The 72,089-nt window shown below is 40.2% G+C and overlaps 1 long non-coding RNA gene and 1 pseudogene across 4 annotated transcripts; both read right to left on the bottom strand.

The window, feature by feature from the left end:
- Positions 1-1,271: 1,271 nt before the first annotated feature.
- On the bottom strand, positions 1,272-7,785 carry LOC306641372 (forkhead box protein I3-like; annotated as a pseudogene). Its single transcript has 2 exons — positions 7,780-7,785; positions 1,272-2,860 (listed from the first exon to the last, which is right to left on the bottom strand). The product of its transcript is annotated as a forkhead box protein I3-like (transcript).
- A 1,721-nt stretch (positions 7,786-9,506) lies between these two features.
- On the bottom strand, positions 9,507-29,924 carry LOC306642446. Of its 3 annotated transcripts, XR_013758524.1 has the most exons (5): positions 29,311-29,924; positions 22,124-22,201; positions 17,414-17,496; positions 13,048-13,268; positions 9,507-9,672 (listed from the first exon to the last, which is right to left on the bottom strand). It is a non-coding gene; the product is annotated as an uncharacterized lncRNA (long non-coding RNA). The 3 variants fall into 3 exon arrangements; XR_013758525.1 differs by lacking the exon at positions 9,507-9,672 and having other exon boundaries at positions 12,090-13,268; XR_013758526.1 differs by lacking the exons at positions 9,507-9,672; positions 22,124-22,201 and having other exon boundaries at positions 12,091-13,268.
- Positions 29,925-72,089: the final 42,165 nt, after the last annotated feature.

The raw sequence follows: 72,089 nt of genomic DNA on the forward strand, positions 1-72,089 counted from the left end.
AAAATAACAGAATATATTGAATATTTTGATTAAACATACTCAAAAGGAAACAGTACACATATCAAGATTTGTGCACAGGTGAAAAATTACAGAAATTCAAAGAATCATGCACCCAATTTCAGAAGATTTCTGGAGGCACGAGAATAAAAACATGGGGGAAGGACCTATATGTATTTCAAAGGCATTGGTAATATTCTAGTTCTTCAGTTGAATGGAGGCTATTTGGTCATCTATTTTTAATCTTTGCCTTGGAGAAATTCACTAAAGTCCATGCCAGTATAGCTCAGATTAAAGCTGTTTAACCTTTTGTCACAATAAAATGATCAGGTTAACAATGAAATATTAAATCCTATCAAGCAGTTTACCTTGACTGTTTGTTTCACACTGGCATTAAGCTTCTCCAGTCTTGAACTACCACAAGATACCGCTGATAAGTGAAAGGGGGTGCTACAATAAATAAAATTATTTATTTATTTAATTATTATTATTTTTTTAAATTTTGATCACAAATGTTCTATCATATTAAAAACTATGAAGTTCCACTTTAAAACTATTCTTAATAAAATTCTAACAATACTTTGTTAGGAAATGAAACACCCAGGGTAGGTAGAGCCAGGCTGGAATCATGAACTGGTTCAGCAGTCACCTCAGACCCTGGACATGGGCAGTGGATGTGAGGAAGAGCTGGGGGTTGTCCCCAGAACACCACCAGGGACTGCTGTGTCAACCAGAATCTTTGGTCAAATGAGGTCCAGTTCCACTGCTATGCCTACTGACTGACTGCCCATGGTGCAGTTTGTTTTACAAGCTAGGATACAGGTTACCAGCACCAGTTCTGGAGCCAGGCCCAGAGCCACCATTTCCTTTCTGGGACCTTGGGAAAGTCATCTCTCATCTTCATCTCAGAATTCCATATCCCTTGCATGGAAAGCAAATGTGGGCACAGGGCTCTCTCATCACTCCTGCAAGGTGAGGATTCCATGGGCTAATGCCTGTCAAGTCTAGAACAATGCTTGGTACCTAGGGCTGCCTGCAATTTTATTGGGATTAGTACCTCATGGGTACCAATCAGAGGTGACCTGCGAGCTGGGTCAAGGATTTGTAATGCTTCCCGGTACACTGATACAAATTTGAACTGGAGGCCAAGGACACAGAGTTGAAGGTTTCCTATAAAGACCCAAATCACCTGGCTTTTCTAGAAAAATCAGCTGCAGGACAGGAGATAGCCAGGTGCTTTGTGAGCCCTTGGCTTATGGGTCTAATGACCCTTTCCAGGTGACAGATGCTGTCGTCGCCTACCTAGCGACTTTGGGGGCTTGCTCCAGCTGCCTGAGCACCGTTGAGCCCACCACCTGACATATGGCGACAAGCCCAACAGGCCCAGTTCCTGCCCTCACAGGGCTCACAGGCTACCTACCTTGGATTGTACGTGGACTTCTCTCTCCCCAGAGGCCCATCTCCAGGAGACCTGTAAAAGCTTGCTGGGGTTTAGGAGTTCCCGGTGCCACCTGGTTCCTCCAGGGTAGTAACAGGATCACCAGGGAGCTTGAAGAAATGCAGACCTCAGCCCTACCCCAGACCCTGGACTGGGAATCAACACAGCACCGCCCTCAGGTGTGCTGTGAAAGTCTGAGAATCAGGGCCCTACACTTCGGAGCCCACCACCTGGGAGCCCTTCCCCAGGTAGATGGGGCTGTTGACCATGCTGAAGTTATAGAAAGGGCTACCGAAGTGGCTGCCCTGGCACCCGCCTGTGCTGGCAGGGAAGGGGCAGTAATAGGAAGATCGCTGGCTGCTGCTGCTGCTGGTGTTCAACAAGGTGTCTGCAGAGGCCTCAGAAGTGGAGACAGCAGAGAAGGGTTGCTGGAGGGCAGTTAAGTGCCCTGGATTCCCAGGTGATGGCTGCTAGGGCCCGCGCACTGGGTGCTCCTGTTGCTGCCGGCGCTGAGGATGCTGAAGAAGGATCTGAGGCAGGGTGCGGAGGCCAGCACCCCGCCACCCGCAGGGGTTCTGGGGCTCTTGGTGCCCTCGGGCTCCGGCGACTGCGCTGGCCGCAGCACCTATAAGGTGCTGTCTCCCTCCAGTGAGCCACCCACTCCGGTCCCAAGGACAGCTCTTTTTCTGACTTGGAAGTCCCTGCAGCCACCACAGAGCTGCGCTGGCCTCGGAGCGCTGCTTTCGCTTTCCACGGAAGTTTCGGTTGTCAAACCTCTCGAAGTTTGGGTCCAGAGTTCGTAATTACTTTTCTTGGGTCGTCCTCGACGCGGGGCGCCTTCTTGAAGCAGTCGTTGAGCGACAGGTTGCGGCGAACTGAGTTCTGCCAGCCGGCCTCACTGCGCTGATAGAAGGTGAAGCTGTTAGCCACGAACTGGTAGATGTGGCCGAGCGTGAACTTGCGCTTGAGCGCGCTATGGATGGCCATGGCGGCGAGCGCCCAGTACCAGGAGGCCGGCAGCACCACCTTCATCAGGTCCTGGCGGCTGGCCACGGACAGCAGACCAGTTTTCCGGGCGCCGCGGAGCCCCGCGGGCTCGGCGGGCGCGGCGGCGCGGGCTGTGTGAAGGGCCGCTGCGCGCACGCGAACGAGCCGGCGGAGGTGGCGGCTGCAGGAAAGGCCAGGCGGTGGCGGCAGAAGGGCACCAGGTAGACTGCGGCCGCGGCTGCAGCGGAGGGCGGGCCGCTCACGCCGGGAGCGTGGAGCCACAGGCAGGGGTTGGCGGCCGGCGGCGCGGCTTAGAGGGCCAGCGCTTAGGGCCCTGGAGACTGAGGGCGCGTCCTGGGCGGCGGTGGCGGAGGGGGGCAGGCTGGGCTGCGAGTACACGCTGAAGTTGTTGCGCCCGCAGAGGGCCCTGTCGGCAGCCTGGGAGCCAGGAGCCCCGCTTGTCTCCCTTTCAGGGAGGGTGTCCCTAGGCTGGCCACTCTGCGGCCCTTCTCGGCCCGCGCTCGGCGGGCGCCTGCTCTCCGGCAGGGTCGGGCAGGTCAGGATTTTTTAATATTGGCGGATTATAGTAAAAACTGAGGAGCAGTAGAGTTTCCTAACTCTTTGGTCACTCTGCTGGTGAGAAAAAAGCTGTTTAGCCCCTCAGCCAAGTCACAGGACCCAGGAGAGGCCCTCGCTACTACTTCCAAGCACTCCAAGGAGGGAGTCCTTTCAGACTGAACGTGGAACATGAATTCATATCGTTTCTGATTATGTTGATGCATAATACATTAAATATTTAATTTAAGGATTAAAAGTTCCTCTACTTATCCTCATCATCACAGATGAAAAAAACTCTGAAATTGATCTTGGAAAATATTTTAACTGAGTAAATAATGTAGTCAGTATGGCACTGACTGAAGGTATAATTTTGAATCAGTAAAGAAGAAAGTGCGGTTCAAATTATCAAATTCTATTAATCCGTTATATATGAAGTCATATTATTATAATCAGTCTACAACTAAATATACAACCCTGTCAACTCTACCTTCAGAGGCTCAGTAAAACTTTTCAGGATGTGTACCTAAGAGTTTGAAATATAAGTATACTTTTCTCTTAAAAAATCTATAAAAATGTGTAGAGGGCTGGGGATATAGCTCAGTTGGTAGAGTGCTCGCCTCACAAGCACAAGGCCCTGGGTTCAACCCCCAGCACCACGAGGAAAAAAAAAAAAAAAAGAAAAAAGAAAAGTAGTAGAGAGAATTAGTAGTAGCAGCACTAGTATTAGCAGTAGAATTCATATTAAACCTCCACTGAGGGCTTCCTGTGGGAAGAGCTTTTGAAAACACTCCCTGTATTGCCTCCTTTAATGGTCAGCAACAATCCTGGGAAGTGTGTCCTGTAGGTATCACCATTCCATTGAGACACAAAATACTAAGTAACTTACAAAAGATCACATGTTAGCAGGTAGCAGAGAATAATGCTGTCTCTCACCATTATCAATCTGTGATACTAAGTTTGTCTGTAGGGTTGTGAAGTTTTCTTAAAATATTTTATTCATTACTAATTCTACTCGACTTATCATTAATTACAGCATTCTTCATCTCTTCTGTACTTATTGAATTACTATAGTCTATTTTCTGTGATGCATGTAAATAATTTCTGGTGTGCAAATTTTTTTAAAACATTTTTTAGTTGTCAATGATCTTTTTATTTTATTTATATGTGGTGCCGAATATTGAATCCAAGGCCTCACACATATCAGGCAAGTGCTCTATCACTGAGCTACAATTCTAGCCCCTCAAATTTCTTGAAATGACCCATTCTATACTTTTCTGCTGAATATTTAGTCTTGTTGTATCTATCAGCAAAAGTAACCAAATTATGAACATGTTGGACTTAAAAAACTATGAGCTATAAATATGCTGTCTATTTTTTTCAGTTTTAAGTGGATAATGAGGTATTGTAATTGCAATGAATAAAAGCCTCAGTTGTAGAATGTAGTTGTTTTCATGTCTTTTGATACCGTAAGGACCCTACAGACCCCTCTTTCAGCACATAAAGTTCTTATGATTCCAGATAGAAATATAAAAAGCTTCATTCCTCAGCATTATGTGTTCAGAGTCTAAAGATTAAGCTCATTCAATAGCTCTGTATCTGCTGACCTCCTACAATAATAATATAGAGATCCAGTGGCAAATTTTAGAATTGAGCCTTTTCACCAGAAACTGCTTGGCATTCAGACACTTGAATTTTATTTCCCTATCTATCTTTAAATATCAAAATTCATTTAAATGACATCAAGTGGGAAACAAGAAATGGTCCCTAGAGGTGATTCCTTTTTTCTAGACTAAGGACAGTGGTATTATGGGTGATTCTTATTTCTCAAATGTACTACACAGCATTGCAGGATTTCCAGTGTAATGAATAAATTATGCTAATTTATATGCCATTAATGATAGGGACAAAGGTTTTTATTTATTTTTTCAAAGAACCAACTCTTTATTTTGTTAATTTTTTCGATTGTTTCTTTTGTTTCAATTTCATTGATTTCAACTCTGAGTTTAACTATTTTCTGTCTTCTAATACTTTTGGTGTTTCTCTGTTCTTCTTTTTCTAGGGCTTTGAGCGTACTGTTAGGTCATTTATTTGTTATTTTCTTCTTTTGTTGAATGCACTCCATGAAATAAATCTTCCTCTAAGTACTGCTTTCATGGTGTCCCAGAGAATTTGATATGATGCATCTTTGTTCTCATTTACTTCTAAGAAATTTTTTATTTCCCTCCTGATGTATTCTGTTATCCATTCATGATACAATAACATATTATTTACTCCCTAGGTGTTGGAGAATTTTCTGTTTTTTACTCTGTCATTTATTTCTAATTTCAATCCATTATGATCTGATAGAATACAAGGTACTATCTGTATCTTCTTGTATTTGCTAACAGTAGCTTTGTGGCATAATATATGATCTATTTTAGAGAAGGATCCATGTGCTGCTGAGAAGAAAGTGTATTTGTTCTTTGTTGGATGGTATATTCTATAAATGTCCATTAAGTCTAAATTATTGATTGTGTTTTTGAGATCTATGGTTTCTTTGTTCAATTTTTGTTTAGAGGATCTGTCCAGTGGTGAGAGAGGTGTGTTAAAATCACCTAGTATTATTGGGTTGTGATCTATTTGCTTTCTGGCATTGAGAAGTATTTGTTTGATGTATATCGATGAGCCACTGTTTGGGGCACAGATATTTATGATTGTTATGTCTTGCGAATTTATGTTTCCCTTAAGCAGTATGAAATGTCCTTCTTTATCCCTTCTAACTTAGGTTTGAAGTCCACATTATCTGATATGAGGATGGATACTCCAGCTTTTTTGCTGTGTCCATGTGCATGGTATGTTTTCTCCATCCTTTCACCTTTAGTATGTGGGTATCTCTTTCTATGAGATGAGTCTCTTGCAGGCAGCAAATTCTTGGATCTTTCTTTTTAATCCAATCTGCCAGTCTATGTCTTTTGATTGATGAGTTCAGGCCATTAACATTCAGGGTTATTATTGAGATATGATTTGTATTCCAGGTCATTTGGCTCATTTTTTTTTTTTTGACACGACTTGTTTTCTTCTTTATTTGGTTGTTCCTTTAGGGTAGTTCCTCCTTTTGCTGATTTACGTCATTGTTTTTCATCTCTTCCTCATGGAATATTTTGCTGAGAATGTTCTGTAATGCTGGCTTTCTTTTTGTAAGTTCTTTTAGCTTTTGTTTATCATGGAAGGATTTTATTTCATCATCAACTCTGAAGGTAAGTTTTGCTGGGTATAAGATTCTTGGTTGGCATCTGTTTTCTTTTAGAGTTTGAAAAATGTTGTTCCAGGCCTTTCTAGCTTTTAGGGTCTGGATTGAAAAATCTGCTGATATCTGTATTGGTTTCCCCCTTAATGTAGTTTGATTCTTTTCTCTCGCAGCCTTTAAAATTCTGTCTTTATTTTGTGTGTTAGGTATTTTCATTACAATGTGCCTTGGTGTGGGTCTATTTTAATTTTGTGTATTTGGAGTCCTATTAGCCTCTTGTACTTGATTTTCCATATCATTTTTCAGATTTGGGAAATTTTCTGATGTTATTTCATTGAATAGATTGTTCATTCCTTTGGTTTGTTTCTCTAATCCTTCCTCAATCCCAATGATTCTTAAATTTGGCCTTTTCATGATATTCCAAGTTCTTGTATATTCTGTTCATGATTTCTTACCATCTTCTCTGTTTGGTCAACTTTGTTTGCAAGAGTAAATATTTTGTCTTCCATATCTGAGGTTCTGTCTTCCAGGTGTTCTATCCTATTGGTTATGCTTTCTATGGAGTTTTTAATTTGGTTTATGGTTTCCTTCATTTCAAGGATTTCTGTTTGTTTTTTTTCAATATCTCTCTTTATTGAAATGATATTTTGCTTCTTGTATTTGCTCTTTTAACTGTTGATTGGTGCGATCATTCAATGCCTGCATTTGCCCTTTCATCTCATCCTTCAATGCCTGCATTTGCTCTTTCATCTTCTTGTTTGCTTCCCTGATCGTTTTGATTATGTACATCCTGAACTCCCTTTCTGACATTTCTTCTGCTGTGCTTTCATTGTGTTTTATTGATATAGTATCTAGGTTTGTTTGGGACATTTTCTTCCCTTGTTTTCTCATATTGGTATCTACCCTTCTAATAGTGAAACTCTGGAATATTGCAGATTTCCTCTGGTGACTAATATTGTCTCTGTAGATTTCTAATAACTCACCTCTTAACCTTCTGTAGTCTGAAATCTTGGAGGAACTTGATAATGTGGTGCTCCACTAGGACGCTGGCCTTCTAGGGGTGGTGGCCTTCAGGTGGGGTACATTTCCTGCGTGGCTCTGAGTTGGTCCCGAGTCTCTCAATACCTCCTCTTCTTGGCTCCTGGGTCTTGTCAAAGGACCTCTAGCCTCCTGTAGGTGTCTCAGGAAGGGAGTTTCCCTTCCAATGATGATGGCCATGCCCTCAGGAGTAATTCAAAATGCCTGCACCAGCCTATAAAGAAGCCTCTGGCTAACTCTGATGATGACAAAACTCAGCATGGTGGTCAGGCAGGGTTGTCCAGTGATGGCCTCTGTCTTTGTCCTGGTGGTTGGGTGGGTTGGCTACCTGCTGCCCAGCTCCACAAGGCAGGTGGGTTGGATGCCTGCCTGCTACCTCTGTGATGCAAGCGGCCTGACTCACCCGCCAGCTTGCTCCACGACTGCGACCAACCAGTGATGGCACCAACCTAGGTGCAGGGGTCAGGTGGGGTTGCTCAGTTATGACGTCTGTCCTTGGCCTGCTGGCTGGGTGGGTTAGCTGTCCACCACCTACCTCCATGATGTAGGCGGACTGACTCACCCGCCAGCTTGCTCAGTGACTCTGAATTCTTATTAATATCCATACTAATTGGAGTGCAATGAAATCTTAGGGTAGTTTGGATTTGCATTTCTTTAATCAGTAGAAATGTTGAACACTTTTAATATATTTGTTGATTGATTCTATATCTTCTTCTGTAAAGTACCTGTTCAGTTCCTTAGCCCATTTATTGATTGGGTTATTTGTGTTTTTGGTGTTAAGGTTTTTTAGTTCTTTATAAATTCTGGCGATTATTGCTCTAACTGAAGTGCATGGTGTAAGAATTTTCTCCCACTCTGTAGGCTCTCTCTTCACATTATTGATAGTTTCCTGGGAAAACCTCTTCAGTTTAATCCATCCAATTTATTGATTCTTGCTTTTATTTCTTGTGCTTTGGGAGTCTTGTTAAGGAACTTTGGTTCTAAGCCAACATGATGAAATTGGGCCTACTTTTTCTTCTATTTGGTGCAGGATCTCTAGTCTAATTCCTACATCCTGGTCCATTTTGGGTTGAGTTTTGTGCAAGGTGAGAGGTAGGGGTTTAATTTCATTTTGCTGTGTATGGATTTCCAGTTTTCTGTTGTCTCATTTATAGAATTAAAGTATCTCTGATGTGTTTCCCAGCTACATGGATCAAAGTTAATACATTTAAGCACAAAAGTATACATTCATATACTTTAGCTCAGAGAACATATCCCATGTACCATAATTAATCATTATTAAGCCAGCCATTGGCTTGTGTTAAAAGATGTTCTCACAACACAGGTCTGTATCTCCACTCCCAGACATAGTTATGCAGGCAAGTGAGACTCATCTGGATATCTCTGGATATCAGAAGTTTCCTGGGGAAGAACTAATAGGTATTTTCAGAGAAGCAGGGATGTATAGATTCCCTCATTTATGAGTATCTTCTGGAATTCAAATGACATTTCCCTAATAGTAAAGTGAGTTTGTCATTTAGTGCCTCCAGGAACACTCTGTAAGTTCCCAGAAACATTTGTCTCCTTCTCCACTATCCTGTGACATTTGAAAGATTACCCAAGACTAGTAGAGCCCCTGCACCCAGCATATAGAACTCATTTTTTAAATTATTGTTGAATGAAATGAAATTTTATTATATTCCAAATAACTGAAAGATGGTCATGGTTGTTTATCTTTTAATAATCTTTAGTTGTACCTTTGGGAAACAACTGTGCAGGTTAAACAAGATACATCTGGAGACATTTATACTCTCCTTTCTCACAGAGTAGTGGCAGTTTCTCCCACATCCTGATGATGTCACTGACTGTTGAGTTGTGATGAGAATAAGCTGCTTGAGTGATGGACAATGTTAGAGCCTCAGCACAAATTTGAATCTTACGTAAAGAATATTCAAATGGGGTTCAGTATTTCATACCTCTGGTTGCAGCTGCTCAGGAGGCTGAGGCAGGGGGTTCATTTCAGATAAGGAATTCAAGACTCATCCCTGAAATATAGTGAGGGTCCATCTCTAAAAGAAAAGAAAAGAAAAAAGAAAAACAATATTGGAGTATTTTCTCATGCATAGTCTGGTTTAGAGTTTATAATCAGGGAGGGGGGAACAGCAAACATTTACCATTCTTTTTGGTTGGAGAACAGGAGTCTCGAGAGGCAGCTCTCTCATGGGTCTTTAAGACTAGTGCCCTTGAAAGTCCCCCAAAGTACCTCCAGAAGTGCACCTGGAACCTCCAATGATACCCCAGGAGGAAACAGACTGACGGGAAGGTCCTTCATAATGTTGACCAAGTCTGCCGCTGAATGCCTTTCTCATTGATCTAGTCTCTTCTCTTCACATATGCTTTCATTCACACATTCCTTAATTCTTCTTACTTGCTTCCTCTGAATCAAGCCCTATAGTAGAAGCACGGAGATTACTGGTGAGTAGGACACAGTCATTGTTCTTGCAAACCCAACAATCTAGTGGTAGAGACGAACATCTAAGAGTCAACTATGAAGCTACCTGGTGGAGGGCTCTACAGTACAGATCTGTACCAAGAGCCAGAAATGTGAGGAACAAAGTTGAAATTGCTCACACTGCTTGAGAGAAGTGGAGAAACAACAAAGAAGATGGTCATTTCAAAAGATTGTGTTTGCCAGCAAAGAATGGATGGGAGTTGGGAAAAGTGGGCATGAGTAACACTGCTGCATCTATTTTCTGCCACTCCGACACTTGACACGGTCTGTTGGAGTAGAGGACTCAACACTTGACACAGTTCTGTTGATCGTCCTCCCTCTTGGGGGCCGTAGGTGTGGGATGTCTCCATGTGTAGTTGCTTTTTAGTATTAATAATCAATATATCATTTAGAAACTTATTGGAAAAACATTGGGAAGGTTTTACTGTATTGGGACACAAAATAGTGCACAATAAAAATGTGGCAGTAGTACATAGATAAAATGTATGAAAATAAACAATTGTAGCTGTGTTCAAGTTAAAAGGAGCCTGTGATTACTTTAGTATAATAATAGATGGATAAAGAGGCATTCCTCTGAGCTTGGATGCAGTGTTTGGCCCTTGTTGCTTACTTAGTTTCAATAGTTGATTCTAGAGATACTTTATATAATAAAAACATTTAGGTTAGTCATAAATATAATTTGTGCTTTTCCTATGTTTAGTCTAATTCTTTAAGAATCAGAACAAGGGTTTGGGGAGATAGCTCAGTTGGTAGAGTGCCTGCCTTGCAAGCCCAAGGCCCTGGGTTCGATCCCCAGCACCGCAAAAAAAAAAAAAAAAAAAAAAAAAAAAAAAAGAATCAGAATAAGATTGTAGTCTGCCATTATATGAAATTAGAATAAATATTAATTATAAGTTGATTTCTTTGCCCTTTAATAATAGTAAAAACTTTTCACTGTTAAACACAAGCTCGTGGTGGGGGTGGTTTCTTAGAAAATCTATTAACGTGTTTGTTCTGAAGGTTAAAGGCTGGCAGATCATGGTGCCCTCAGTTTATCTGGGAGACAAGGTTGTTTTAATCTAACTGGGAAATAAGTTTGTTTTGGTCTGGGCTGTCATACAGAGAGAATGTGTACTTTGAGAAGAAGCATAGATTGTACTTTTGAAGGTTTTTCTTGTTTTAAACTAAACCAAAAATGATATAATCATTACTAAAGAAAAATATCTATAAAAAGACTGGCAGAAAAAATAAAGACAGATTCAACTTCAGAACACTTGGTGTCTCCGTGTGCTGTTTCTCCACCGTTCTGATGCCTCCCATCCACTCAGACCCTCGACCCCTGCTAGGGCTGGACCCCAGCAGAACACAAAAAGAAAAGTCATGCAAATAAATGTTTTATACTTGGATGTTTGAGTACCTGACACACAATGTGATGGACATACGAGTCTCATAAAATCATTATACTTTCCAACACTTCTCTTTTGCCAGGTTGAAAATTCTGTTTCAACCATTAATATTTGCCATGTTTTATAAATTTTTCATCATCTTGGTCACCTTCATTTGTGTGCTCTGACGTGTCCTACTCAATATAAGGTCTAGAACCGAAGACATTCTTGCAGGTGGGTTCTCACTAGGATGGACCACAGAATACCCAAATTTCCTAATTCTGAATACCATAATTTTACGAATGCAACCAGAGTTTCCACTCTTTTAATATCTTGACGATTTAGTCCATTATATGTCCTGAAAACCTCGGCTTTTCATTATCAGTGGATTTCCTAAAGAAACCCATACCATCATCATCAAAAATGCATAAGTGACATTTGTCAAAAATAATCTCCCCTTTTACTATGAATCCAGCAACATTTTTAAGGCCACTTTTCCAAAGGTAAGGAAAAAAAAGAAAAAAACATCTAGCCATCTGTCATCCAGCTGCATTTCTGCATCTGTTTAAGATATTTTCTTTCCACTAATCCGTGTCAATATTCTGTTCCTTTGACCAAGAGGATGGAGAAGACTAATAAGTGGTTGGTTTTACCTGCACCATTTCTCCCATATGTTAAACTATACTATTTACCAGTCCACTGGAAGACTGTGATGGAAGGGTGCCGAAATGGGGTTGACATTTTACACCCAGGTGGTCTGCAGCATTCTCTGTGACTTCCGTGTATTTCTTTTAAAATGAAGGTCTGTTATAGCAGCAATAACGATCACATGCTAAGTGCTGCAAACACAGGACATAAATCTCGACTGTCAAGTTCAATTCTGGCATTTCCCACATATTTCTTATGAAATTGACTTACCTAATATATTTGGACCTTAGTTTCCTCCACTTTAGAGTAGTATAAAATTACTATCTCTACAGTATACTATGGTAAATATGAGTATATTATGTGCTTGCACACAGATGTCAGCTGTTACAATTATTCTTTTCAATGTGGGTTGCTTCATAAATTTGCATGTCATCATTGCACAATGTCTATGCTAATCCTCTGTATCTTCCCAGTGTTAGGATACATGCTGCCATGGTGAACACTTTTATTGGTTCTATTTGCATAACCTCAAAATAGATGCTGTCTCTGTTTTACAACTGAGGAACTAAGGCTCTAAGAATAGAGCCTTTAGCTCAAGGCCACAAGGCCAGTAGGAGAGCTGGGTTATGAACTACGTATGCTTCCAAGGAATCTGAGATCTCTCCTATACTCCACATTGCCCCTGTTTGCTACTCCTGCCTTCCACACCCACACTATGGGTTTATAATACAGATGAATATGAAATATTCTTGTGAGAATTTAATTATGAAATTACAAAGGTAAAGACTGTTAAAAATGTGTGGATAATAACAGGTGCAATCATTATGATTAGAAAATTACTAGATATAAGATTAAGAGAATTTTGTTATCCTTACTAATGTTTGCTGTTCTAACAGAAGAACACTATATCAGGCATATTAAGAGAGTTAACTGTACTTATGCAAAGTTTTCTCTTCCTATTATTAAATTAATTCTTTCAAAATGAATTTCATTACATGCCATTTTTCCAGTCAAGAGTAAATGCACTTTATATACTTATGGACATTGAAAAAATATCTCCTTTAGACATACACTGTATCAAAACACTCAATGTGTTATTTATTATCTTCACAAAGAACAAATGCAGAATCAGAAATAAAAAGTATGGGATGATGAAACAAAACATTATCCATCACCACATAAACATTTCTTCTCATTCCCCAAAGTAGATTGTGAAAATTTGATGATTCATTTTTCAGAACTTATTAGCATCAAAGGACTGAGATTGGCATACCCATTGCCCACCAGCATCGGGACTCACAGATAAGTTGGATCATCATTCTACATCATTCTAGAGAAGGAGAAATAATGCAGTCCAAAAGTACATGGCCATAAAGAAATTCATGAGCAGCAGAATGGTCTGGCTGGTACTTTCTTCTGGGGATCCTCTTGGAGAAAAACTGGTGCTGTGAATATGTTGGAAATGTCTTTTATGCCTGCCAAAAGGAGTCACCATATATCCACTTGAGAGGTCCATGAACCCTATAAAAAAGACCACACAAAATATTCCAACTATGGAGAACAAGTTCCTTAAGGAGGGGAATAGTACAGAATTCAGAGAAAAACTGAAAAACTGAGGCAATCAAGGGACACTAAAACATGAACATTAAAGGATATGTTGAGAAACTTTCAATGAAAGACTGTCAACAGAACATCCACGTATAGTTCTGTACTTCCAGTGTTCTGTGTTTTGACTTGCTTATCACTGGACTACAGACAAAAGATCAGTAAGTGTGGACTCTGAATTCAGACTGCATGAATTTAAATCCATGATCTGCCCTTTACTGTAAGTAAGACTGTCAGAAATCACATTTGTTTTGTCTCTATTTCTCTGCTGTAAATATAGTCATATTTCCTATTTCCTAAAGATATGAGTACAAAATGATTAAATAAGTATGATAGAAGCATTTCTGGCACACAATGATCTCCTTAGAAATGTTAGCTATTATCGGCAAGGAGATGGCTAAAAAGGTACACTCATACATTGCTCCTGAGACTTCAAATTGGTACCACCACTATGGAAAGCAGTATGTTGACTCCTCAAAATCTAGGAATGGAACCACCATATGGTCCTTGGTATTTATCCAAAAGTACTAAATTCAGCATTCTATAGTGATACGGCCACATCAATGTTTCTAGCCACATAATTAACAATAGCCAAATTATGAAATCAACCCAGATTATCATAAATAGATGAATGGATCAAGAAAATATGATATATGTACACATTGGGGTTCAACTCAGCTATAAAGAATAAAATTATGAATTTTTGTTAAATGAAAAGGAGAAAATCATGCTAAGTGAAATAATCTAGACTCAGAAAATCAAGACTCAAATGTTCCTCTCATATGTGGAAACTGGGACAAAATAAAGGAAAGAAGGAGGCCAGGGAGGAGATTGGATGTCATAAAGATATAAGGCGGATCAGTAGAGTAGAAGGAGAATGAGAGAGAGAGAGGAAAGAAGTGGTAGAAATATGGAGTGAATTTAACAATAGAATGTTATATACATATATAAGTGTACCAGAAAGAAGTTCACTGTATACATACGTAGAAAATTCCAATCAAACATAAATAAATAAATGAGTGAAAGGAAAATCAGTACAGGAAAGGATAGAAAACAGTGGGAGGGAGTATGGCTAAGAAAATGGAGGAGGGTGTGGGATTGAAAGCAAATTTCTTGCATGTCTTATTTTGTCCAAATGAACCCAAATTCTATGTATAATTGTAATGCTCTAATATGAAAAGGAATGTGAGTTATTATATTTAGTATGTGATTCCTTATAGACATGGCTCAGCCATTCTTGTGTAAGTGAGAGAGGTGAAATGATTACCAAAGTAGCAGACTTCCAACACCTGTCTTCAGAGAAATCTTCACTGTCTGCCTTCCAGTTCCTACTCTACACATGTTCACCAGGCCAGCTCCGACTCAGCTTTCAACCCTTGAACTCATGTTTGCCCCCTCCAGTCTGATTCCCCAGGCTGAACAGTTGACCATCCCACAGCAGGTGCACTGCCTACCCTGGGGCCATATCACAGTGCTGTGCATCCCTCACATTGACCATTTATCATAGTTCCTGGCAGATGGTGAGCATTCAAGAAATACCTGCTGAATGAATGTTTGATTTAATTGATGTTTTATAGTCCATAAACTGCATGTGTTGCCACACTTCAAGACTATGAAGTAGAAAAGTTGTCATTTCCCTTAGATTCCTGATATCTCCACTGTCTACTGCTCCAGAGCCAAATTCTTCCCCAGGGACCTTCTTCAAGATAATTGATAGAGTCTTGGAAATGCAGCCCTTTTCCTGGAGGTAAATCCAAAAGGTCCTGGAAATTTCCATTCATCTCCAGGAAAGCCATCTCCTGACTGGTGTGAAACAGGAACGCTCATCTCCGTTGTCTCCAAGTGGATGCAGCCTGGCTCACTGAAGAACTGCCTCCAGAGTCAAGGCAACAGCTGGGAATGGATCTGAGGAAACTCCCTTTTCTGCTTTTGCTCCTTTTCTGTCCTTCTTACTCTATTCCCCCAGAAGTTTTTCCTGGGAGAACAGAATTCCTGGGTCCAGGTCTGCTTCAGAAATATCCAGTCAAAGAAGAACAGGTCAGTGAAAGTTATGGATGGAGCCAGAGCATCAGGTGGCACTGCCTGGAAGGCTGGCTTGCCCTTCATTCTTCTGTCCCACTGTGAGGGACAGGACAGTTGTAAAAGTATTGAGCCTTCCACGATGCTGCTTGAGATAGCACTTACTTATTTTCACATTCTTAGAATAAAACTTCACCACAGGTGAGTCTTCTGGGGTATGGGGGAAGAGTTTATAGCAAAGCAGTGCTTTCTCCCTGAAGTCCCATAGAAGGTGACAGCTCTGGGTTTGGGGAATTTTTGTGAGTCGTAATTACATGGTTTTCCAAAGTTCCACATGTAGAGCAATTATTTTGAAAAATCAGTAATGCAGTCTTGATGCTGGGATGCTTACATGAGGAAATCATTGATCTCCCCCATTAATATTTCAACCTGTTTGAAAGATAATAAATAAAGGCTAATTTTGTTTTAAAATACTCTTCTGGGCTAGGGTTGTGACTCAGTGGTAGAGTGCTTGCCTAGCACATGTGAGACACTGGGTTTGATCTCAGCACCACATAAAAAATAAATAAACATACCATGTCCATCTACAACTAATTTTTTTAAAAATATAGTCTTCTAAAAACCATCTGTTTTGCATCTACACACTTGATTCATAAAGGCTTCTGATAAAAATACATGGTGTTCCTCAACCCTGGCATTTTGAGCCTGGTACTTTATTGTAAGGGACTGTCCTATGTGTTGTGGGATGCTTTGTGACATCTCTGGCCTCCATCCACTAAATATCAGTAGAATGCCCCTCATCTGGTCAGTGTGACAACCAAAATGTTCTCCAGGCTGGGACTGCTGGGGATAAAACTGCTCCTGGGTGAGAGCAGTTTTACTGATGACAAATGCATCATCCTGGGGTTGTTACAGCCAAAGTTCTGGCACAGAGTATGGGTGTAAAATGACAATACTTATTTTCATTTCTTTAAGTGTAATTGTAAAGGATAAAAAATAACCATCAGAGATCATAAAAAGAGTCCTTCAGAAATAAGCCCCAAAGTGAATAGTTGAAGTCACCTTCAAGAGCAGTCCTGTGTGGTTTCGCAGTGTCTTCTTTCCTGAAAGGGGTCCACTAAGTAAAGAAGATTCTTCAGAAAAAATCTGTGTCATGCACTTCACAGAAGAAGATATTCAGGTGATCAACAAATATATGAGAAAGTGCTCATCATCTCTAGTAATTAGAGAAATTCAAACCAAAATCACACTAAGATTTCATCTTAGGAAAGCAGTATGGAGATTCCTCAGAAAACTTGGAATGATCCACAATTTGAGTCAGCTATTCTGTTCCTTGGTTTATATCTAAGGGACTTAAAATCAGCATACCATAGTGATGCAATGTTCATAGTTGCTCAATTCACAATAGCTACATTGTGAAAGCAACCTATATGCCCTTCAGTTGATGAATGGACAAAGAAACTGTGGTATATATACACAATGGAATATTACTCAGTCATAAATAAGAATAAAATTATGACATTTGCTGGTAAATGGATGGAATTGGAGAATATCTATGCTAAATGAAATAAGCCAATCCCAAAAATCAAAGGCTGAATGTTTTTTCTGATAAGTGGATGATGATACATAATGGGACGGGTGTGGTGGTGGGGGGTAAGAGAAGAATGGAGGAACTTTGGATTGTGTACAGGGAAATGAGACAGGAGGGTTGAGAGAAGGAAAGGTAGTGCACTGAGACACCCTATTACACTATGTCCATGCATGATTACATGAATGGTGTGAATCTACAGTCTGTACAATCACAGAAATGAAAAGTTGTAATTCATTTGTGTACAATGAACCAAAATGCAGTCTGCAAAAATAAAAATTAAAAAAAGATAATGAATGACCTTTCCTTGTATTTAATTTGGGAACTACTCAGCAGAAAATACCCAGATTTTGTATTCTTAAAGAATTTTACATGCTTTTTTTAACATTAAAAGAGTATTTTATATTACAAAAAAATCTTTGTCATGATACACCTTGAATGACTAAAAACTTACCTGGGGACTTTGTAGATCAATCTCACTGCTGAATAAATGAATGTTTCCCTAACACATGCAGCAGAGGTCTGCTCCTCACTTGACTGGAAAAAAAAAAAAAAAAACACAGGTCACAAACATGTTTTCAGTCCTTGGACACTTGAAAACATTAAAATCAAAACTAAGAAGAAAATAAAAGTTTCTGTAGCATCTGTTTTCAAATAGTCTCTCAAATTTAATTTCCTACATTTGTGGATAAGGACAGAAATTTAAAAACTTTTGAAATTCTTTTTTTTTTAAAGGAAGTCAATAATGGTAGATGCCTTTGTGAATAATTTTAAAGAGAGCTATAATTAAACTCAATCTCTTTATACCAATTCAAGAATGCATTACAATCTTATGGTGATATGTATGTTTAAGATATACATTGGTTCAAAAATTAGCAGTGCTATGTGGGATCCCAGCACCTTACATAAAATCTCTTAGTTAAAATAATGGAATCCAAAATTTAATCCGTAAATAGCTTGGGTTCTTATTAAAATTTTCTTAAAATAATCTGAAGGGCACCAAATCTTTCCTTAGTCTATTTTGATCCATTTGGCATAACAGACAAAGTCATTCTTTTTACACTCATGGAAAATTGTACAGGAGGACTGCACATGTTGCCTCCAGCTCGTCCTTTGCCAAAGATCACTCTGTGTTCTAGGCCCTGCATCTTGTGTGGCAGCAAACCAGTGGCTTTTGGGTGCACTGGCAGGATGGCTCCCACAAGCTGGTGTTCATCTCCACAATGCAAATCTCAGTGGACAGACTGCAGAGCATCTACCCATGCGTGGGCATGGCACACTCAAAAGAGTTGTGGTTTAAGCCTTCGCCCAGGCTTGGGGGCCTCCGACGATGACTTTGGGTCTGCCTGCGCCTCCAGCTGGTGGGACATGGGCGAGGATTGGGTCCATGTGCTGAACCAGAAAGGTGTGGCAGGCGCTGCTGGGCTAGCTGCACCCTGAAGCTTCGCTGCATTCGCCACTGGGAGGCTACAACTCAGATTACTCAGGTCTGAGTTATTTGGCCTTTAGCAGGGATGCCTCCTCCCACCAGCTCAGCCCCGCGCGGGACAGCACCTCAAGGACACCTTCAAGCCAGTGCCACCAGGCTTCTACTAGGACTTGGCCCTATTGCCGCTGGAGGACTCAGGGAACTCTCTGCTGAGCTCTGGGTCTTCTGCGCCTCTGGGGACTCGCTGAGTTCCTCAGCCCTCCACTACTCTGGCTGTGCCACTTACTACAGTCCCACAGCCAAGGAGGCAGAGTGGCTGGGGCCACTTGGAGCGAGTCTGCTTTGCAAGGGCCTGTTTCACAAGGGCCTGCACAGCGGCCACATCCCAGGCTGCGGGAAGGTGAAGACGACCCATAAGAGCGAGAAGTGCTTCGCTTCCCTGGTCTGCAGCAAGCGCTTCAGGTGCAGAGACCATCTTGGCAAGTAGTGAAGAAGTGCAGCAGCAGTGGCGGTGGGGAAGCCGGCTCCAGCTGTAGCAGCAAGAAGGGAAGCAACACTGACATTAGCTCAGCGCTGTGGGCTGCTGCCAGCCCTGCTACTCACCAGAGCTGCTGCAGCTCCCTTAGCCAGGGACCCCTCCCAGTCCCCCAAGGCCTAAAGTGACACACAGCACGCCCTGCCCCTCACCTCTATCTCCTCCCACTTGGGACCCCCCACCCCTTGGTCCTTTTCTGTCCTGGCCTGGACTCAAGCCCCTCTCCACTGCACCCTGTAGTGTTCTCTCTCTCTCTCTCTCTCTCTCTCTCTCTCTCTCTCTAGCTCGAACCACTGCAAGCTTCCCTCCTGCACCTCAGGTTCTGGTTGCCATAACTTTTAGAGGACAGTGTACTCTTAAGTTAGATCTGGAGGCATCTAGTGCTTGGAACTCCGCCAGTGTCCGCGCAGGGGGTAAGTACTGGGCTGAGCAAGCTTGAGCCAGAGGGTTGGAGCGGGCGAGGCAGGAGGCCAGGCAGAGCATCTCAGCCACTGCAGCAAGACGGTTCCAGAACCGCAGTCCTGGGCGTCTCCACTAAGGAGGGCCGGGCTGGACTGCTGCGCCCCCTGACTCGCCCTGCGCAGGTGGTCCAAGCTCTGAGGGGTGCGGATCTGGCAGCACCTAGACCCAAGAGTTTGCAGAGATTAGCACTTCCAGAGACAGCCATGCCTCTTTGGTCCCTAAGGTGGAACCAATGTGCAAGATTCAGGAAGGGGCAGTCTTGGCGAATCTCTGCAACAACCTTCTTTAATCTTTCTGTCATTTTTTTTTTTTTTTAATACCATAAAACTAAGGGGGAAAAAACACACTTTAACACTTTGTTTCCCTTCTAGTTTTTCCTCTTCCAGTGAGAGCATCTGTCTGTCTCTGGAAACTGTGCTAATTACTGATCCCAAAGTTATTTGATCATATTAACATAACTTATAGGGTAGGGGCCGGTGAGGGTAGGTGTCTTTTTTATGCAAAAATCCCCCTTTCTGGTGAGTTCAGATTAACTATCATCATGTTTGTACTTTTCTACCTTGTTTTCACCACTCCTGAGCATAATGTCCACCTTTTCTTTTTTTTTTTGTTACTCCAGTGGTAAATTTGTATAGCACCCTTTCCTGTAAATTCTTGGAATTCACTGAAGATTTTAGGGCTAAACTTTTGTGTGCATATATGTGTGTGTTAGTGTGCACATGTGCAATTTAAACTTATAAGCAAGTGAAGAAGGTATCTTATCATTTATTTCAGGTGAGGCTATAGTTAAAAGGCCAAAACAAGGAAAAAGGAAAAAAAAAACTTTGTGAAATATATCTGAATCTAATGGTTTGTACTATTAGTTACCAATTAAATATAACCCCACCATTGTACAAGTGTGAGGTGTAATTGTACAAGAGACAGTTTTGTATAGTATTTTTCTTATACATACTTTCAGTAATATTTGAAAATATATTGAAGTAAATTTAATTTTTTTTTAGAAGAAAACAATTGATGCAGTTGATGAGCTACAGGATTTTTGAACTCACTACTGGAGGTGCAGAGCCCAGGTGTACTTTCAGGACCTAGTTTTGCTTGAATATGAATTTCAAACTGTAGGTATCAAACTGTAACTAAGACAATTTTGATAAATGTTGGGTGACATTTAATGAAGCATATACTTATTTGCATTTGCTGGCAGTTTAGGCATAAAGTGAGAGTTCTCCTATAGTTCATAATAACTGGGTCTACCAAAACCTGCAACCTATGTATTAAATAAATTGTCCAAGCGATACTTGACTAATCCTGTCCCTTGAGTATTTCCTGAAGGTAATATTGTTAACTGTTAATAAACACTCCTGCCACTACGTTTCAATGTTGACCAATTCTGCAAAGTAATTGCTCATCGTAATATTGAAATAATTTGGATATTTCATATTGAAATGCAAAGCCTGTCTCTGGGACATTTTAGACTTGCATTTTAAATGCATGAAATGTAATTGACTTATGGTATCATTCCATTCATATTATTATGGTATTAATAAACTCATAAAAGACAGAATAATTATACAGGAGGAAGTGTTCCCCCTCATTATAAATATTAAAGAGCTACTGTTATCTGGGCATGGTGGCACATGCCTGTAATTGTAGCTAATTATGAAGCTGAGGCAGGAAGGTCCTGTGTTCTAGGCCAGCCTGGGCATCATAGCGAGACCCTTTCTCAAAATAAAAATTTGAAATGATGAGGGAGTGTAGCTCAGTGGAACAGTGCTTACTTAGTACACTTGGGACCTGGGGTTCAATCCCCATTAGTGAACAAAAAGTTACTACTTTCTAACAAGAATCTTTATTTAACTATTATATAGCCAACTATTCTCTCTACATTTTCTTCTTCCTTGGTGTATATAAACACCTATTCTTCCTTGTGGAACTCTATTCTTCACCCAAATGGACAGAATGTCTAGTTGCTATCATGGAATCAATTTGCTTTTCTCCTCACTGACACGAAAAGCTGTAGCTGTAACACAACTTACTTATAATAAGGCCAGCCTGAATTTTTTGTGTGTGTTCCTGTGACTAACAATTCTATATATTAATACTTAAATACTCTAGTGCTTGACTCTTTGAACTTTGTTAGATTTGGTCATTCAGGGTTAAATGGTTAAATATTAATTCTTCTTTGTTCTTATGAAATAGGGCTAATGTTTGCCCCATTTCTAATGTAATTCATTAACTACTGCACCTAGAACTGGCAAGATCAATAGCTAAGTGAGTAGTCATGTGGTCCTAATTATTGAGTGACTGGATTAGGTTTCATTGACTATAAATCTCATATTCCAGTCTATAAGCTAGTAATTGATTTATATTCCATTTTCATTATTTTGATATTTATAAAGTGCAAATTTGACAAAGGGTAGCCATATTCTTTCTATGTACAATGCCAAATATAATTATGCAATCAATAAAACTGTTACATCAAAATCCCAGTGTTTAGTTCTCCAACCTTATTCAGTAGATTGAATAAGGATTAAAGAATTTAAAAGTAAAAAACCTACTGCCCCATTCCACATAAAGGAAGGCAACAAATTCATTAAAATTAATCTAAAAAATTTTGAAAAGGCATAATATCATTTTGTTGCTGTTTAGTATTATTTTGGGCCTTTTGGCTAAGATCAAGTATATTTTTTTAGTGAAAAATTAGGGAATATTTGGTAATGTTGGCTGGTGCTTCAATTTACCTCTGGCAAGCTCATCAAGATGTTACAGTATTACTGGTGTTTCAAGGGAGTCCAGTTGGGGTCCAAGTTCTTGCCATCCTGAACAAAGAATTGAGAGACACACACAGAATTAATAGTTACAGTACAGACTAACTGATAGCGAAAATAATTCTGAAGCAAAGTGGATTGAGCAGAAGAAAGTAACTAAAGGCCTTTTTCTTTTATTAGGCAATGCTAGTCACCCCCTTTTTCCCTGGGTGGATCTGGTGTTGATTGACACTTTGATTGACAGTCAAATGTGACATAATTTCTTTTCTACTTTATATGTGTAAGTTTTGTTCCCCACCCCAGAGAATGCATGGAGAGAAACAAGTTATAATGTTAATTATTCGCTCAGTAGCAACAAGTTAAGTAGAGGTCAGTCTCTAGGGCTATTGTGTTTGCCCAAGATTGGGACTTTCCCTTTAAGGTCTTGAATTTCCCTTGTGATGGTGTCTTGTCCTACATTTAACTGCAGGATAGCTAATATTGTACACACAGAAGGAGTTTCAGAATGAGTATTAATGTGGCTGAGAAGCTCTAGGGATAACCTCAGTTCCACCTTTTCAATCCTTTCCCCAGGTCCTGTCTCTGATCTAATAGCCCTAATTGGCCCATATAAAGAATGAAAACTTGGCACTCTACCATGGGGCAATTCCCAATGCCCATTCTGTGAATTAAGTTTGAACCTGGATTTGGAAACTCTTTCATGACCCTGACACTGTTAAATATATAAAATGTTTCAAACCACAAATATCCATTCATAATGAGCACTGACTGTAATTTGCCAAATAGAAGAATATAAACTTGATCCTGTACTGGCAGACGATTCTCTAAGCCCTACTTGTGACACCAGTTTGAAATATTCTCTGGAACTTCCTGCCACTATTGTTTCAGTGCTACTCTTATAAGCTGCTTTCAAATTGCCCACATTCTGTCAAAATAAGTACTGGTCCTAAACTGCTGAAATAAAGGCTGTGAGTCTGCTACTGCAACAAGGAAGAACTTCTAATGTTCTCTTGGAGAATTCTTAGAACCTGGCTTAACCTCCCTGTCATTATTGTTTCCTTGCTACTCCTCCAAGCTATTGTAAAACAACACATTTTCAGCCATAATGAACATTGACCCTAAGTTGCTCATATGAAGAATTTGAGCCTAGATCTATGTGTGGGATAATTCCAAATGTCATCCCTGTGATATAAATTTGAACCTACCTGGAACCTCTCTGTCACTACCATTTCAATGCTACTCTTACAAGCTGTTTTCAAACTGCCCATATTTGGCCATAAATAGCATTGGCCCTAAGCTGGGCTAAATGAATAATTCAGACTTGGTACTGTATGGAAACAATTCCCAATGCAGTTGTCCGGAACCTTGCCACTACTACTTCTTTGATGTTCCTCCAACCAGTCTTCAAATTGCACATATTTGGCCGAAATGAGCACTGACCCTACTGAAGACTGTGAAACTGTTCATACAACAAGGAATGATTCTCGAAGCCCTCATGAGAATTGAGTTTTATTCATTCTCTGGAAGCTTTTTGTCATGGCCACTACACCACTTTTCCTACAAGATATTTCAAACTTCATATATTTGGCCATAATGATCACTTGCACTATGTGGCCCTTATGAAAAATAGGATCCTGGCACTACAAGAAGGAATGATTTATAATACCCTCTTGGAGTAAGAAGAATTTGCCTCTCAACCTCCCTGACATTTTGATTTCACTATTTCTAATCAAGCCCTTTTCAAATTGCACATATATGCCCATAGTGAGTAGTGACCCTAGAAAGCCAAAATGAAGACTGCAAATCTGGGGCTGCCAAGGATCATGAGCTCCAAAATTCCCTTGGAGAATTAAGTTTATTACTTCCCCTGGGTCCTCCCTGCCACAAGGATTTTACTCTTGCCACTAAAGTCTTTTAAAATTGCACAAACTTTACCAAAAGAGCATTGGTCAAAATTGTCAAAGTGAAAAAATAAGAAACTGGTACTGCAGCAAGGGACAATTCTCCAAGCCCTGTTTGAGAATTCAGTTTAAACCTGACCCTGGACATCACTGCCACTACAATTTCTCTGGTGCTGCTTCACTCTCTTTTCAAATTGCACCTCATTTGAAAAATAAGCATGGGATACCATGGGATAAAATGAAATATGCAAACCTGGCACAGGAACAAGGGACAATTCCCAGTGTTCAAGATTTAAATTGTAACTTGCTTTGGGAACTTGCCCAGCATTAATATTTTGTTGATAGATACTCTTACAAGATCTTTTCAAATTTCACATATTAAGCCAAAATGTGAACTGAACCTAAGGGGCCCATGTGAGGAATGCAAACATTGTGCCATTGCTGGGGACAATTCCAAAAGCCCTTTCTATGAATTAGAAAGAACCTGCCTCTAAAACTTACCCATCACTACTAATAATTACTTCTTATGCACACAGTTTAAAAATTGCACACATGGGGCAATAGAAACACTGCCCCTGTTTTAGTTAGTTTTTTTAATCACTGTGTGCAAAAGACCGCAGAAGAATAAGATAGAGAAGGGGAAGTTTATTTGGAACTCAAGGTTTCAAAGGGCTCAGTCAATAGAGGACTGACTCCACTTTTCTGGATCCAAGGTGAGGCAGAATATCATGGCATAAAAATGTAGAGGAGAAACTCAGTTCATGATATGGCAATCAAGAAGAAAAGAGAGTTCTGCTCACCAGGAAAAAATATATACCCTGGAGGCTCATCCCCAGTGACCTACCTCCTCCACCTACAGCTTATCTGCCTACAATTATGCCCAATTAACCATATCAGAGAATTAAGAAAACAATTAGTTTAAGGCTCTCATAAGTCACTCATTTCACCTCAGAAAGTTCTTGCACTGTCTCACACATGAGCTTTTGGGGGACTTCATATCCAAACCATAACAGCCCCCAATAGGCCAATACGAAGATGTGAACTGGGTTCTGTAACAGCAGACAATTCTTTAAACACCTTTTGTTAATTGTTTGAATCATTCTCTGGAACCTCCCTAACACACTTGTTTCTCTGATGCTCCTACAAGCTCTTTTCAAATGGCACATATTCCACCAGAATAAGCCCTGGTGTCAACCGTCTGAAATGAATAATATGAATGTGTTACTGTAAATAGCAACTATTCCAAATAAGATACTTGAGTATTCTGTTTGAACTTGCCTGTAGAACCTCCCTGCTACTACCATTTCCTTGCTACTCTTTCAAGTTGTCCCCAAATTGCACATTATGTTCAAAGTGAACACTTATCCTAATGTGCCATAATGAACTATATGAACTCACTACTGCAACAAAGGACAATTCCAGATTTTCTCTTGAAGAATTAAATGATAACCTACCTCTGGAATATCCCTGCCATGGTGGTTTTATTGCTATTTCTACAAGTTCTTTTAAAATTGCACATACTCAGTCATAATGTGTGCCAACCCTAATGTGCCTATATGAAAAACATGATCATAGTGAAATTCCAGAGTACAATTTCCAAGACCTTTTCTGTGAATTAAATTTGAACCTGCCTCTGGAACTTCCCTGCCAGTATTGCTTCATTTCTTCTACATTCTATTCAAAGAGCATGTATTCAGCCATAATAAACATCGGCCCTGTGGAACAAAACAAAGAATGTGCTGTTGCTGCAATGAGGAACAATTCCCAGGCCCTATCTTGGAATTAAATGAGAACCTGCTTCTCTATCTTACCTCCTGTTTGCAATTCACTACTGCTCCTATCACCCTATAAGTCATTTTGAAATTGCACATGATTGGCAATAATTAGCCCTTGTTCTATTTGGCCAATATGAACAATGTGAACCTGTTGCTGCAATGACAGACAATGTCCTAATCTTCTTTTGTGAATTAATTTTGAAACTTTTTCTGGAAATTCCCATTCAAAATATCATTTCACTGCTGTTTCAAAGACTGTTTTCTTTTTTTCTTTTTTTGCTGTACTGGGGATTGAACCCAGGGCCTCGTGCTTGCGAGCAAAGACTGTTTTCAAATGCCACATATTTGTCCATTGGGAGCACTAGCCTTATACAGCTGAAATGAAGAATTCAAATCTGGTACTGCAACAATGGGCAATTCCTCGTGTCTTCTTGGAGAATTAAAGTTTGAACCTGCCTTTGGAATCTTTGTCACTACTGCTTCACTACTACCTCTAAAAAGTGTTTTCAACCCACACATATTCAGCCACAATGAGCACCAGTACTAATGGGCCAAAATGAAGATGTGAACGTGGTATGACCACAAGGGAAAATTCCCAAAGCTTTCCTGAGAATTTAGTTTGATTCTGCCTCTTTAACATCCTGGCCAGTAAGTTTTCCCTGGTGCTTCATCAAACTCTTCAAATGGCTCATTACTGAGCAAATGAAGCAACATCCCTAATGGGCCAAACTGAAGAGTATAACCTGGTTCTACAAAAGGGTACAATTCCCAAAGTCTTTGAAACTGTTTAAACCTGTGTGAACTGTCCTTTTCACTGCATTTTCCTGCTGCTCTTCCACACTGGCCCTACTGGGACAAAATGAAGAATGTGATTATGTTCCTACAATGGGGTTAATTACAAGACTTATCATTAAATTGATTGAGAATATGACTCTGGAAACTACCTGACACTTATATTTTACTACTGCTTCTGTAAATAATTGTCTTTTTTTTCTTTGAATTCACAGTTTATTTTAAAAGTTCTGGGCAGGAGACCTGACTTCATATGTTAGTTCTGCCACTAACTATCTGGGTGACCTGGGGCAAGTCACTCAAACTCTCTGTCACTGCTTCATCTGAGTTTGGGTGGTATACACTCCAGCATCCTGCCTAGCCCAGGACTACGTGGGTAAGAGGGAAGCTGCCACTTTTCTTGTGATCCAACCACTGCAGACAGAGATAGATGACACCTTATGTTCCCCAACCCCACCAATAAGAAATGTGTTTCCCAGACAGCAAATGGCATGCACCCAGAGAGCATCAAGTCCCTTTCCACCTGCACAGGTGCTATGGTAAAAAAAAAAAAAAAAAAAAAAAAAGGCTGTTCCTTTAGCCATGAATATACAGATGGGGCCTTCTGTTCAACCCAAATCCAACATGATGAAGGTCCAGAGCACTTGCAGGTGTCCCTCCCTGAGCACCAACAGACATGCAAAGACCAGTGTGACCATCCCATCCTCCCAGAGAAGACAAGCAGTAGAGGACAAGGAGGACAGCCTGGGTCACAAAGGTCAGTGCTGTGTCCAGTGCCCCTAACATTGATGACATTTATTGAACAAGTGTTAAGGACATTCTGTGCCTTTCCCCAGAAAATTCTCACTCCATGGCTAGGAGGTGACTACTCTATCTTCATTAGGGAAACTGAGGTCCTGAAGGTGGTCACCTACCTGGGAGGTGACAGTGCATGATTCAGTCAGAGCACATGGCTACATGGATACACACTCACCTGATTCACTGACCACCCAGCACCCCCTCTTAACACCACTCTACCAGGGTGAGCATGCCCAGCTGATGACTCCTGGTACCCAGGATAGTCTGACTCAAATTTTCAGCACAAGGCCTGAGTCTGGGGCCTACCATACCACTGTCCCCTCCTCTTCCAACCCTGCCCAGATCACAGCTGAGAGAGGCAGATAGTACTCCTAGGCCAGGCTGAGCTCTGCTGGCCTCCACTGTGTGGAGCCAAGCACTGATTCTCCCCAGCCTCAGCCTCTCTGCCAGTCAGCACAAACACACCCAGAGCAGCCAACACTGGCAGTCTGGCAACTCAGTCAAAGGTAGGCACTGGGTGGAGGCCTAGCTGTTTGGTGGCAGCAATCCTTCCTCAGTTTCTCCAGTCATAAAATGGGTTAGGTATTCCCCAGCCCCCAGGGGGGTAAAGGCAAAATAGAGGACAGAACTTGTGAAAGTACTCTGAGTGCCACTTGGGGCCCCCAACTGGGGCACATGGTCACTGAGAGGATGCAGTGCCTGGTGTTGGCTGCTGGGGAGGTTCCCTCTGTGAGCTGTCTGCCCCAGTCTCCTAGGATATCATCACTGAGTGGTAGGGTGGACACCGCCAAGCCTGCCCCTTTCTTTGTCATTCATCATGGGAAGGGTCCCCATCTCCTCAGGAAGGCAGTCACCCCCAAAGTACAGAGACCACAGCCTGCTGAAATGTTAGGACTGATGACTCACTCCACCCCTCCCTCCCAATCACTGCATATGCCCAAGTGCCCTGGTGAATGGCCACTGTCCACTCGGAGTTGCCCAGCCCTCTGAACAGGGGTGGCTGGGCTGACCCGCAGGTCGTGCCTGGGCAGTCCTGGTTGGACCCTGGCCAGACGCATGGTCCATTTTGCCTCCCGGATCCCTTCAAAGCACACTAGTGTGGAGGCTCTGCGACACCCAAGAAGGGGGCACCTAGCCTAGATTCTGGTAGTCAAGTTCCCTATAAAGGGCCAAGAAAAGCTTCTTGAGTCATAGAAACAGACATTTTCCTGCCCAGCTGTGCAGCCACATGGGTGCCTTCACCGCGAAAAAGGCTACACTTGATGGCTCCACGGGAGGTAGAGAGGGAGTGATGTGGACTTGGTGGAGGAGGCCTCCTCTAGGTTCCCAGACTTGCACAGGTCCTGGAAGAGGCGGAGGCTGGTGAGGGGGCAGCGTCCAGCCCGCCAGCTCATTCCAGCCCAATGGCGCCCCACCCTCGCTGCGCCCAGGGCAGGCGCTTCAGGCGCTCCTACTCACCCTTCACAGGCTCCAGCTCCAAGCAAAGCCCAAACCTCAACCCTGGCACAACCACTCGGTGCGGCAGGGACACTCTCAGGATCCGGATGCCCAGGCCCTGGAGGGGGCGACAGGACTGGGCGCCCCGCAGGACTAAAGTCTCCCTCAGCCCAGGAGGTGGAGAGGAGGGAACCGGCTCCGTGGGGGAACAGTAACCGCTGAGATGCGCCTCAGGCTTGAGGGACTTTGCCAACTTCGGGCCTCCAGGGGTCGCCACTGGGACCCGGCTTAAACACCTGGGACACGCCCCCTCTTTAAAAGCATTCCCGCCGCACTCCAATGCCCCCCAGCCCAGCGCCCAAGCCAATATGCTCAGCTTCCCATAGCGGCTAACTCTGCGTTACAGAGTGCCGGTCACTTGGGCTCAAGGGTCCATCCTGCCCTGTCCAGACCTCACCTGGAACTTCTGTTGCTAGAAGTTGATGTCCTTGAAGTCGATGGAGCCAGGGGAGAGGTTGTGCAGCAGCTGGCACAAGAGGACGCCATAGCGCAGTGTCTACACCAGGTCTAATTCCGGAAGAAAGAGTCACACCACTTGTGGTTAGGCTACAGGTTCTTGCAGACAATTAGCCAGCCCCCGGCACTGCCGCCAGGGCTTCGGGGCTCATGGAGTCCTGGCTCATGGCGGCCGCTGGGCCGGCTCGCTTAGGGCAGTGCTCCAGGCAAAGTTCAGGCCACAGGGCATCCGTCCCTTGCAGGTCTCAGTAGCCAGGGCGGGGCTGTGTGCAGGCGGCCCAGGGTCCCAGCAGCGCGGCCGCGCCTCCCTCCCCTTTCTTCTCCTCCTTCTCCTCTGGCTCCTAGCGTGCCCCACCCCCGCCCGTTCTACCCGTGTGGGGCCCCTAGGCGGGAGCCAGACAGCGTGCAGGATCCCCGCTTCACACACACAAGTCTGCTCTAGTCCCAGGCGTGCTCAGTGCTGCCCGCCGCCGCAGCCCTCTGCGATCTGCCCCACCAGGAGCTGCATTCTGCTCTCCAGACGCTCTGCAGCGGCCGCCCCTCCAGCCTGCCCAAGACAAAATGCCCGGGGTCTCTAGTTCAGCATTTCAGGTGCTTGGACTGCCTGCCGCGCCCTAGCTTTCTTCGCCTGGCCCGCGGGCTCCTCGCTCAGCATCAGGCGCTCCCTGTAAATCATTTTCAAATCACACGTACTTGAAAAATGAGCCCAGCCATATTGGACCAATATGGAAAATGAGAACCTGTCGCAATGGTGGCTTCCTTTGCGAATTAATTCTGAAACTTTCTCTGTCCCCCCCCCACCCCCCGCCCCCTGCACTATGGTTTCAGTGATATTTCAATCTAAAAGTTATTTTAAAGCAGCACGTATTCAGGCAATCTGGCAGTGGTCTTTTCCTCCAGTTTGCCACTTCCGCCACCTCAGCTTCTCTTCTATGCCGAAGAGTCCCAGGTTGCTTTGCTGTGCAGGTGTTGAAGATCCCTAGGGAGCAGACCCTGCTCTCAAGATTCAAAAAATGAGGCATTGCTCTCAAGATTCGGAAAATGAGGCATATATTCAAGACGAAGACAATCACTTCTGAGAAAGAAGGCTAGAAAAGGAGAAGGAAGATGCTGTAACACATTTTCAAGTTGACATTCAGGGATGTGGACATCGATTTCTCTGAAGAGGAGTGGGAATACCTGGAGCCTGCTCAGAAGAACTTATATAGAGATATGGTATTAGAGAACTAAGAAAACCTGGTTTTCCTGGACATGAGTTCTCATCATACTCAAAATTATTCACCAGAGCAGTGCACAAAATAGTTACTTCAAAAAGTTACACAGAGAAGCCATAGAAATTGTGACTTTGAGTTTTCGCAACTAAGAACAATATGGAAAACTAAAAATCATACTGGAGACAAGTCCTACAAATGTGAACAATGTGGCAAGGCTTTTAATCAAAAAATACACCTTACTCAACACCAGAACATTCAGCTGGAGAGAATGTTTACAAAATGTAAAGCATGTGGTAAAGCTCTTACTAGAAAAATCAAACCTTATTTGCACATAGAGTTCATACTGTCAAGTAGTCCTTACAAATGTGAAGACTGTGACACAGATTTTAATCAAAGATCACACTTTATTCACCTCCACCAAATTCATACTGGAGAGAAGACCTACAAATGTGAAGAATGTGGAAAAGGTTTTAATCAAAGATAATCTCTTACTAAACATAGAATTCATACTGGAAAGAAACCCTACATCTGTGAAGAATGTGGCAAAACTTTTTATAACAGATCATCTCTTACTCAACACTATAAAATTCATACTGGTGAGAAGTCCTATAAGTGTAAAAAATGTGTTGAAGATTTTCATCAAAAAAACCAACTAGTTTGCCACCAGAGAATTCACACTGGAGAGAATCCCTACATCCTGGCTCTTGGCATGTTTGGTAGAGGAAAAAGACCGAAGAAGCCTACCAGTGCCTAAGATTATCCCTGATGAGACTTAACTGACCTCCAAAAATTTGGAAAACCAGCACACTATAGGACCACCTCTTTAGTCTTGGACATTCTGTAGGGAAGTATAACCAGTTTAAGTATAAATGATGGGTGACATACTCATGGAGCATTTAAACCTCCCACATAATTTATTTTATTAGATATCTTTTGACTGTTGATACATCTTTTATTCTACTTCATAATTTCTAAGGGTTATTATACATTTTGGATTATTTGATAAATAATGTATGGCATGATCTCCCAAAACCTCCCTACAACTCAGTCTTTATAAGACATTGTAAACTGTAACTGTCCCTTTTCAGGTCTTACAAGTATGTGATACCACAGACCAAAAAAAAAATTATTCAAATTATTTGCTAGATTATCTATATAGTCTGTTCAAAGAATAAAAAAGAATTAAAATTAAATTAAATTAAAAGAAAAATTATTGTATTTGTTTCATGCATTTGCCCTTTGGGGTCAACAAAACACTCACCAATAATTTTATTTAAATTAATTTGAATGTGTAACTATTTCAATCTAATGATAAATTTTAGGGATAAGAGAACTGTAGATGTATTAATAATATGTGAATGTGACCCTTGAATTTCATTTTCATTACGTAGTCATTGCAGCCATTCTCCATTGTTCCAAGCAGTTTGGCTCCAGCTTTCATGCTTATATTCTCACCATGTCATCTCACATAGGGAATTTTTTCAATTTACATGTAAGAATTTTAACTATTAATGAGGTTCAGAGGTATTTTCAATACAAAAAGGACTAAGAAAAATATTAAAAATCTTCCCTGTGCATGTGCCTGCATGAACTTTCCAAATTATTGATGGAACATCTAAAGAATGCTGACTTCTCGGTAGATTTGGCTCACTAGCTCACTCACTCAGAGTCATTCAGTTATCACAAGTCTATCGCTTCTTTCACCCTGGCTGGTCCTAGGGGTGAATGAAATATATTGAGGGAATCGCTAGTCATGTAGGTTGTTAGAACAGAGTTCTCTTTGTTCTAACTTGTATTTAAAGAGTCCTGTGGAAATAAGACTAAGGAATCTCACCTGCAGAGAGAACTCTCTGCCTGGGATTTCCCATTCAGGACCCTGAAAATCTGCCCCAGGATGCCCCAGCTACATGCCCCACCTGTTGGTATTTCCCCAATCTAGTGATGTGTTTTCTTCTCCTTCTCTCTTGACTATCATTTTTACTTTTTCTCTTGTTTCCATGTCATCACTACAAGAAACACTATCTTGGTGTAAATACAGTACTTTCATTGGACCTGATCTGCTGAATTCAGCCCCTTCACACATGTCTAGCACTTTACCATCACAAATACACATACATTATGTAAACTAACTGGTAATTAGCACATCTTTCACTTCAAATAATTTTCATTGCTTTGTAGAAAATTGAGAATATTTTATCTTTGAATACATAGTGCATTATTAATAGCTATAGTCACCCTGCTATGTAATTATCCTTTTCTGTTCTCTGCCTTTGTGATTGTCCACGTGAATTTTCCTCTTCATGGCCCCAACATGACATCACACACCATGCAGTCATATAGCAAAATGTGTACACACCAGAGGCCAAACTGGTATAACCCCTTGATCCTGCATATTTAGCCTTTAAATTTTGGAGTAAAGGACTTTTTAACTAAACAGTTTTGGGAATTTTCTTATAATAAAAGAAAAGGGAGTCTCACAGTGTGATTCATCATGAATTTTTAAAAATTTTACTTATTTTTCTTTTTACAGACTGCATTTTGATTCATTGTATACAAATGAGGCATAAATTTTCATTTCTATGGTTGTACACAGTGTAGATTCACACCATTCATGTAATCATGCACGTACATAGGGTAACAATGTCTGTTTGGTTCCACTATCTTTCCTACCCCCTCATTTCCCTCTACACAATCTAAAGTTCCTCTATTCTTCTCTTACCACCCCATTATGTATTATCATTTACTTATCAGAAAAAACATCTGGCCTTTTGTTTCTTGGGATTTACTTAATTCATTTAGCATGATATTCTCCAACTCCATCCATTTACCTGCAAATACAATAATTTTATTCTTCTTTATGGATGATTAATATTGCATTGTGTATATATACCACATTTTCTTTATCCATTGTTCTATTAAAGGGCATCTAGGGTGGTTTCACCATCTAGCTATTGTGAATTGAGCCACTATAAACAATGCAGCTGTGTTACTGTACTATGTTGATTTTAAGTGCTTTGGATATAAACCAAGGAGTGTGATAACTGGGTCAGATGGTTGAACAATTTCAAGTATTCTGAGGAATCTCCATTCTGCTTTCCAGAGTGGCTGCACCAATTTTCAACTCCACCAGCAATGTATGAGAGTGCCTTTTCCCCAAATCCATGCCAACAACTGTGATTGTATATATGCTTCATAATAGCCATTCTAATTGGAGTGAGATGAAAACTTAGGGTGGTTTTAGTTTATATTTATTACTAGCAATGTTGAACACTTTTTCATATATTTTTTAAAGTCATTTTTTAAATTTATTTTAATTAAAAATCATAAATTTACATAGGGAAATGTTGTTTGATTCATTCTGTTATTTTTTTCCCTTCCCCCCACCCCTCCCACCCCTCTTTTCCCTCTATACAGTCCTTCCTTTCTACATTCTTACCAGCCTCCTTATCCCTAACCCTAACCCTAACCCTAACACTAACCCCTCCTACCCCCCCCCTTATATGTCCTCATCCACTTATCAGTGAGATCATTCATCTTTTGGATTTTTGAGATTGGCTTATCTCACTTAGCATGATATCCTCCAATTTCATCCATTTGCCTGCAAATGCCATAATTTTATCATTCTTCATGGCAGAGTAATATTCCATGGTATATATAGGCCACAGTTTCTTTATCCATTAATCAACTGAAGGGCATCTAGGTTGGTTCCACAATCTGGCTATGGTGAATTGAGCAGCTATGAACATTGATGTGGCTGTATCTCTGTAGTATGCTAATTTTAAGTCCTTTGGGTATAGGCCAAAGAGTGGGATAGCTGGGTCAAATGGTGGTTCCATTCCAAGCTATCTGAGGAATCTCTATGCTGCTTTCCAGAGTGGCTGCACTAATTTGCAACCCCACCAGCAATGTATGAGTGTACCTTTTTCCCCACATCCTTGCCAACACCTATTGTTGCTTGTGTTCTTGATAATCGCCATTCTAATTGGGGTGAGATGGAATCTTAGGGTAGTTTTGATTTGCATTTCACTTATTACTAGAGATGTTGAACATTTTTTCATATATCTGTTGATTGCTTGTACATCTTCTTCTGTGAAGTGTCAGTTCATTTCCTTAGCCCATTTGTTGATGGGATTATTTGTATTCTTGGTGTAGGTTTTTTGAGTTATTTATAGATTCTGGAAATTAGTGCTCTATCTGAAGTATGAGTGGCAAAGATATTCTCCCACTCTGTAGGCTCTCTCTTCACATTACTGATAGTTTCTTTTGCTGAGAGAAAGATTTTTAGTTTGAATCTATCCCAGTGGTTGATTCTAGCTTTTATTTCTTGTGCTATGGGAGTCCTGTTAAGGAAGTCTGATCCTCAGCCAACAAGTTGAAGGTTTGGACCTACTTTTTCTTCTATAAGATGGAGGGTCTCTGGTCTGATTCCAAGGTCCTTGAGCCATTTTGAGTTGAGTTTTGTGCAAGGTGAGAGATAGGGATTTAGTTTTATTCTGTTGCATATGGATTTCCAGTTTTCCCAGCACCATTTGTTGAAGAGGCTATCTTTTCTCCACTGCATATTTTTGGCACCTTTGTCTAGTATGAGAAAAATTGTATTTCTTTGAGTTTGTATCCATGTTGTCTATTCTGTACCATTGAACTACCTGTCCATTTTGGTACCAATACCATGCTGTTTTTGTTACTATTGCTTTGTAATAGAGTTGAAGATCTGGTATTGTGATACCCCCTGCTTCGCTCATTCTACTGAGGATTGCTTTAGCTATTCTGGGTTTCTTATTCTTCCAGATGAATTTCATAATTGCTTGCTCTATTTCTGTAAGGTACACCATTGGGATTTTAATTGGAATTGCATTGAATATGTATAGCACTTTTGATAGTATGGCCATTTTGACAATATTAATTCTGCCTATCCAAGAACATGGGAGATCTTTCCATCTTCTAAGGTTTTCTTTAATTTCTTTCTTTAGTGTTCTGCAGTTCTCATTGTAGAGGTCTTTCACCTCTTTTGTGAGATTGATTCCCAAGTATTTTATTTTTTTCGATGCTATTGTGAATGGGGTAGTTTTCCTAATTTCTCTTTCTGAAGATTCACCACTCAGGTATAAAAATGCATTGGATTTATGAGCATTGATCTTGTAACCTCCTACTTTACTGGATTCACTTATAAGTTCTAAGAGTTTTCTGGTGGAATTTCCAGGTTCCTCTAAATATATAATCATGTCATCAGCGAACAGGGATAGTTTGAATTCCTCTTTTCCAATTCGTATCCCTTTAATTTCTTTGGTTTGTCTAATTGCTCTGGCTAGAGATTCAAGAACGATATTGAACAGAAGTGGTGAAAGAGGGCATCCTGACTTGTTCCAGTTTTTAGGGGGTATGCTTTCAGTTTTTCTTCATTTAGAATGATATTGGCCATGGGCTTAGCATACATGGCCTTTACAATGTTAAGGAATGTTCCCACTACCCCAATTTTCTCTAGTGTTTTGAGCATAAAGGGATGTTGTATTTTATCAAATGCTTTTTCTGCATCTATCGAAATAATCATGTGATACTTAACTTTTAGTCTGTTGATATGTTGAATGACATTTATTGATTTCTGGATGTTGAACCAACCTTGCATCCCTGGGATAAAACCCACTTGATCATGGTGCACTATCATTTTAATATATTTTTGTATGCGATTTGCTAAAATTTTGTTGAGAATTTTTGCGTCAATGTTCATTAAGGATATTGGTCTGAAATTTTCTTTCCTTGATGTGTCTCTGTCTTGTTTAGGTACCAGGGTGTTATTGGCTTCATAGAATGAGTTTGGGAGGGTTCCCTCCTCTTCTATTTTATGGAATACTTTGAGAAGTATTGGAAAGAGTGTTAAGTCGTTTATTTGTTGATTTCTATTTCTTTTGTTGAATGCACCCCATGGAATAAATCTTCCTCTAAGTACTGCTTTCATAGTGTCCCAGAGATTTCGATATGAAGTGTCTTTGTTCTCGTTTACTTCTAAAAATTTTTTTATTTCCCTCCTGATGTCTTCTGTTATCCATTCATCATATAATAGTGTATTATTTAATCTCCAGGTATTGGAGAAGTTTCTGTTTTTTACTCTGTCATTTATTTCTAATTTCAATCCATTATGATCTGATAGAATACAAGGTACTATCTGTATCTTCTTGTATTTGCTAACAGTAGCTTTGTGGCATAATATATGATCTATTTTAGAGAAGGATCCATGTGCTGCTGAGAAGAAAATGTATTTGTTCTTTGTTGGATGGTATATTCTATAAATGTCCATTAAGTCTAAATTATTGATTGTGTTTTTGAGATCTATGGTTTCTTTGTTCAATTTTTGTTTAGAGGATCTGTCCAGTGGTGAGAGAGGTGTGTTAAAATCACCTAGTATTATTGTGTTGTTGTCTATTTGATTCCTGGAATTGAGAAGGATTTGTTTGACCTACATGTATGAGCCAATGTTCGGGGCATAGATATTTATGATTGTTATGTCTTGATGATTTATGCTTCCCTTAAGCAGTATGTAATGTCCTTCTTTGTCCCTTCTGACTAGTTTTGGCTTGAAGTCCACATTATCTGAAATGAGGATGGATACTCCAGCTTTTTTGCTGTGTCTGTGTGCATGGTATGTTTTTCCCCATCCTTTCACCTTTAGTCTATGGGTATCTCTTTCTATGAGATGAGTCTCTTGCAGGCAGCAAATTGTTGGATTTTTCTTTTTAATCCAATCTGCCAGTCTATGTGTTTTGTTTGATGAGTTCAGGCCACTAACATTCAGGGTTATTATTGTGATATGATTTGTATTCCCAATCATTTGACTCATTTTTGTTTTTTGACATGATTTGGTTTCTCCTTTATTTGGCTATTCCTTTAGGATAGTTCCTCCCGTTGCTGATTTGCATTGTTGTTTTTCTTCTCTTCCTCATGGAATATTTTGCTGAGAATGTTCTCTAATGCTGGCTTTTTTTTTGTAAATTTTTTTTAGCTTTTGTTTATCATGGAAGGATCTTATTTCATCTTCAAATCTGAAAGTAAGTTTTGCTGGGTATAAGATTCTTGGTTGGCATCCGTTTTCTTTCAGGGCTTGGTAAATGTTGTTCCAGGCCCCTCTAGCTTTTAGGGTCTGGATTGAAAAATCTGCTGATATTCTTATTGGTTTCCCCCTGAATGTAATTTGATTCTTTTCTCTCGCGACCTTTAAAATTCTCTCTTTATTTTGTATGTTAGGTATTTTCATTATAATGTGCCTTGGTGTAGGTCTGGTGTAATTTTCTGTATTTGGAGTCCTATAAGCCTCTTGTACCTGGTTTTCCATTTCATTCTTCAGATTTGGGAAATTTTCTGATATCATATCAGTGAATAGATTGTTCGTTCATTTGGTTTGTTTCTCTAAGCCTTCCTCAATCCCAATAATTCTTAAATTTGGCCTTTTCCTGATATCCCATAATTCTTGTAAATTCTGTTCATGATTTCTTACCATCTTTTCTGTTTGGTCAACTTTGTTTTCAAGATTAAATATTTTGTGTTCACTATCTGAGGTACTGTCTTCCAGGTGTTCTATCCTATTGGTTATGCTTTTTATGGAGTTTTTAACTTGGTTTATTGTTTCCTTCATTTCAAGGATTTCTGTTTGGTTTTCTTTCAATATCTCTAACTCTTTATTGAAATGATCTCTTGCTTCCCGTATTTGCTCCTTTAACTGTTGATTGGTGCGATCATTTAATGCCTGCATTTGCTCTTTCATCTCCTCGTTTGCTTCCCTGATTGTTTTAATTATGTACATTCTGAACTCCCTTTCTGACATTTCTTCTGCTGTGCTGTCATTGGGTTTTATTTATATAGTATCTAGGTTTGTTTGAGAAATTTTCTTCCCTTGTTTTCTCATATTGGTCAGATGCCTGTAGGACTTTGTGATATTGCAGAATTGTTCTATTGGCTTATATTGTCCCTGTAGATTTCCAGTGTATCACCTTCCTGCCTTCAGTAGCCTGAAGTCTTGGAGTAACTTGATAATGCAGTGCTTCCAACGAAAGCTGCCCCTAGTCCTCTACTGGTTCCAGGACTTGGAGCTGGCTCTGTGTGGAAAGGCTCTCCCTGGGGGTCTGCTCCGAGAAGCTAGCCTGGAAAGGCGCTTCCCGCTGGAGGGGCCCGGGCTGCAGGCTGCTTGGAGAAGTCCCTGGCTGCCCTGTCCTGGTCTTTGAAGCAACCTGTGGGCAGGAACTTGCCGCCCTGGTTCAGGGACTTGAAACTTGGTTCTGTGCAGAAAGACTCTCACTGGGGAACCTGCTCCAAGATGCTGGAGAATCTGGCCCTGTGGGAGGAGCCCACCGCTGGAGTACACAGGGCCGCCGGGGGAAGACTCTAGCTGCCCTGCCCTACTCTAATAAGCCACCCGAATTCGGGCCTTCCGCCCGGGCAGCGCTTCACCGGGTGGGGGAGACTCACCCTGAGGCTCTATTTTAGTCCGAGTCTCTCAATGCCTTCCCTTCTTGAATCCTGGGTTCTGGAGCAACTGGAGATGCAGTCACCCTCTAGTCTGCCATCTTGGATCGCCCCATGGAAAAAGCCTGCGGCCAGTGGCGCCAGGGGACAGGTCCACCTGGAGAGGTCTCTGGCTGCCTTTTCCTGGTCCCAGGGGCTGCTTGCGGGCCGGAGGTCACCGCTGCCTTGGGGACTTGTGGCTGGCTCTGTGTGGAAAGGCTCTCACTGGGCGGTCTGCTCCGAGAAGCTAGCCTGGAAAGGTGCTTCCCGCCGGAGGGGGCCGGGTCTCTCAATAACTCCCCTTCTTGAATCCTGGGTTCTGGAGCAACTGGAGATGCAGTCACCATCTAGTCCGCCATCTTGGATCACCCCGTGGAAAAAGCCTCATATATTTGTTGATCACATGTATATCTTCTATGAAGTGTCTGCCGAGTTCCTTAGCTCATTTATTGATTGGGTTGTTTGTATTTTTTATGTAAAGTCTTTTAACTTCTTTATGAATTCTGGAGATAAGTGCTGTAACTGAAGTGTGTGTTTAAAGATTTCCTCCCAATCTGTAGGCTCTCTTTTCACATTATTGATTGTTTTCCTTGCTAAGAAAAAGCTTTTTAGTTTGAATACATCCAATTCGTTGATCCTTGCTTTCACTTCTTGAGCTCTGGGAGGTACATTAAGGAAGTCTAGCCCTAAGTCAACATGATGAAGATTTGCACCTACCTTTTCTTCTATTTGGTGCAGGGTCTCTGGTCTAATTTATAGGTCCTTGATACATTTTGAGTTGAGTTTTGTGCAGAGTGAGAGATAGAGGTCTAATTTCATTTTACTGCATATGGATTTCCAGTTTTCCCAGCACCATTTGTTGAAGAGGCTTTTATCCATTGTATGTTTTTGGCACTTCTGTATAATATGAGGTAGTTGTATTTATGTGAGCTTGTCTCCGTGTCTTCTTTTCTGTACCATTGGTCTACCTGTCTATTTTGGTGCCAATACCATGCCATTTTTGTTACTATTGCTCTAATGAAATCATTTATTAGTTTAAGACTGGTGGAGATTTTTGGATCCTCTAAATATAGAATCATGTTGTCAGCAAATAGTGATAGCTTGAGTTCTTCTTTTCCTATTCATATCCCTTTAATTTCTTTGGTCTGTCTGATTGCTGTGGCTAGTGTTTTGAAGGATGAAGTTGAATAGAAGTGGTAAAAGAGGGTGTCCCTGTCTTGTTCCAGTTTTTAGAGGGAATGCTTTCAGTTTTTTCTCCATTTAGAATGCTGTTGACTGTGGAATTAGTATAGATAGCTTTCACAATGCTGAGGTATGTTCCTACTATCCGTATTTTTTCTAGTGTTTTGAGCATGAAGGGGTGCTGTTTTAACAAATGCTTTTTCTGCATCTATTAAAATAATCATATGATTCTTAACTCTAAGTTTATTGATGCAATGGATTATGTTTATTGATTTCTGGATGTTGAACCAACATCATTTATCATTTATCATTGATTTCATCTCTGGGATGAAGTACACTAGATTGTGGTGCTTTATCTTTTTAGAATGTTTTTGTATGCAATTTGCCAGAATTTGGTTAAGGATTTTTGTGTCTATGTTCATCAGGGATATTGTCTATGGTTTTCTTGGCTTGATGTATCTTTGTCTGGTTTTGGTATCAGGATGATAAGGCCTTCATAGAATGAGTTTGGAAGGGTTTCCTCCTTTTCTATTTCATGGAATCCTTTGAGGAATATTGGTTTTAGTCCTTCTCTGAAGGACTTGTGGAATTCAGCTGAGAATCCATCTGGCCTCAGACTTTTCTTGGTTGGTGGGTTTTTAATTTCTTCTTCTAATTCACTGCTTGAAATGAAGAAGTTTAAATTGTCTGTTTAAATTGTGTATGTCCTCCTTCTTCTGTTTGGGGGGATCATTTGTCTCCAAAAATGTGTCGATGTTTTTAAGATTTTCTACTTTTTTTAAGTATAGATTTTCAAAGTAGCTTCTAATTATCTTATGTACTTCAATGGTGTCTGTCATGACCTTTCTTTTTTCATCGCAAATTCTAATAATATGAGTTTTCTCTCTCCTTCTCCTCATTAGTGTGGCTAAGAGTTTACCTATTTTTTCAAAGTACCAACTTTTTGTTTTGTCAATTTTTGGAATTGTTTCTTCTGTTTCAATTTCATTGATTTCAGCTCTGACTTTAATTATTTCCTGTCTTCTACTACTTTTTGTGTTGATCAGTTCTTCTCTTTCTAGAGTTTTGAGATGTAATGTTCAGTCCTTTAGTTGTTGACTTTGTATTCTTGTATAGACTGTGCTCCATGCAATTAATTTTTCTCTTAGTACTGCTTTCAAAGTATCCCAGAGATTTTGATATGTTTTATCATCCATTATTCTCATGACCTCTAAGAATTTTTTAACCTCCTCCCTCATGTCTTCTGTTGTGTGTGCTTTATTCAATAGCACATTCTTTAGTATGCCGGTGTTGGAGTAGTTTCTGTTTTTTACTTTATCATTGATTTCTAATTTCATTGTGTTATGATCTGATAGAATACAAGATAGTATCTATTTTTTTTTTTTTTGTATTTACTAAGGGATGCTTTGTGGCACAACATATGGTCTATTTTAAAGAAGCATCCATGTACTGCTAAGGAAAAAGTGTATTTGCTCATTGATGGATGGAATATCCTATACTTGTCTGTTAAGTCTAAGCTATTGATTGTGTTATTGAGTTCTATGGTTTCTTTGTTCAGTTTATGTTTGGAAGATCTATCCAGTGGTGAGAGTAGTATGTTAAATTCACCCAGAATTATTGTGTTGTGGTCTATTCGATTCCTGGAATTGAGAAGGATTTGTTTGATGTACATGGATGTGCTGTGGTTTGGGGCATAAATATTTACAATTGTTATGGCTTCCTGATTTATGTTTCCCTTAAGCAGTATGAAATGTCCTCATGTATTCTTTCTGACTAACTTGGGCTTGAAATCCACTTTGATATGAGGATGGAAACCCCACTTTTTTACCTAATTCATGTGTATGGTATTTTTTTTCCCCCTATCCTTTCACCTTTAGTCTGTTGATGTATTTTCCTATGAGATAAGTCTCTTGGAGACAGCATATTGTTGGGTCTTTCTTTTTAATCCAATATGCCAATCTATGTCCTTTGATTAATGAGCTTAGGGAATTAACATTCAGGGTTATTATTGAGATATGATTTGTATTCCTGGTCATCTTGGCTTATTTTCAGTTTTTAACTTGACTTGGTTTCTCCTTTGATTGGTTTTTCCATGAGGATATTTCCTCCTGTTGCTGACTTGCTTTGTTGTTTTTTGTTTCTTTCTCATGGAATATTCTGGTGAGAATTTTCTCTAGTGCAGGCTTTCTATTTGTAAATTCTTTTAACTTTTGTTTCTGATGGAAGGATTTCATTTCATCAACAAATGTGAAGGTTAATTTTGCTGGGTATAAGATTCTTGGTTGTCATCACTGTTGTTTCAGAGCTTGAAATATGTTGTTTCAGGTCCTTCTACTTTTTAGGGTCTGGGCTGAGAAATCTGCTGATATTCATATTTGTGTACCCCCTATATGTCATCTGATGCTTTTCTCTGGCAGCCTTTCAAATTCAATCTTTATTATGTGTGTTAGGAATTTTCATTATAATGTGTCTTGATGTGGATCTGTTGTAATTTTGTACATTGGGTATTCGTTAAGCCTCTTGTATTTGATTTTCCATTTCAGATTTGGGAAATTTTCTGATATTATTTCTTTAAATAGGTTTTTCATCCCTTTGTTTTGTATCTCTGTGCCTTCCTCAATCCCAATAATTCTTAAATTTGGTCTTTTTATGGTATCCTATAATTCTTGGAGGTTCTATTCATGATTTCTTACCAACTTATATGTTAGGCCAACTTTACTTTCAAGATTAAATATTTTGTCTTCTTTGTCTGAGATTCTGTCTTCCAGGTGATCTTGTCTGTTCATGATGCTTTCTATTGAGTTTTTTGCTTGGTTTATTGTTTCCCTTATTTCAAGTATTTCTGTTTGTTTTCATTTTCAGAATCTCTTTCTCTTTATTGAAATGCTCTTTTGCTTCCTGCATTTGCTCATTTAACTATTTATTGGAGTGATAAAAGAGCCTGCTTTTGCTCTCTTATCTCATCTCTTGCTTCAGGGATCATTTTAACTATGTACATTCTGAACTCCTTTTCTTAAATTTATTCTACCATGCTGTCATTGGATCCTATTAATATAGCATCTAGGTTTGTTTGGGACACTTTCTTCCCTTTTCTCATGTTGTTCATGTATCTTCCCCTCTAGCAGTATAGATCTGAGATATTGTGCTTTACCTCCAATAGACTTATTGTGACCCTGCAGGTTTCCAATACCTCTTCTTTAAGGGGGAGATCAATATTAGCAGCACCAATACAAACAATATGCAGCCCTAAACCAGATAGCTCCTATGAAGATGTTAAGTGTATTGCCATAATAAACAGGACGTGTTAAATTATCTACAGTATAACCAATAGTTTTGCAATGAGGTCTACAATTTCTAATGGTGGACTAAGTGGATGGGGGGAGGTATAAGATGTAACTGTTAATGGGATAAGAAGAGAATATATAGAGGTAGTAGATCATAGGAAGAAAGAAAGTAGAATCAAAACAAGTTGGTCATTACATGAGAAAAGAGAGAAAAAGACTCTGAGGGAACAGGTAAGTAAAAGGAAAATAGGACAAGAGAAAAATAAACAAAAAATTAAAAATTAAAAAAATCTGCAATATAACAGTCATATAACTATTCAAATATCCCTGTTTTCAGTAGCCTGAAGCATAAGATTTACCTGACATTGACCTTCCAATCTCCAGTGGGCATCTTAAGACGGCAGTTCACCAACCTAAAGATGGCAGCTTCCCCTTAAGGGATAATCCAAGATGGGCTGCACCAGCTTCTGGACATGTTAGTAGATGGAGAGCCACAGCACCTGGGGTGGGTGCCAAGTCCATACAGGTCAGTCTGGACAGGGTCCTCATGAATTTTTAAGTACTCTTTTTATTCTTGTGTTTTAAAAATAAATCAAAAGAATTACAAAATAGAATATCTGCAGTAATAAATTGCATATTCACATACAGCTGTATTTATCATTGTGTCTTATTTCATATGCGCTTAAAGGACTGTCTATGTTTTTAATCATTGCATTGAATCTCTATGGCTCTGTTATCATTTCTTCAGGAGTTGTTTACTCACAAGAATCTTCTCAGTGTACAAACTTCCCCTTTTCTTTGGATGCACAGTTTTTCCAGGAATTATATTACTGGGTGATAGATATTTTAAAGAAATTTATGTCACACTGACTTCCAGCCTCCATGGATTCTGAAGACATATTAGCTAATTTTTGATATCATGAGATGTTTCTTCTTGCTTTCAAAGTGATCTCTTTCATTTTTTCTCAACAATTTGACTACAGTACATCCCCTTCTCTATGGTTTCACTTCCTTAGGTTTCTGTTAGTTATAGAAAATGCCAGCAATAACAGTTGATAAATTTTAAATGCACAGTGTCCTACTGTGATGAAATCTCACCCCATCCCACCTGCATATGACTAAATGCTTTTTCCATGATTTCTATAGCTTATATATTGTTTATATAATATGTTCCTGTTAGTCTTTTAAGACATCAAGTTTGTTATGAGATACACTATTGTTGCATTGCTGTGCTTGTGTTGAAGTAAACCTTTCTCTACTTTTGCCACCCCCCCACAAAAAAATAATAAGTATTCAGCCACATTGAACACTGGCCCCAATGCACTGAAATGATGAGTATTAATCTGGTACTACAACAATAGACAATTCTGTGTCCTCTTGAGAATGAGTTTTAACCTTCCTTTGGAATATACCTGTCACTACTGTGTTTTTTTTTTTCAATTGAAAACTGATAAATAAAATAAAACATCAATGATCAATTGATTTTCAAGGTATTTCCAAAACCATTTAATGGGGAAACAATAGTTTCTTCAACAAATAGAACCAAGGCAACTGAAAATTCTTCTGCAAATTAAGTTGAACTGCTTACCTCACACCATACATAAAAATTCTCTCTAAATGGATTGGATAAAAGCTATAATTATAAACTCTTAGAAGAAAATATAGGAAAAATATGCATGATCTTTTTTGGAATTGATTTATTAACTATAAAACCAAAAGCAAAAGTAAAAGAAGAAAAAATAAATTGGACTTCACTAAAATATAAAACCTTTGTGTACTAACAGACTGCTACCAAGAGAGAGAGAATAAATAATTTTCAGAGTGAGGGAAAATACTTGGAAATCCTATATATTACAAGGGTATAATAATCAGAATATATTAAAAATTTGCACCTAATGAACTAGAAGACTCACAATCCAGTTTAAAAATGGGCAAATATATATTGAATACATTTTTTTCAAAGGAGATATACAAATTGCTCATAATGATAAGAAAAGATTTTCAGCATCATTAATAATTAAAGAAATGCAACTCAAAAGCACAATGAAATACCACGCCATGCCCACTAGGAACATGACAAATAAAAAACTAAGATTGGGCAAAGATGTGTGGAGGTTAAGACCCTCATATTTAAGATTAGAAGTACAACACAAAATAGATCCTATACAAAAGAATTTGGAAGTTCCTCAGGATGCTAATCATATAATTAACATATGGCCCAGGTATTTCACTACTAGGTATATGCTATGGTTTGGATATGGTTTAAATGTGTCCACTTTGGCCTCATGTTTGACATTTATTCCCCATTGTGAGATATTTGGAGGGTTAAAACTTAATCTGGCTATGGTGTTTAGTGGTGAGCCTTTGGAAGATGAGTAGAATAGGTAAAATCATTAGGAACCTGGTTGCTTTATTTGAAGATGAAAACAATAAAGGAAACAAATATACACATACTCCCCGTCTCTAGCTATGGTATACCCTGTGCCACCTCAAGATTTTTATAGAAAAAAGGCCATTGCCAGATAATGCCCTGCAATTTTGCACCTCCAGAACTATGAGCTCAAATATATATCTTTTCTTTATAAAATATCCTCCCTCATGTATTTTATTACAGTAAAAAAATTGGACCAATACAGCATATATCAAAGATAAATATGAAAGTTTAACTTCTCAAAACATTTAGGAAAATGTTCATAGGAGCACTATTCATAGAAACCAAAAAATAAAAACAATCCAAATTCCATCAATTAAGAAATGGATAAACAAATGTGGTATACCCATGGATTAAATATCATTTTATCAAAAAAGGAATGAAGTACTGATAAATGGCACAAATTGGATGACCCTAAAAATATTATGCTATGAGAAAAAAAAGTCACAGACTAAATGAAAGATTTATTAAAAATAAATCTACAGAGACTAAAGACTACTGGCTACAGGGTTTGTGGGCATGAGAAAATGGGTATGACTCTGTAATGGACATAAGGTATCCATCCAGGGTGAAGAAAATTAGGAACTAGGTAGTGGGAATGGTCACACAATATTGTAAAGGTCCCATGCATGGACTTGAAAGGGGTGAATTTTGTCATGTGAACGTTATAATAACTGCAAAAGGGTTGCTGATTGATAGAAGGGGCATGAGAGCATTGGAGGGAAATTCGACTGTCTTCATAACCTTAAAGGATTTATAAACTGGAGGAACTTTAGTGGATTTATATACTTTCTATGTTTTGGCCCCAAGTACATTCTTTTCCTTCTTGTGCATTCTAGGTGGGTTTAACCTGTCCTTCCCTGCACCTGGAATTATTTTCCTTCAATACTTGGCATGGTTGCTACCCTCATTCAAAATCAATCATGCCGTCATCTCCTCAAACATTTCCACAAGCATGACTGACTCCTTCACAACTGTCATGGCCCAGGTCTCATGTTACTCCACCTGATGGACCCTCACTATCACACCGCCCAGTGCACATGCTTCATAGCATCGATCACAAAGCTTTGTTATTGCATTGATCACTAATTGTTTCCTCCCTGGCTCAAGTTGGAGCTCCATAAAAAATATAACGTGACTTCTCATGCCCTGTCACCTATGACAGATACAAATCAGGCTCTCATTAAAAGACCTGTTGAACAAATAAATAAATGAAACTTGTCTAGGAGAAATTAAGCCTTGTTTAAATGAAAATAAGTGTACAGAAAATTTGAGATTCCAGTATTTTCTATTATAGGAAGCAGAATTCATTTTTGACTCATTGTATACTTGAACATTCTTTATGGTGAAATCTTTTTTGTTCATCAACATGCTGCCCACGAGGGCTAACCAACAAAGGGATTTCTCCATCTTCCTCTTAGAATTCTGCTGGAGCTGCTTTCCTTTACTCCTTGACTTCAGGGCTTTGCAACCTAGGACACAGTGTTCCTACTCACCATGACCCAGATGTCACCAGGTCTTGAGAAACTGGTGTAGTCACAATCTCATCATTAGCCTAATATTGCTGTTCTTTCCTCCACCACTTCACATATCATCTCCATCTTAACTGTAAAAATTCTTTGTTCCAATACCTGGGAGGAGACTCGTAAATCTGTCACTAGGGTCACCACTCACCATCTACCATTTTGAATTTTTCCTACATTGACTCCCACTAGGAATCTAGGCAATGCAAGATGCCCATTAACAATTAACAGGCTCCCCAGAAGAACCAGTCCTGATAGATGATGTGGCCTTCATAGTGTGTGATTTTTTGAAACTCTCCAAATTTCCATACTATATTATACACAGAGGTGGCTTTTTGCTACCTGCAGAACAGTGACAGATTAAATCTAATGTGGATATTCATATTCTCCTTTGTCAGATACTGAATTTTCCAAGCATTCCTTGCAGTAAAAGTGACCATGTAACCTAATTAAGGTTAATGATACTTTCAGGGAGCAGATACAACTACCCCCACCCCTATCTTTCCAAATTGATATTGGGTGTGAGGCCTTGATCTGTGACAGACTTGAGGTCATGAGTCATCAAGTCACAACCAGGAATAATAAAACAAGATATGAAGAGCCTGGGTCACTAGAGTCCTCAATAAATAAATCTATGCAGAGTGCTAAGGGTCCATCAAAATATTTAATTTCTTTAGGAGTTAGATAGAAAAAAAAATCATCAATTATATTTTGTTCATTACTCTTCACAATTTTTATGCCCTCACCAACTCCATTTCTTCCCACTAATATCAGAGAAAGTCAGTGGGTAATGGTGTGGTTTAAAAAGATGGGATATGTATCCCCATTTGTGTTTTCTTCCTCAAACTAACCAGTAAAATGCTTTGCTTCATCAGCATGTGCTCTAAGTCTCCCCTGTCACAGTGTTGAACCTGGTATGAATCCTTGAGATCATAGGCCTATGGAAGTAGAAGTTGACTTCAATGACAAAATAATACATGGATGGCAAAAAGTAAATCAACCTAAATATTTAATAGGATAGAATATAAATAATGAAGCAACATACTGAAGAGATTTTTTTTGGTAGTTTTGAATATGAATGCTCTACAATATAGATGTTTTGAAGAAAATGAGGTCAGCAGGTCAGCTTGTGGTGGGGGAGGTTCAAAGAGCAGGGCCATACCAGTGCTCATGCCAATCTCCATAGGCGGTCCCTGCCAACCACCCCACCCCTCTCAGCTTCACAGAGCTTGGAGTCCAGGTGTCTCCATGGCCTCGACAGGGCCAGAAATAATGCCAGGTGAGCAGTGGCTGCACCCTTTACCAGTAAGGCAGAAGCAGGCCAGCTGGAAGACAGTCCAGGGGCTGCTTCCACAGCTCACTGAATCACTAGTCCCCAGGTGAGGAGAACCAGCAGAGGCTGCTGGGTACTATAAATGCAGAAGTAGGTGCAGAGCCAGAATCCTTGAGGAGAAGGGAGGGGCAAAGGAACTCCAGAGGCTCCAGGAGGTGTGAGCTGGCTGCAGGGTGAGATCACCCTAGGGGTGGGCTCACCTGGCTGGTCATCTGCCTCCCACAGGACTGGAGGTGTGGCTGGTGACTGATTTGGGGGGATCCTTCAGGTTTGGGGATTCTCCTGGTATTTTTAAGCTGTGTGCAGGTACAGATGTAGTGTGAAGACACTCCAGGCATGGGGAGGTACACAACTTGAGGTGTTTGGGTGGAACCCTTTTTTGGGGAGAATCAGGTATAGGTCTCAGTGAGGAGGGGGTCTTAGAGGAGAGACAAGCTCTTGGAGACAGGCCTGATGGTAGGTAGGTTGGTATTAAATGGGGCTACCAAAGGGAATCCAGCAAAGAGGAGAAATTCAATTTAGTAACCTAAAGAAACTCTCTCACCCCACCCCAAATCTGTCTTTAGATAAGTGGAGAGCCAGGGGACTCTCCCTGAGAATCCCAGGTCAGGATCAGTGGACTGCTTCCTTTGCAGGTAGGGTCACCTTGCCCCCAACATCCCCATCCTTACCCACACACAGGAGGGCAAGTGAAAGACTTTTGCTGCCTTGTTGCTATTTCACTCTCCTTTGGGTCCGCCTGTACATTAGTCTAGCCTCTGGATTTATAGCCTAGGACCATTCAGGTTCCTGTGACATGGAGACTATTTAGTAGTGGGGGCTGAGGAAGCATTCAGATGCCTGGACTGTCTGAGTGTGTGTGGGTGCACACACATGACTGTATGTGTTTATGAGAATGTATACATCTGTCTGGAGATGCCAAAGTGTATTTCTAGGTATTGTGTGTATTTGTATCTGCATGTGTGTAACTTTTTGTATGAGTCTGTATTTGTGTGATGAATGAGTATGTGTAAGTTAGTAAGACTTTGATCATGTCTGTGTGTGTTTGTGGTGTGTGCATGTAAGTTGTCACCTCAAGACCTGCATGGCTATAGACCTTGTGGGCCAACATCATCACTATCCCTGGGTTACTGTGCATGTGTGTGTGTTAGGGGTGGTGGTATGTGGTGGCACTAAGTGCCACTAAGGAGGCCCTGTGGAGAGGCAGATAGCCCATGAGGATGGTCTGGAAGCTGAGACCTGTTACTTTTCCCCATCTTCAGGGTCCATGGATATGAAACTTTTTATATGTGTCTCTGTGTATGACTTGTCACTTTTTGTTGAAGAAATTGGCTCCAGGATGGTACCACATTCTAGTCAGGAGATTTACAACACATCAGGGCCCAGAAGTTTCTGGTTGAGCCCTGGTTTGGAAGGAATTGGTAGGTTGGTTCAGGTGATGGCTGCAGAGCTTGCACAGGGTCTTAGAGGCAATGCCAACTCCCGCCCAGGCCAACAGTGTTATTGGTGTAAACAATATGGACACATAAAAAAGGACTGCCCCCAGGATCCTGTGCCAAAATTATGTCCCCGATGTAAAAAAGGGAAAGTGACTGTAAATCAACTAGAGACAAAGATGGTAACCCTTTACTTCCAAAAAATGGGAATCAGGGCCCCCAGCCTTGGGGCCCACAAATATATGGGGCTATCCAGTCCGTGCTTCGGACCCATTACCCCTTGACTCCCCAATTAGACAAACAAGAGGAGGCACAGGATTGGACCTCTGTGCCTCTGCCAGAGCAGTATTAGGTGACATTAACTGGATTAGACCTTACCTTCACTTACCCACCTCAAGTTTGGGCCCCCTGTTTGACACTCTTAAAGGTGATTCTGATCCCCTTTCTAAGCGGGTGCTTACCCCTAAGGCTTGAACAGCTCTCAAGCTTGAAACAGTTATGGAAAAGGTTCATCTTGATTGTATTGACCTAGCTAAGCCTTTATCATTCATTGTCTTGGCCACAAATAAGTTACCCACAGGAGTGTTTTGGCAAAAGGGTCCTATTCTATGGGTTCACATGAATTATGCCCCTAACAAGGTCTTATCCTTGTTTACTGAATCTGTGGCAGAATTAATCCTTAGAGCGTTAAAAGTATCCCTTTCCACCTTTGGGTCACATCGCTCGACAATAACTACTCCTTATACTTCGGATCAGATACAATATCTTATTAATAATTCAAATTCATGGGCTATAGTCTTTACTAGTACTTCTGCTGTGCTTGACAATCATTTGCCATCTGATCCTCTTCTCCAATTTTGGAGTCAACATCCTATAGTTTTCCCCAAAGTCACCCAAAAGGAACCTATTATAAGAGCTACCCTTATATTTACTGATGGATCAAAAAATGGTACGGGTGCTATTACAGTAAATAATGTTACAGAAACATTGTTGTTTAATACTCTATCAGCACAACAAACAGAACTATTAGTAGCTATAGAAGTATTCAGAATGCACCATGAGCCCTTTAACCTATTCTTTGATAGCAAATACATTGTTAATTCTATTCAAAATTTAGAATTAACTGGTCTGCTCTGCCTCACTTCCACCATCACTAATTATTTACAATCTTTACAAAAACTTATTTGCGATAGAAAAAGCCCTTTTTTTATTGGGCATGTTCAAGCTCATACTGGCCTTCCAGGTCCTCTAAGTTTACACAATGATTTAACAGACATGGCACCAGAGACCCACACATCTTTGATGCACTTGAAAATGCAAAAACTTTTCATTCCAAATTTCACGTAAATGCTTCTACTCTACGTTTACACTATCAGATTACTAAGGCAACAGCTCGGGACATAGTCAAGTCTTGTGCTAAATGTGCTACAATTATTCCTAACCCCTCGTTAGGAGTAAATCCAAAAGGGCTTCAGCCCAATCATATTTGGCAAATGGATGTAACTCATTATTCAGAATTTGGAAAACTACAATTCATCCATGTGTCAATTGATACCTTTTCAGGATTTATTGTGGCCTCTACTCACACTGGAGAAAAAAACCAAAGATGTAATAACACACTGTTTACATTCTTTCTCCATCCTGGGGGTTCCCAAACAAATTAAAACAGATAATGGTCCTGGATATACGTCCCAGGCCTTTAAACAATTTTGTTCCACTTTTGGTATTCAACATGTCACAGGAATTCCCTATAATCCTACTGGACAAACCATTGTTGAGTGTGCCCATTTAACACTTAAAAACATGCTTTATAAACAAAAAGGGGGAGTAGGGGCATCATACAGATTCCCAAAAGACAAATTATCTGTTGCCTTGTTCATTTTAAATTTTTTACTTCTCAATTCTGAGGGCCGACCAGCTGCTGACCGTCATTCAGAGCTTAATAAAAAACATCTACCTCAAGTGCTCTGGAAGGACATTCTATCAGGACAATGGAAAGGCCCGGATCCGGTATTAATCTGGACCCGAGCATCTGTTTGTGTTTTCCCACAGGATGCACAATTGCCAATTTGGGTGCCTGAAAGATTGGTCAAGGCTTCCTCAATAGAAAACCAAGAACAACAAGAAGATGTGGAAGTTCCTCCAACTGCTGTTGTTGATGATCCCTCACCATGTTAATGGAGGAGCCGTGCATTACCTGTGGGGGATAGTAAAGATGTGGCCTTGCCCTTTGCCCCTTACTAACTCTTCCAATCTATGTCCTCCTATTCTTACCACTAATTCCACATTAGAGTTACTACTGTACCCTTTTCTCCTGACTTAGCACCCTTCCCTAATGGCTCTTATGACTTAGCAGGTTATGTGGGAAACTCCCCCCAAGTTTGGCTATGCTAGACCGGTAGCCAGAGATGGGTAAGATTCGTGAAGAGCTCATACCAACCTAAGTCAGGGAATGAAGATATAAGCTTCATTTTCCGATGACGGGTAAGGATGTTGGTCTGTCATGGACAACCTAAGACAGGCACGGTCTTTTTATAAACAAACAGGGGGAGATGTGGGCTGGCAGGGAGCCAAAGGGCATGCTTGGTGTGCCTGGAGAAAAACAGGAAGTTATTACAATTGGCTACATGTATGCTTGAGCTCGTGATTGCTTGACCTTTAACAGGATTGGGTAGACATATCTGATCAAAATTGCTTATGCACGAGACTGCTTATATATTGAGGGTGAGACTGCTTTTGGGGGGTTTTGTTGTTGTTGTTGGGATCCGAATAAAGAAGAAGCTGCTTCATGACAATCTGAGGTGTATGTGTCTTTATGTCCCACTGGATGATGACAAACAGGAAAAAAAGCATACAGATTTATTTATTTATTTTTTGACAGTTTACATACAAATTTATTTAATACAGATTTCACATGACATGGGAGTCCTCATAAGAAAATAAAGACCAAAGCAAATATGGTCAATCATTTATGTACTGAATTAGACAAAGTATAGTAAGTCGTTGTTAGTCCTAAGAAAATAAGGATTATTTTAACAAGATCCATATAGAATTTTCTTGGTCTTGACTTCTCATCTTTGATGATGGGAATGCTGCATCTTTCATGTGGGATTTTCATCTTCTACTTTTTTGTGGGGGTTACCACAAATTGAACTCAGGGGCACTCAAATACTGAACCACATCCCCAGCCCTGTTTTACTTTATTTAGAGACAGGGTCTCACTGAGTTGCTTAGTACCTCACTTTTGCTGAAGGTGGCTTTGAACTCATGATCCTCCTCCTGCCTCAGCCTTCTGAGTCACTGGAATTTATAGGTGTACACCACCACACCCAGCTTCATCTTCTACTTTTAAGAAACAGAATGAAAGTCAAAATGATCTTTTAGTTGCTCTTTTTTATTCTAAAGTACTTTTCATTCAAAATTGTCAATGTGCCAGAGCAACTTATCTTGTGGTGGCACATTCTTTTTTTTTTTTTTTTTTTTTTTTTTTTTTTTTTTTTTTTTTTTTTTTTTGTGGTAGCATATTCTTAACCCCCTCAACATGAACAGACAACTTACAAAAACAGTATCAGTAGTTAATCAATATAAAAGAAAAGCTCATGTTTTGACAGTCACCTTAGTCAAAAAAACTCAAACTGACAGTATTGTGTGTGTACATGCTCATAAGAATGTAAATTGAAGAAATAATTTTGGAGAGAAACTTGGCAGTGTCCTATCAAAATTAAAATCATGCATAGCATGTGGTCCAGCAAAACCACTTCTCAGTATCCCACCTACAGAAACCCTCACAGATGTACCTGAAAAGGTATATGCAAGGATGGCAAAAAACTGGAAGCAAGTTCAATTTCCACCAATACAGAAATGTTTAATCTGTAGTACATCCACAGTGTATAATAACATGCATCTCTCTCTCTCTCTCACACACACACACACACACACACACACACACACACACAAATGAGGTTAGTCTATATGCATTTGACATTGAAAATCTTCAGACATATTGAGAAGAGCAAGATAGAAAATAATATAGTGTGCTAATATTTATATAAAAGAAATTTTAAAATTGTAAAACTTGTTCTTTTAATATACATATATACACATATATGTAAATATATATAGTCAAACATGTGAGTATATGGTCTAGAAGAATAATTTTGAACTTACCAGAGTTTATCTCTAGGGAGAATGACTCAACAGTGCTGCTAGCCCAAGTAACATCTTTGTGAGAAGTTTTTAAAGTCTCCTTTTCTTCCAATTTACTGCCATCTGGAGAAACACTGCCATTTAAAAAAGCAACAATTCACTACCCTGTGGCTAGTGACCCCTAGGATTGTTCATGGCACCACCTTCACAGTCATTCTTTCATGATCCTCAAAGACATGTCCTCTAATGATTGGATTTTTTTATAATGAGACAAATCTGGCTTTATTCTAAGTCTATACAAAATAAGTTAACTTGGCCACATAGATAAAAATCAATAAGTTTTCAATGTGTTACAATTTAGTATTTAACACATTTCAGTGTCCAAAGGTGGCTAAGTTCCAATAAATTGAGTTTTGTGGGTTATGTTGTGGTTATGTCATTGTCAACATCAGAGACACTGCTTCCAAGTCCAGGGAGGATTTTAGCAGTAGTGATGCTTGGGTGCTAGACAAATTGTTTACTTTTCACATCCTCCCTTTCAGGTAGCAGGATTGCAGTCAATCCTTGCACAACAAACTATCACCTGTCAGTATAGGTAGCAGGGAGGAATTAATTTTCTTGCTCTTTGTTATGTTTCAGATCCTATTTGGGGGCTGGGGATATAGCTCAGTTGGTAGAGTGCTTGCCTCACAAGCACAGGGAAAAAAAAACCAGAATACAAAGATCCTGTTTTGGAAGCAGGAAGAATTGACACAGTATTTGCAATAGTAATTGCTTGTGGCAACTTATGAAAACTTTGCAATATTTTTATTAATTGTTTTAAAATTTTTACAGACTGCATTTTGATTCATTGTACACAAATGGGGTACAACTTTTCATTTCTATGATTGTACACAATGCAGATGCACACCATTCATATAATCATAAATATACATAGGGTAATACTCTCTGTTTCATTCTACCATCTTTCCATCCCCACTGCCTCCCACCCCAGTTTCCTCTACCTCACCAAAAGTTCCTTCATTCTTCTCTTTCCCCCATCATGTCCTCCATTGTTATGTATCATCATCCACTTATCAGAGAAAAAATTTGGCCTTTGTTTTTTTAGCTTGGCCTATTTAACTTAGCATGATATTTTCCAACTTCATCCATTTACCACCAAATGCCATAATTTTATTCTTCTTTTAAATCTGTGTAGCACCTTTGGAAGTATGGCCATTTGATAATATTAATTCTGCCTATCCAAGAACATGGGATATATTTCCATCTTCTAAGGTCTCTACTACAGAAATACTGAACCAAACGGGGAACAGGAGGGTAATATATAACTAGAGAGACAGAAGAGCACAGTGGTTAGGGACATGGACACTGGAGCCAACCTCAGCTCTACTTCTCGTGAGCTGGGTTCCCCAACATCTCTGCTACCGTTCCCCAAGTGTAAAACTGGGATAGTAGTAGTACCTAGCCAATGGGATTGAACAAGTTAATATTTGAAAAACATTTAACACAAAACAGCACATGGTAAGTGCTATATGTATTTAAAGAACAAAACAAAAACATCTTAAATTCACTGGATTAATTTCTCCATGGGTCTCATAGGTCCTTATCCATATATACATGTTTTAGATCTGTTATAGTAGATATGTACACCTAATTCTACCTCCTTTTAATTCCTTCATGTTATGTATACTGAAGTCATGTCCAAAGTTATAATTTATAGTGATTGCCTAAAACAAATTATAAACTATTACCAAACAAGGGAGTCATGAGCAGTGACAGGCTCTATGGGCATGGCACATCACATGCTGAGTGTCACCTTTTGACCCAACATCAGTACCACCCTCCCAGGCAACAATCTTTCTGCCCTCAGTAATCTCACTTGCTCATCTCATCTAAGGAGCTTCATGGTGACTAACAGCAAACACCCACTCAAAACTATATTATTTCCTTTTAAAACTCAGATTAATCTCCCATATTCTACCCCTTAAATACACGTAAATCCTCCCCTTATAGTAGCAAAATCTATCTGCATTTCTGTAATTATGCACAAAATATTGCCATAAAGATTTTCATCCAGTATTTCAGATTGATAACAAGTACATTACAGTCACAACATGATTCTCTGTATGAGGCACTGATCACAAAGAGGAGAGACACTTGCTAAAGTGTGCCTCAGGTACAGGTTCCTGTTGGGCTATGTACAGAGCCCAGAACCTTCTTATCTGTGATGATCTGATCTGAAATGACTGATGACTACTGATACCCTTTCCCTATTTTTTTCATTCATACCATTTCTTCTAAGATATTCCCTGTTGAATATTAAGGCGGGGGAGTCTTGTTGAATTCTTAAATAGAAGCGTTCCCTCTTGAATGTATTTATAGGATTTTCTCCAATGGGTTATCAAATGTACAAGAAACAAAACTCTGCCTAATTCAAGGACCATTTCTCCTCACTATGACTCCTCCGGTGTTGAACCTAGGCCGAGCGGCCACTGAAGTCTTCCACACTGGCTGCATATGAAGTACTTCTCTCCACTGTGCATTCTCTGATGGATAATAAGGGAGGAATTTTTACAGAAAGCTTCCTCACCGGGTTTACACTTGTAGGGCTTCTTCCCAATGTGGTTTCTCAGGTGCACAATGAGAGAAGAACTCTCATTGCAGGCTTTCCCACATTCATTACATCTCTATGGTTTTTCTTCATTGTGTGTTCTCTGGTGTGCAATAAAATGAGAGCCACAGTTAAAGGACCTTTCAGACTGATTGTGTTTATACAGTTTATCACCATTGGAATCCTCTGATGAGCAACCAGGTGATAGCTCTGACTGAAGGATTTCATAGGGTTTTTCTCCGGTATGAGCCCTTTGTGCCTAATAAGGTGAACCATTTGGCTGCAGGATTTCCCACATTTGCTACATACATAGGGCTTAACTCTAGAATGAATGATTTCATGTTTAGGGAGGGCTGAGTGTTCTCTGAATGCTTTGCCTGGCAGTTACAGAGTTTCTTGCCCTCATGAGTTCTCTGATGTGCAATGAGATGGAGCTCAGCTGAAGGATTTTCCAAACTCAGTGCATTTATATGGTTTTGCTCCAGAGTGAGATTGTTAGAGTTTACTAAGGGCTGAGTAATCCCTAAAAGCTTTATCACACTCATCACACTTAAAAGGTTTCACTTCAGTATGAGTTCTCTATTGCCCAATATGATGGAAGCTCCAGTTGAAAGATTTTCCACACTCATTATATAGATAAGGTTTTTCTCCTGTGTAGATTCTCTTATGTACAACAAGATTCAATTAGAGGATTTTCCACACTTGCTACATTTGTACAGTTTTATTTCAGTGTGAGTCTGCTCATGTTCAGTAAGGGCAGAATGATTCCCCTGAAAGGTTTTTCACACTTGTCTCATTCATAGGGTTTCTCTCCAGTATGATTTTTCTTGTGTTTAATCAGGTAACAGCTCCAGATGAAGGATGTGCCACATTCATTGTACTCAGAGGGCTTCTCTGCAGTGCAAGAGCTGTGTGTTGAGTGAAGAACACGTCATACCCAAAGACTTTTCCCACTCATTGCATTTATAGACTTTCTCTACAGCATCAAGTTTTCAATGTTCCATTAAGGAAGAGGAGTAAAAGATATTCTCATATTCTTTGTAATCATACGGATTTTCTCCAAAATGAAGTCTTGGAATTTCATTAAATGATGGACTGTGGTTAAATATTTTTTGGCACTAATTATATTCATACGGTTTTTCCCCTGTATGCATTCATTTATGTATTATATGATTGATAGATTTAACAGCATTAGTACATTTGAAAAAAGTTTGCATTTTTACAGGGTGAACAGGGTGGATGGAGTGGTAGAGGGCTTGGTCATGATCACTGTTTTCCCAGGTAGTCTTATCTGCATACATTATGGCTGAGTTACACCTCATGCTTTTAGCATGCATATCAAGTTTACAGAAATACTTGAACTGAGAAACCCTCTAACAGGGAACAAAGTTTACACTCTGGCTATACTCTGTCCTAAGTTCACAGAATTCAGAACTTCTCTGAGATAGGATTTGTTTTTGCATCAAGACCATTTGCCTTATAGTTGTACTCTGGTTTATGTGGTGTATTTCTAATTGGTCTTTACATCCTGAAAATCCTAACCTAGAGAACCAAGGATCATTCCATATGTATCTTTTCAACTTCACACAAGGATTGTTCTTCATCAAAAGCACTCTGTGTTTGGATCCATGCACTGCTTTCATGACCTCTCACCCACTCTGAAAAAGTGCTCTCAGGACATGTCTGCTCCACATAGCAAGGCTCCTCTTCTTGTTCCAACAGGGGGATGACTTTGGGCTTGGCGATCTGATTGTGCACAGATAGTAGGTGCCCATAGGTCTCCAGCATCACATCGTGGTACAGAGTCTGCACAAGACCCATTTGCCCCCATTCTTCGGTAAAGTTTATAGCCACATCCTTAAAGGTCACTGATTCCTGGACCTGGTCTGCTGGATGCCCAGCAGCCCTCCTCTCCTCCTCCTTGCTCCCCTCCATGTGCCATACAGGGTCCTGAAGACACAGAGCCCAGGAGGCCCATGGGTCAACAGCTGCCATTCCCCAGGATGGGTCCATAAGGGCACCCCAGGAAGGCCACGGGTTGATGGCTGCCATCTCTGAGGATAGATCAACCAGATGCCTGTCCAGGAGCACCTCCTGCCCAAGAGGACCTGATTCCTAGCCTGCAGGACGACGAGCCCAAGCCTGTTGGCCCTGGAGTCAGAGGCCAGGTTGTGAGGCAGAACTGGACTGCTCAGGCTGCAGACCTGATTCTCTTCTCCCCAGGCATGGAGCAAAAACAAGGCGCAGCAGGCCATTGGCACACGCTGGCGATCTGACGCCAGTCTACCACCAAACACTTGGGCTCAGCTCAGGCACCTGGGCTGTTCCCACCCACCTGGGAGATGCGGTGTGCCTGGGGTAGCGGGTTGCTACTGCTGCCTGAGTGGGCCCAGCGAGTGGCCCACCTTACCTGGCTAGCGGCCCCTCTGCGTGCCAGGGACAGATGGCGCCTGCCATAGCCGCGGGTGGAGGGCAAAGAAGTGTGAAGCCAGCATGAAAAGGACAGGTGCAAAGATCCCCCCTATCGCAGGCATCTCCTCTCTCTCTCTGCACCCACTCTCTGGTGTCTGACCTCAGGCGGCGGTTCCTGCAGCTGGACCCATGGCCCGGGCGAAGGCCTTACTGCAGCCGCAGACAATGGCAGCCACTCCCCTGGTGTCAACCAACATATGCAGTTGTAATTGTTGCAAAATACACAATAAAAATTTGACCTCTTCACCATATCGACATTGTTGTGTAGCCAACTTTCAGAATTCTTCTGGAATGTAAACTCCATAGCTCATGAACAATAAGATCTCATCCCCCATTTCCTCTAGGCCCTGCCGACCATCATTCTATATTCTGTCTCTGAATTTAAATAATCCAGGTACCTGATATAAGTGGAATCATATTGTAGTTTTCTTTGGCTGACTCGGTGAGGAGTACAGTGTTCTCAAGGTTCATCCATGTTGTAGCCTGTGTCCACATTTCCTTTCTTTTTAAGGCTGAATAATAATATTCCATGAGATGCAGAGATTACAGTTTGTTTAAGCATCCATCCCTCAGGGACCTTTGGGTGGCTTACACTCTTGTGGCTATGGTGATTAACGTTGCTACAAACGCAGGTAGACAAATATGTCCTCAAATCTTCCCCTAGTTCTCTTAGGTATAGCTCTGCGGGTGGATTTGTTGCATCATATAGTAATTCTGCCTTTAATTTACTTGAGCAACCACCATTCTGCTTAGCACAGACATTGCACCATTTTATATTTCCTCCAAGATTATACAAGAGTTCTAGTTTCTCCACATCCCTACCAATACTTGTTAAATCCTGTTTCACTATAGAAGCCACCCTAATAAGTTCGAGGTGCCATGTGATTGTGGTTTTCATCTGCATTTCCCTAATGACCTACTGAGTAACTTTTCATGTGCTTGTTGACCATTTGTATATATTTTTCTGGGAAATGTCTATTCAAGTCCTTTGACCATTTTTGATCAGGTGGTTTTGCTCTGGTTGTGGAATTTTTCATAAAGCCTAGATATAACCTTATATTAGATATACAATTTTAAAATATTTTCTCACATTCCATGAATTGCTTTTTCACTCTGTTGTGTCCTTTGATGCACAGAATGTTGGTGTAGTCCACTTTTAGGAGAGGACTACTGGTGGGGCATTTCCAAGAAGACATTGCCACATGTCATGAAGCTTTGCTGCTGTGCTTTCTCTAGGATTTTAATAACTTTAGTTCATATGTTAAGGTCTGTGATCCAATTTGAGTCTACTTTTGCATATAGAATAGGGTAAACATCTGATTTCTTCTTCCCTCCCTCCCTTCCTTCTGTCTTTCCTTCCTGTCTTCTTTCTTCCTTTCTTTCACATAGATATGTAGTTTTTCCTAATGCTATTTTTTAGACAAGACTTTTCTTTCTTCATTAAATGGACTTTGCATTCTTGTCAAAAATAATTTGACCATTAGTGTGAGGTTTTATTTCTGGGTCTTAATCCTTCTCCATATATCTGTATGTCTGTCTTTATGCAAGTATCAAATTGCTTCAATTACTATAGTTTAATAGTGAGTTTTGATACCTGGAAGAGTAAGGCCTCTAACTTTTTCTTTTTAAATGTTGTTTCGGTTGTTTGGAGTACTTTTAGATTCCATATGAGTTTTACAGTAGATTTTCCTATTCTGCAAAATACCCCACTGGGATTTTCACACAGATTAAATTTCTTTAAGTCTGTACATTACTTTAGCAGTATTACCATTTTACCAATTTATGTTGGGCCTCATGGTTTCAGAGGTCTCAGTTCATAGATATCCAACTCCAAACTTCAGGACCAGATGTAAGGTAGTGCATCAGGGCTGGAGGGTGTGGTGGAGGGAAATGGTTCAGGACATGGCACAGGGAAGCAGATATAGAGAGCTTTCTCATCATGACAAAATATAAAACCCAAAGGCATACCCCCACGAACACCTTCTGCAGTCTTCCAATGCTTTCAAATGTGATGCTTTTGCATTCACTTGTGTGTTTTTAAATTTCTTCTAACAATGTTTGGCAGTTTCCAGTACACAAGTCTATTAACTCCTTGGTTAGGTTGGTTTTGATGCTATTAAATGAACTTTAAAGAAAATTTCAGTTCAGATTTTTGTTCATTTGTATATAGAACATAACTTCCTTTGGGTGCTGATCTTGAACCCAGAGATACTTCCGAATTTGTTACTTTTCACAGATTTTTGTTGTGAAATGTTTAGTGTTCTACACAGATTATTACATAACCTTCAAGGGGAGATCATTTCTTCTTCCTTCACAGTTTGCTTGCTATTTCTTTTTCTTTTTAAACCCATTTTTTCCTTTTATTTTATTTGTTACCCTTAATTACTTTGGGTAGGACTTTCAGTAACATGTTAACTAGCAGAGATGAAAGCAGGCATCCATGTCTTCTTCCTGAACTTAGAGAAAACTTTCTGTCTTTAACCCTTGAGCCTGGAAGACTTTTCATATGTGACTTTATGTTTTTGACTTCCCTTGTATTCTTGGTTATTTGAATACTTTTGACATGAAAGTTTAAATTTAGTCAAGTGCTGATTCTATTTATTTATTTATTTTTTGCAAAAACTGAGATTATCATAGAGTCCCCTTGTGTTCTCGTCAGTTTATTTGCTGCTATGACCAAAATACCTGGCAAGAACAATTAGAGGAGAAGTAATTTATGTTGGGCCTCATGGTTTCAGAGGTCTCAGTTCATAGATATCCAACTCCAAACTTCAGGACCAGATGTAAGGTAGTGCATCAGGGCTGGAGGGTGTGGTGGAGGAAAATGGTTCAGGACATGGCACAGGGAAGCAGATATAGAGAGCTTTTCTCATCATGACAAAATATAAAACCCAAAGGCATACCCCCACGAACACCTTCTGCAGCCACACACCACCTGTCTATAGTTACTACCCAGTTAATTTCCATTAAAATATTAATACACTGATTAGGTTAAAGCTCTCACATCCCAATTATTTCATCTTTAAACTTTCTTGCAATGACTCACACATGAACTCTTGGGGAAACCTTATATCTACACAATAAGACCATAGATTCCTCCTTTATCTCTTTTCTTATGGGGCCTCCTTAAACTACTCTATTTCAGAATACAGATCCCATTTTTACCCATTTTAAGCATGTACAAATGGGCTCAGAGAGTGACAGGAGTAACCCTACAATCTCTCCTCACTTGCTTAAATCTGGTACACAGCAGATTTTCCATGAAAGATGCTTTCCTTACCTGCTCCTTGCATGGATGGTTAAGGGGCATCATGCATGGGGGTTGGCAGTGCCTAGTCAGCTTGTTGCCATGGATGGGAGTGAAGCATGTTACAATTAATGAGCCCATGTCATACATCATTGTTACCTAGAGTCTGTGGTGTACATTAGGGTCTGCTCTTGGTGTCACATATTCTATGGGCTTGGACAAATATATGATAGTATATATTTACTTTTCTCCTATCACACAGATCATTTCCACCTCTTCATACCTTCCCAATGATCCATCTGTTCATCTTGCATGCTACCAGTCCCTGACCACCACTGATCTTTTACCAGTCTCTTTGACTTTCTCTTTTCCGGAATGAGACTTCATTTGGGTTACATAGTGTGCAGCATATAGATCAGCCTCTTCAGTTAGTAATAATCAAAGTTGGAGATTTGTTTTGTTTAGGACCAATCCCCTTGAGGAGCTTTCTTGGTGCTGGAGAGAGGATGGAAGTGCCAGATGTGCTGGGAGAGGTTGACTGTGAAAATTGGCAGCCCAGGACTAAAGTGGAGCTGGCAAGAACTGCTGCACTTTCACTCTGGGAACAGGGAATTGTCTGTGACCAATGTCCACCTGAAGAAAGCCGAGGAAGCAGGTGTATTTGCTTCCTGGCTACCCTGAAGATCAGGTCCTATCTGAAGCCTGCCCTGAAGATCAGGTCTTATCGGGAATCTGTGATGACCTCATGACTGTGGGATTCCTGGTGCCTGGAGAGGGTTCTCTGCAAGGGCACAGGATGCTCAGCTGCAGTGGCAATGTCCTTCATGAGGAGCCTCTGTGCAAGAGTCCTATCAGCTCTGACCTTGATCTCAGGTGAATAACTCCTGGGAATAGAGGAATTCTTATGCTAAATAACCACAATGTTTCACCAGCTCCATTACTCCTGAGCCTGCCCCTTAACAGTGACTTTAAACAATGGACTTTCTTGAGAGGTACACAAAGCTCCTAATGTTGAACTTTGCAACTATGAGTAGCAACTGCAGAAAAGCCACATAGGTGTTTCTAGTTTCTGTAACTTTTCTGAATACAAAGAATAATGCTTGCATAATCTTTGACCTGATAATGAGACATATATAAATAAAGATTTCTGGCTTAACTGTTTAGATATGCATCTCAGTCAGAGAGCAGCACTCTGCCTGATCCCAGCTGTTTGTCTTCAAAATCTGCATGTGTGAATATTTATTTGTCTAATCCCCCATTTTCCTTCACTGGAAACATCAAGTTTGGCTGAACTGGTAATGGCAGCGCCCTCTGAGTGGAGCTGGGACTGCTTGGCACAGCTGTCATTAGGTGGGATAAGGTGCTGGATCTTTATGCCCTACATCAGTGGTGAAAGAAATGAGACCTAGGAGGAGGCTCTCTCTTGCCCTCAGGCCACCCCTGACCCTTCATGCTGGCAACAAAGTCTTCAGTGAGTGGCTCAGTCATAGGTATGAGGGTGTTAGGATGATGATACCAAGGACACTGACAGTGGATGTTATACAGAATGGGCCATTTAATAAACAAATATATTCTGCCATAATTCTGGAGGCAGAAATTCCAAGATCAAGATGCAAGCAGACTGCTTCCTGGCTTCCACGAGCTGAGCAGCATTCCTGTGTGATACCCTTCTACCATGATGTTCTGCCTTACCTCAGGCCCACATCAATGGAGCCAGATGACCATGGACTGAAGTCTCTGAAACTCAGCCAGAGTAAATATTTCTGCCTGTAAGCTGTTTTACTCAGGGTCTAGGTTTCTCAATTGCTCACTGTCAGGCGTCTATCATCCGCCATTTGCCTGCCTCACGCCTGTCCATCGCTTGCCTTACACCTATCCATCACCCAACGCACGAGGTTCACCTCCCGATCGTCTGACAACAGTCAGCAAACTGATCACTGACCGCAAGTGGAGCACCAGCTGCCTGCTGTTGCTTGGAAGTTCACTGTTACAGTACCTGCAGGTTTGATTACACGTAGCCGCCACCAGTTTGAGACAACAGCCAGGCTCCATAGGACCCCTGGCCGGACTGTCTGAGCCCTGTATGCAGGACAACTCAGCCCGACTGATCACTCCCTGCCTCTGGGGCCCTCACATTGACTGACTGCTCCCTGCTGCCAGGACCCCCAGACCAACTGACTGCCCCAGGCCGACTGATTGCACCCGGCATCCAGGATCCCACAACCACACCAAACACACCGAGCCTCCAGGACCCCTGCCGGACCAACCGCATCCCGCCTCCAGGACCACCAGCTGACCACATCCACCCCTGAGCTGCAGCTCCCCATTTGCCAACATATTTCGAAACCAGAGTGGCCATCTTGGATAATCCTGGAAGTCGTAGCTCCGATCTTTGGGTGGGGCAAAACCCATCCTGAAATGCCTGCTGGAGGCTTGAAGCTCATTGTCAGGTACCTCTCATGCATCAGGCTACTGAAGACTGGGAGGTTTCATTAGTATATGACTGTTATACTGTAGAATTTCTTTTTTCTCCTTTTAAAAAAATTTAAGTTTTTATTTTCTTTCTTTTCTTGCTCTCTTTTCCTTTTGGTTACCTGTTCCCTAAGAGTCTCTTTCTCCCTTTTTTGCATGCTAACAAATCTCTGGGACACTATGAAAGCAGTACTAAGAGAAAAATTCATTGCATGGAGTGCATTCCAGAAAAGAATGAAAGGTCAACAACTAAATGAACTAACATTACAGCTCAAAGCCCTAGAAAAAGAAGAACAGAATAACAGCAAAAGTAGTAGAAGACAGGAAATAATTAAAATCAGAGCTGAAATCAATGAAATTGAAACAAAAGAAACTATTCAAAAATTGACAAAACAAAAAGTTGGTTCTTTGAGAAAGTAAACAAAATAGATAAACCCATAGCCACACTAACAAAGAGAAGGAGAGAGAAGACTCAAATTACTAAAATACATGATGCAAAAGGAAATATCATGACAGACACCACTGAGATACAGATCATAATGAGAAGCTGCTTTGAAAATCTGTATTCCAACAAAATAGAAACTCCCGAAGAAATTGACAAATTTCTAGAGACATATGCTCCTCCCAAACTGAACCAGGAGGACATACACAATTTAAACTGATCAATATCAAGCAATGAAATAGAAGAAGCCATTAAAAATCTACCATCCAAGAAAAGCCCAGGACCAGATGGATTCTCAGCCGAGTTCTACAAGACCTTCAAAGAAGAACTCATTCCAATACTTCACAAAGTATTCCAGGAAACAGAAAAGGAGGGTACCCTACTGAACTCATTCTATGAAGCTAATCACCCTCATACCCAAACCAGGAAAAGACACATCAAGGAAAGAAAATTTTAGACCAATATCCTTGATGAATATAGATGCAAAGATCCTTAACAAATTATTGGCAAACCGTATCCAAAAACATATTAAGAAAATTTTGCACCACGATCAAGTGGGGTTCATCCATGGAATGCAAGGATAGTTCAACATTTGTAAATCAATAAATGTAATCCATCATGTCAATAGTCTTAAGGATAAGAATCATATGGTTATTTCAATTGAACAGAAAAAGTGTTTGACAAAGTACAACACCCCTTCATGCTCAAAACACTAGAAAAGATAGGGATAGTAGGAACATACCTGAATATTGTAAAGGCTATTTATACTAAGCTCATGGCCAACATCATTCTTAATGGAGAGAAACTGAAACCATTCCCTTTAAAAGCAGGAACAAGACAGGGATGTCCTCTTTCACTACTTCTATTCAACATTGTCCTCCAAACTCTAGCTAGAGCAATTAGACAGACCAAAGAAATTAAATGGATACGAATAGGAAAAGAGGAACTTAAGCTGTCACTATTTGCAGATGACATTATACTATATTTAGAGGATCCAAAAAACTCCTCCAGAAAACTTCTAGACTTCATCAATGAATTCAGCAAAATAGCAGGCTATAAAATCAACATGCATAAATCTAAAGCATTTTTATATGCAAGCGACAAAACAGCTCAAAGGGAAATGAGGAAAACAACTCCATTTGCAATAACCTCAAAAAAAAAAAAATACTTGGGAATCAATCTAACCAAAGAGGTAAAAGATCTCTACAATGAAAACTATAAAACATTGAAGAAAGAAATTAAGGAAGACCTTAGAAGATGGAAAGATCTCCCATGTTCTTGGATAGGCAGAATTAATATTGTCAAAATGGCCATACTACCAAAAGTGCTACACAGATTCAATGCAATTCCAATTAAAATTCCAATGACCTACCTTACAGAAATAGAGCAAGCAATTATGAAATTCATCTGGAAGAATAAGAAACCCAGAAGAGCTAAAGCAATCATTAGCAGGAAGAATGAAACACGGGGTATCACAATACCAGAACTTCAACTATACTACAAAGCAATAGTAACAAAAACAGCATGGTATTGGCACCAAAATAGACAGGTAGATCAATGGTACAGAATAGAGGACATGGACACAAACCCAAATGAATACAATTTTCTCATACTAGACAAAGGTTGCCAAAAATATTCAATGGAGAAAAGATAGCCTCTTCAACAAATGGTCCTGGGAAAACTGGAAATCCATATGCAACAGAATGAATGAAACTAAACCCCTATCTCTCTCTCTGCACAAAAATCAACTCACAATGGATCAAGGACCTGGAAATCAGACCAGAGACCCTGCATCTTATAGAAGAAAAAGTGGATCCAAATCTTCAACTTTTTGGCTTAGGATCAGACTTCCTTAACAGGACTCCCATAGCACAAGAAATAAAAGCAAGAATCAATAACTGGGATAGATTCAAACTAAATAGCTTTCTCTCAGCAATGGAAACTATCAGCAATGCCAAGAGAGAGCCTACAGAGTGGGAGAAAATCTTTGCTACTCTTACTTCAGATAGAGCACTGATTTCCAGAATATATAAAGAACTCAAAAAACTCTACACCAAGAATACAAATAAGCCAACCAACAAATGGGCTAAGAATATGAACAGACACTTCACAGAAGATCTACAAGCAATCAACAAACATGTGAAAAAATGTTCACCATCTTTAGTAATAAGAGAAATGCAAATCAAAACTACACTAAGATTCCATCTCACCCCAATTAGAATGGTGAATATCAAGAATACAAGCAACAATAGGTGTTGGAGAGGATGTGGGGGAAAAGGTACACTCATACATTGCTGGTGAGGTTGCAAATTAGTGCAGCCACTCTGGAAAGCAGTGTGGAGATTCCTTAGAAAACTTGGAATAGACCTACCATTTGACCCAGCTATCCCACTCCTCGGTCTATACCCAAAGGTCTTAAAATCAGCATACTACAGAGATACAGCCACATCAATGTTCGTAGCTGCTCAATTCACAACAGCCAGACTGTGGAACTAACTTAGATGCCCTTCAATCGATGAATGGATAAAGAAACTGTGTTATATATTTACAATGGACTATTACTCAGCCATAAAGAATAATAAAATTATGGCATTTGCAGGCAAATGGATGAAATTGGAGAATATCATGTTGAGTGAGATAAGCCAATCTCAAAAATCCAAAAGATGAATGATCTCACTGATAAGCGGATGATGACACATAATGGGGGTTTGGAGGGGGGCTAGAATGGAAGAAGAGGGGACTCTATAGATGGAAAATAGAGGTGGGAGGGGTTGGGGAGAAGGAAAAAATAACGGAATGAATCAAACATCATTACCCTATGTAAATGTATGATTATGCAAAAGGTATGCTGTTACTCCACATACAAACAGAAACAGTATGCATCCCATTTGTTTACAATAAAAATAAATTTAAAAAAATAGATGTAAGCAGGGCTAGGCATGGTGGTGCATGCCTGTGACCCAAGTGGCTCGGGAGGCTGAGGCCACAGGATCATGAGTTCAAAGCCAGCCTCCCCCAAATTGACAGGAAGCAATTCAGTGAGACCCTGACTCCAAGTAAAATACAAAATAGGGCTGGGGATGTGGTTCAATGGCTGAGTGCCCCTGAGTTCAATCCCCAGGACACACACACACACACAAAGATATAAGTAGGGTTGTTTCCTACTCAGGCTCATGAGAGATCTGCTCTTGACCTCTTTCCTTAGTGTGTAGATAGCTGCCTTATCCCTGTATCTACACATAGGTTCCTCTTGTTGTGTGTTTGTGTCCTTGTGCCCTCTTCTTAGGAGAATATCAGTCATATCAGATAAGACCTCCTTAGTGACCTCATTCTAATTCAGTCACCTCTATGTAGATCTTGTCTTCAAATACTATCACATTCTGAGCTACCAGGAGTTAAGATTTCAATTTGGGAGTGGGAAGAAAGATTCAACTTAGTCCATCATAGTGGGGCAGGTGACAGATTGCAGGATCATATTCCCAAGGGTGGAAGATAAGTGACGAGAAAAGGGTGGGCAGGAGGCTTAGGCATCCTAGAAGGTGGTAGTTGGGCAGGTCTTTCAAGAAAGAATGGTAAGTGACAGCCTGAAGGCATGGAATAGATGGTGACTGAGCTAGAACTTTCCAAGCCTGGCTCCTTCCCTCCTCCCTAACCACTGAGTGAAAGCTGGGGATTTTCCACATATCCTGAGGAAATTCACTGCTTCCTTCTGTGGTTTGGAGCAGATGGGACCTGGTGCTTTCTGAAAGTACTAAAAGGGAGGACACAAGCAGGTGTCAGAGACCTCATGAAATCTGCTCCAGAGAGTGACAAGAAGATGGCTGCCTCTAAAGAACAGTAGGACGTTGGCAGGAGGGCAACAAGCTGCTTAAGAAGGGTCGTCACTAAAAAGGGCTGGTGTCTCCACATTGAGTGGTAACCAGGTTAGCACAGATCCTGGAGAACCATCCCAGACGCTACCACCTAGGCAGGAAGGCTGTAGTATGATGCATAGGAGACCAGCCTGGTAGAGTCGAACATTTTTGTACAGAGCCAGCAAACTATTTTCTATAGGCAAATCCAGACCTCCACTTGTTTCTATAAATAATGTTTTATTGGAACCTAGCCATGCCCATCTTCATCTTTATTGTTTGTGGTTGCTTTCAATAAATGGACAGGGTTGAGCAGTTGACACAGAGCCCACATGACCAAAAGAGGAGAAGATATTTACTCTCTAGATTTTTCTTTTTACAGACTGCATTTTAATTCATTGTACACAAATGGGGTACAACCTTTCATTTCCATGGTTGTACACAATGTAGATTCACACCATTCCTGTAATCATACATGTACATAGGGTAATGATATCTGTCTCATTCCACCATATTTCATACCTACCCCCCCTGCCCCCTCATTTCCAAAGTTCCTCTAGTCTTTTCTTACCCTCCACCCCACACCCCCATTACGTATCATCATCCACTTATCAGAGAAAACATACAGCCTTTGGTTTTTAGGAATTTGCTTATTTCACATAGCATAATATTCTCTAATTCAATCCATGTACCAGCAAATGCCATAATTTTATTCTTCTTTATGACTGAATAATATTCCATTTTATATATATCACAGTTTTTTATCCATTCATCTATTGAAGGGCATCTATGTTGATTCCCCAATCTAGCTATTGTGAATTGAGCTGCTGTAAACATTAATGTGGCTGCATTACTGTACTATGCTGATTTAAATCCTTTGGGTGTAAACCAAGGAATGGGATAACTGAGTCAAAAGATGGGGCCATTCCAAGTTTCCTGAGGAATATCCAAACTGCTTTCCAGAGTAGCTGCACCAATTTGCAACAACCAGCAATGTACAAGTGTGCCTTTTCCCCCACATCCATGCTAACACCTATTATTGCTTGCATTCTTGATAATAACCATTCTAATTAGAGTAAATTATATCTTAGGGTGGTTTTAACTTTCATTCCTCTAATGATTAGAGATGTTGAACACTTTTTCATATATTTGTTGATCACCTGTATATCTTCTCATGTAAAGTGTCTGCCCAGTTCCTTAGCCCTTTTATTGATTGGGATCTTTGAATTTTTGATGTAAAATGTTTTAAGTTCTTTATAAATTTTGGAGATTAGTGCTCTATCTGAAGTGCATGTGGAAACAATTTTCTCCCACTCTGTAGGCTCTCTTTTCACATTGCTGATTGTTTCCTTTGCTGAGAAAAAGCTTTTTACTTTTGATCCATTCCATTTATTGATCCTTGCTTTCATTTCTGGTGCTTTAGGAGTCTTGTTAAGAAAGTCTGGTCCTGAGCCAACATGATAAAAATTTGGGCCTACTTTTTCTTCTATCCATTGCAAGGTCTCTGGTCTAATTCCTAGGTTCTTAATCCATTTTGAGTTGACTTTTGTGCAGGGTGAGAGATAGAAGTTTAATTTCATTTTATTCCATATGGGTTTCCAGTTTTCCCAGCACCATTTGTTGAAGAGGCTATCTTTTCTCCATTGTTTGTTTTGGCACCTTTGTCTAGTATGAGGTAACTGTATTTATGTGTTTTTTTTTCTCTGTGTCTTCTATTCTATACTATTGGTCTTCCTGTGTAATTTGGTGCCAATATCATGCTGTTTTTGTTACTATTGCACTGTAGAATAGATTAAGATCTGGTATTGTGACACCTCCTGCTTCAATCTTTCTGCTCAAGATAGGTTGGCTATTCAAGGTCTCTTATTCTTCCAGATGAATTTCAAGATTGCTTTCTCTCTTTCTTTGAGGAATGTCATAGGGTTTTAATTGGAATTGCATTGAATCTGTATAGCACCTTCGGAAGAATGTTCATTTTGACAATATTAATTCTGCCTATTTGAGAACATGGGAGATCTTTCCATCTTCTATGGTTTTCTTTAATTTCTTTCTATAGTTTCCTGTAGATTTCCTTGTAGAGGTCTTTTATCTCTTTTGTTAGATTAATTCCCAAGTATTTTTTTTTTTTTTTGAGGCTATTGTGAATGGAGTGGTTTTTCTAATTTCTCTTTCAGAGGATTTATCACTTATGAATAGAAATGCATTAAATTTATGCACATTGATTTTATTACCTGTTACTTTGCTGAATTCATTTATTAGTTTGAGAAGTTTTCTAGTGGAGTTGTTTTGATCTCTAAATATGGAATCATGTTGTTGGCAAATAGTGATACTTGACTTCTTCTTTTCCTATTCGTATCCCTTCAAATTTTTCGTCCGTTTGATTGCTCTGGCTAGTTTAAAGGACAGTGTTGAATAGAAGTGGTGAAAGAGGTCATCCCTGTTTTGTTCCAGTTTTTAGAGGGTATGCTTTCAGTTTTTTCTCCATTTAGAGAGATTTTGGTGGTTGGGCTTCACATAAATAACCTTTACACTGTTGAATTGTGTTACTACTATTCCTATTTTTTCTAGTGTTTTGAGCATGAAGGG

The sequence above is a fragment of the Sciurus vulgaris genome (genome assembly GCF_902686455.1).
Source record: "Sciurus vulgaris genome assembly, chromosome: 12".
Taxonomy (NCBI): domain Eukaryota; kingdom Metazoa; phylum Chordata; class Mammalia; order Rodentia; family Sciuridae; genus Sciurus; species Sciurus vulgaris.